This window comes from Triticum aestivum, chromosome 5A, assembly GCF_018294505.1.
Source record: "Triticum aestivum cultivar Chinese Spring chromosome 5A, IWGSC CS RefSeq v2.1, whole genome shotgun sequence".
Taxonomy (NCBI): domain Eukaryota; kingdom Viridiplantae; phylum Streptophyta; class Magnoliopsida; order Poales; family Poaceae; genus Triticum; species Triticum aestivum.
Genome location: NC_057806.1, coordinates 370,167,379 through 370,239,467, shown reverse-complemented (window position 1 = coordinate 370,239,467; position 72,089 = coordinate 370,167,379).

Genomic DNA, 72,089 nt, shown 5'->3' with positions numbered 1-72,089 from the left:
CTATGAGAAGTTTGATACTTGATAATTGTTTTGAGATATGGAGATGGTAATATTAGAGTCATGCTATTTGAGTAGTTGTGAATTTGAGAAATACTTGTGTTAAAGTTTGTGATTCCCGTAGCATGCACGTATGGTGAACCGTTACGTGATGAACTCGGAGCATGATTTATTTATTGATTGTCTTCCTTATGAGTGGCGGTCGGGGACGAGCGATGGTATTTTCCTACCAATCTATCCCCCTAGGAGAATGTGCGTAATACTTTGCTTTGATAACTTGTAGATTTTTGCAATAAGTATATGAGTTCTTTATACCACGCACCTTTTTGCAACAAGTATATGAGTACTTGAGTCCATGGATCAGACGCACTTTTCTTCCTTCCACCATTGCTAGCCTCTCTAATACCATGCACCTTTCGCCGGTATCATACACCCACCATATACCTTCCTCAAAACAGCCACCATACCTACCTATCATGGCATTTCCATAGCCATTCCGAGATATATTGCCATGCAACTTTCCACCGTTCCGTTTACTATGACACGCTCTATCATTGTCATATTGCTTTGCATGATCATGTAGTTGACATTGTATTTGTGGCAAAGCCACTGTTCATAATTCTTTCATACATGTCACTCTTGATTCATTGCATATCCCGGTACACCGCCAGAGGCATTCACATAGAGTCATATTTTGTTCTAAGTATTGAGTTGTAATTGTTGAGTTGTAAGTAAATAAAAGTGTGATGATCATCATTTTTAGAGCATTGTCCCATGTAAGGAAAGGATGATGGAGACTATGATTCCCCCACAAGTCGGGATGAGACTCCGGACGAAAAAAGGCCATAAAAAGGCCCAATTAAAAAAATATGAGAGAAAAAGAGAGAAGGAACAATGCTACTATCCTTTTACCACACTTGTGCTTCAAAGTAGCACCATGATCTTCATAATAGAGAGTCTCCTATGTTATCACTTTCATATACTAGTGGGAAGTTTTCATTATAGAACTTGGCTTGTATATTCCAATGATGGGCTTCCTCAAAATTACCTAGGTCTTCGTGAGCAAGCGAGTTGGATGCACACCCACTTAGTTCCTTTTGTTGAGCTTTCATATACTTATAGCTCTAGTGCATCCGTTGCATGGCAATCCCTACTCACTCACATTGATATCTATTGATGGGCATCTCCATAGCCCGTTGATACGCCTAGTTGATGTGAGACTATCTTTCCCTTTTTTGTCTCCTCCAAAACCACCATTCTATTCCACCTAAAGTGTTATGTCCATGGCTCACGCTCATATATTGCGTGAAGATTGAAAAAGTTTGAGAACACCAAAAGTATGAAACAATTGCTTGGCTTGTCATCGGGGTTGTGCAAGATTTAAATACTTTGTGTGGTGAAGATAGCGCATAGCCAGACTATATGATTTTGTAGGGATAACTTTCTTTGGCCATGCTATTTTGAAGGGACATAATTGCTTAGTTAGTATGCTTGAAGTATTATTATTTTTATGTCAATATTGAACTTTTATCTTGAATCTTTCGGATCTGAATATTCATACCACAATTAAGAAGAATTACATTGAAATTATGCCAAGTAGCATTCCACATCAAAAATTCTATTTTTATCATTTACCTACTCGAGGACGAGCATGAATTAAGCTTGGGGATGCTTGATACGTCTACAACGTATCTATAATTTTTGATGGTTCCATGCTATATTATATTCTTTTTCGGACATTATTGGGCTTTATTATACACTTTTATATTATTTTTGGGACTAACCTATTAACCGGAGGCCCAACCTAGAATTGTTGTTTTTTGCCCATTTTAGGGTTTCACAGAAAAAGAATATCAAACGGAGTCCAAACGGAATGAAACCTTTGGGAATGTGATTTTTGGAACGAACATGATCCAGAGGACTTGGACCCTATGTCAAGCAATCAACGAGGAAGGCACGAGGTAGGGGGCGTGCCTACCCCCCCCCCCCCCCCCCGGCGCACCCTCCACCCTCGTGGGCCTCCTGTTGCTCCACCAACATACTCCTTCCTCCTATATATACCTACGTACCCCCAAACTACCAGATACGGAGCCAAAACCCTAATTCCACCGCTGTAACTTTCTGTATCCACGAGATCCCATCTTGGGGCCTTTTCCAGAGCTCCACCGGAGGGGGCATCGATCACGGAGGGCTTCTACATCAACACCATAGCCTCTCTGATGAAGTGTGAGTAGTTTACTTCAGACCTACGGGTCCATAGTTATTAGCTAGATGGCTTCTTCTCTCTTTTTGGATCTCAATACAAAGTTCTCCCCCTCTCTTGTGGAGATCTATTCGATGTAATCTTCTCTTGCGGTGTGTTTGTTGAGACCGATGAATTGTGGGTTTATGATCAAGTTTATCTATGAACAATATTTGAATCTTCTCTGAATTCTTTTATGTATGATTGGTTATCTTTGCAAGTCTCTTCAAATTACCAGTTTGGTTTGGCCTACTAGATTGATCTTTCGTGCAATGGGAGAAGTGCTTAGCTCTGGGTTCAATCTTGCGGTGTCCTTTCCCAGTGACAGTAGGGGCAGCAAGGCACGTATTGTATTGTTGACATCAAGGATAACAAGATGGGGTTTATATCACATTGCATGAGTTTATCCCTCTACATCATGTCATCTTGCTTAAAGCATTACTCTGTGCTTATGAACTTAATACTCTAGATGCATGCTGGATAGCGGTCGATGTGTGGAGTAATAGTAGTAGATGCAGGCAGGAGTCGGTCTACTTGTCTCGGACGTGATGCCTATATACATGATCATATCTAGATATTCTCATAACTATGCTCAATTCTATCAATTGCTCAACAGTAATTTGTTTACCCACCGTGAATACTTATGCTCTTGAGAGAAGCCACTAGTGAAACCTATGGCCCCTGGGTCTATTTTCCATTATATTAATCTTCCAACACTTAGTTGTTTTTATTGCCTTTTATTTTACTTTGCATCTTTATCATAAAAATACCAAAAAAAATTATATTATCATATCTATCAGATCTCACTCTCATAAGTGACCGTGTAGGGATTGACAAGCCCTTATCGTGTTGGTTGCGAGGATTTATTTGTTTGTGTAGGTGCGAGGGACTTGTGCATGGCCTCCTACTGGATTGATACCTTGGTTCTCAAAAACTAAGGTAAATACTTACGCTACTTTGCTGCATCAGCCTTTCCTCTTCAAGGGAAAACCAACGCAAGTGCTCAAGAGAAAGCAGCAAGCTACCATGGCTTAGTGGAAGCACTAGGAGACATTTCCTGGTAAGAGAGGCTACCAAGGATAAACAACTAGGTTGTCGGATCCCACACATACCAAGCATTTCAAATCATAAACACAATATGCTCGATATGTGGAAATACAACATGGCATCACAACAAAACTCTACAACTCAAAGTATTTATTCATTAGGCTTCGAAGAGCCTGATATTACAAACATGGGTCTGATGACCCAGCATTCAAGTCATACAAGCAAAAAGCACATGCAGAAGCTTAACTTGTCTGAGTATAGACAACTACAAATGGAAAAGGCTGAGAAGCCTGACTATCTACAAGACCCTGCCCAGGGCACAAGATCGTAGCTGAGGTAACAAGCTAAACGTCAAAGTCCACGCGGAACTACTAGTGAGACTGAAGTCTCTCTGCAAAACATAAATTAAGCAAACGTGAGTACAAATGTACCCAGCAAGACTTACATCAGAACTAGCTACATATGCATCGGTATCAACAAAGGGGGTGGTGGAGTTTGACTGCAGCAAGCCAGCTTTGACTCGGCGGCTATCCTGAACTACGACTGCATGTAACTCTTTTGAGGTGGCACACATGAGTCCACATATTCACCATATCAATACACCACTATGGATCCGCTCCCGTCTCCCTACGAGAACGCCATCCATAGCACTCACGCTTATCTCGCGCATTTTAGAGTATCCACTTTCACTTGCATTGTCTATGAACTGCACAGGCAACCCAGAAGTCCTTTACCGCGGACGCGGCTATTCGAATAGACGATGTTAACCCTGCAGGGGTGTACTTCTTCACACACACTCTCGCCACTTACCTTCATGTACATGTTATGTATCTCGGCAACCTTCAAGCGGAAGCCTGGCGAGGGTGTCGGCCACGACCTGACTAACCACACAAGTCCATAGTCCAAGTTTATGGCCTATTCAGGTTCCATCTGCAGGGAGTCCGGCTGAGGTTTCCACATACGGCCCCGAACGATGTGTGCAAGGTTCCCGAGGCAACAAACGGGCGTCCCGTTACACCGGGCCACGTGCCTACCGCATCACAGCCCACCCCTCGGGTCAATGTTGCACACGGCCTCCAACATACTACAAACACCAGAAACTACTTGCAACTCCCGGACAGAGGAGAATGGCGGTTAATAAGTCGAGATGGTCCATTGGTTTCGGGCCCAATGCGTGGTAGTAGTTGTTCATGTATCACAAACACAAAACTCAGTTCCTGAGGACGGTTTCAATGAGACAAACCACCATGTACTCCTACATGGCCTCTCACCGCTACCTTTACCAAATCGTGTTCACACACTCAGCTCACACAAAGTAGGACATGTTCATCACCATTCCAATTCATCCCCGATGAATCAGACCTGACTCAACTCTAAGCAGTAGCAGGCATGACAAACAAGCATGAATGAGTAGGCACACCAGGGCTCAAACAACTCCTACTCATGCTAGTGGGTTTCATCTATTTACTGTGGCAATGACAGTTCATGCATAGGAAAAGGGGTTCAACTATCACAGCATGTAACAGATGAATCGTTGGTGTCCTAATGCAATAAAAGAGAGCAGGAGCGAGAGAGTGGGATTGTATCGAAATGAACATGGGGGTTTTGCTTGCTTGGTGAGGGAGTCCTGGACTAAGGGGTCCTCGGGCGTCCGACCTATTAGACATGGGCCGGACTGATGGGCTGTGAAGATACGAAGACCGAAGACTCTACCCATGTCCGGATGGTACTCTCCTTGACGTGGAAGGCAAGCTTAGCGTCCGAATATGAAGATTCCTTTCTCTGTAACTGACCTTATGTAACCCTAGATCCCTCTGGTGTCTATATAAACGGGAGGGCTAGGTTCGTAGATATATCCTCATAATCATAGTCAAACATGCTAGACTTTTAGGGTTTAGCCATTATGATCTCGTGGTAGATCAACTCTTGTAATACTCATATTCATGAAGATCAATCAAGCAGGAAGTAGGGTATTACCTCCATAGAGAGGGCCCGAACCTGGGTAAACATTATGTCCCCAGTCTCCTATTACCATCGACCTTAGATGCATAGTTCGGGACCCCATACCTGTCGGAGTAATGGGCCACGGGTAGGCCAACCCGAGCCCCACGACCTTTCAAGACATCGGGGCAGGCTGCGCCCCTCAAGACCACAGGGCGAAGAGCCGCCTCCTAGGGAGTCTACGGAAAGGTGGCCGACTACCCGCTCACGGCCGAGTCCCAGGGACGACTTCCAGAGAAGCCGGCTTTGGGGAGTCGGCCAGCGTCTCCAACAAACCTTGACCTCATCGAGGGGGACGGGGCAGGGGCGTGGCTACAATGAAGCCCACTCCCCGCCCCTTACCAAGGGCAGGCATGGCTACAGCGCGCCGTACTTGGGAAGATCTCCCCGCGGCGTGGCACTGTTGCCCAGTCGGCCCTGACATCAGCACCACTGTACCTGGTCCTGCGCCCACGACGGCTTGTCTGTACGGCCTGGAGGCAGCAGGGCCCACCAGCCAGCGAGACCTTGGGAGACGGCGGGACAACCGCCAGTCGGACCCAACGGGAGTCGGCCCGGGGGATTCGGCCGAGCCCTCCCCCGGGCCCACGCGCCATTAATCAAGAAGAGATGGGGAGTGGCCATAGTGATCGCCCGCCAGGCGGCGGGGCTGTTGCCACGACCCCATGACCAAGGTTGCATCATCAGGAGCACGGCTACAGTAATCAGCAGCCGGCAAGACCCGCCCGTGGCGGACGCGGCCTGTCGGCTCCGTACGAGACCAGTCGGCGGGCCCCAGCAGTCAGAGGTCGGAGACACTGACGGCTGGGCCCGCGCCCAGTCACATTACCATTGTACCCCTGGGGGTAGGCCTATATAAACCCCCAGGGCACCCATGCAAAGGGTCGGATCCCAGTAGTTCTATACCTCACCAGATAGAGGGAGAGAGCTAGCCTTGCCCTCTCCTACCACCATACACAGCTCAAGGAGCAACCGTGTAAACACTTGACCATAGTGATCATGCGGAGACCCCGCAGAGCAGCAGTAGGAGTATTATCTCCCCGGAGAGCCCGGAAGCTGGGTAAGATTCGCCGGCGTATATTTCTTCGCCTCATCCCGTTTCCAGGCACCGGCGATGTTCTACTCGCCCCCACCATGATAAGCCATCCGTTGGCATATGTCACACCAAACTCCTGACATTTGGCACCCACCGTGGGGCATGGTGCACCGCCGTCCGGAGATCTGTTCTAGACGAGAACCCTTTTCCTTCCTGGCGAGCGCAGCCAGCCAGGCATGCCAGACGAAGTTTGCGTCGACGTGCTGCGCGGCGTGGAGATCGCCTGCGTAGCCAGCTCCTTGGCCGAACTTGTCGGCGAGGTCCGCCTCTCCGACGAACCTGCGTCCGACGCAGGCGTAGGCGGCCCCGAAAACCTCCTCGCGGGCCTCCTCGATCAACTCCACGTTTCCGGTGAGCCTGCCATAGACTTGGAGTCCATAGGCTCCACCGACCCGATGTTGGTCAACTCCGACACTGCGTCGGTCGACGCTTTCCCCTCCAATGTGGTGGTCTATGACGAACCTCTCCCCCACGCGGAGAGCGACGAGAGCACCGTCACTGAGGTGTTGGTCATCAGTCATGACGAGTTCCCTGGTGGAAGGGCGCCCGACTCACTCGGCGCGGCGCTGCAAGACCTAGCTGTGCCCATTCCAGAAGATGCTGACGCAGAGACGATAGAAGCGCGCCGCCTTCAGCTTGTTGAAGGTGCGAAGAAGCTAGCCAGCATGAGACGCTTGTCAGAAGCTTACCAGCGGGAGATGGATCGCGATATTGGCGGCTCGCCGGCTCCGGCAGGGCCCAGCCGCCTTGGCGCGGTTCAGCAGCGCGGCATAGCCATCGCCAGGCTGTTTGGGGCTAGCCGCCCCGTGTATGCCACGCCAGCGGAGAACATCCGAGCCTCCCAGGCAGCGGCGGATGAGCTGGACAATTTCGAGGGCGAAGAGCGCCGCCTCATGATGGAGCGAGTCCAACGGCTCCTCGACGCGGCCGCCGAGCAGAACGAGGCCGGCTGCCGCACAGAGGCACCGCAGCGGCCAAACGACGACCCGCACCGAGATCAAGGCACGACGTCTTGGATGCCTATTGGCGGTACCTGAGGAAGGAAGGACAAGGAGCCGGCTGTCAGCCACAGTCGGACTCGGATTACCATAGAGTGCGACCGAGACGGCCGCCCGAGAGCAGTGGAACGACGAGACGACTGTCCGCCTCCCCCTCCCCGCAAGGAGAGGTGAGTCTCCCTGCCGCCTGTTGACCATCCGACTCTTGGTGACCACCTTGGACACCAAGAGGGAGTTGGGGAGAATGACGCCCGCCACCGGATCGACCGACTTCACCACTCCCTGGCGCTGGAAGAAGAAGACGAGCTGGGTCCGCCTTGTTTCGGGCCCCGCATTCGGGACGAGCCCTTTCCCAGAGGGTTCACGCTCCCAAGAGACACGCCCAAGTATACCGGCTCCGTGAAGCCGGAAGACTGGCTAGTCGACTACTCCGCGGCTGTCAGCATAGCAAACGGCAACAAGCGTGTCGCCGTAAAGTACGTTCCGCTCATGCTCCAGGGCACGGCCCGGACATGGCTGAACAACCTAAAGCCCCGCAGCATCAACAGCTAAGTCGACTTCACCGAAGCATTCGTTCGCAACTTCACCAGCACGTACAAGCATCCTCCCAAGCCTCGCCAGCTCTCCCTATGCGTGCAAGGTCCTGATGAGTCGACTCGCGACTACCTCACGTGTTGGGATGAGCTCCGGAACTCCTGCGAGGGCGTGCACGAGGTGCAGGCCATCAAGTACTTCACAGCCGGGTGCCGAGAAGGCACCCTCCTCAAGCACAAGCTCCTCTGCGATGAGCCAGAAACTCTCGACGAGCTGCTGATCATAGCGGGCAAGTACACTATGGCCGACTCCTCCATGAAGACGGAAATTCAAATCAGCACGACTGGCAAAGTAGCTCCTCAGGTTCCAAGAACTCCGGCAGCAGACGCCGGCCGGCGACAACAGCAGGGCGACCACAAGCGCAAGGCCCCGCAGCCGGCTTCCAGCAGCCAGCAGGTCGCGACCGTCGAAGCCCAGCAGCCAGAAGAGCAGCCTCCGCCCAAGCGACAGAAAGGCGGCAAGCCGAACTGGTTGCCGGCCTTCTCCTACGAGCAGACCTCATCAGTCGGCTGGGCGAGAAAGCTCTCCCCTTATACCAACTCATGAAGAAGACCACTTTTTTCGAGTGGAACCATTAGGCGGACGAAGCATTCCACTAGTTGAAGAAGATGCTGACTACTCCACCCGTCCTGGTGGCTCCGACTCCCAAGGAACCTATGCTCCTGTACATCGCCGCCACCAGCCGAGTAGTCAGCACAGTCATTGTAGTAGAGCACAAGGAGGAAGGCAAGGCGCTACCTGTCCAGAGACCAGTATATTACCTGAGCGAGGTACTGTCGACCTCCAAGCAGAACTACCCCCACTACCAGAAGATGTGCTATGGCATGCACTTTGCTGCCAAGAAATTGAAGCCTTACTTTCAAGAACATCCCATCATGGTGGTCTGCACGGCTCCACTTGCTGAGATCATCGGTAGCCGTGATGCCTCTGGTCAAGTGGCCAAGTGGGCCATAGAGCTGGCTCCTTACACGATCTACTACCAGCCCCGCACTGCTATCAAATCACAAGCACTGGCCGACTTCCTCGTCGACTGGGCCGAGACCCAATACCTGCCTCCAGCACCTGACTCCACCCATTGGCGGATGCACTTCGATGGCTCCAAGATGCGCACCGGCTTGGGAGCCGGCGTCGTCCTCACCTCTCCCAAAGGCGACAAGCTCAAATATGCACTGCAAATCCATTTTGCCGCCTCCAACAACATGGCCGAGTATGAGGCGCTCATTCACGGGCTCCGGCTTGCCAAAGAACTTGGCATCCGCCGGATCTTGTGTTATGGCGACTCAGACTTAGTGGTCCAGCAGTCGTCTGGCGACTGGGACGCCAAAGACGCAAACATGGAAAGCTACCGTTTCGTCGTGCAGCAACTCAACGGGTATTTTGAAGGGTGCGAGTTCCTCCATGTGCCAAGAAACGACAACGACCAAGCAGACGCCTTGGCACGAATCGGCTCTACCCGCCAAGCAATACCGTCTGGCGTCGCCCTTCAACGCCTCCTCAAGCTGTCTATCAAGCCTTCACCAGAATCAGACTCCATCTTTGTGCCGGCTCCTCCCGAAGACGGCGGACCCGACTCCAGAGTTCCGGCAGTCGGAACGGGAACTTTGGCGGGTGACTCCAAAGCTGCCACAGTCGAGCCCGGCCCGGGGACTGCGGTGACGGACTTGAAGATTCCAGAACTCGGCCCAAGGAACGAGCCAGTCGTCCTGGGGACTTCATCAGCCCAACAAGCGGTTGTTGACTCCAGCTCGCCGCCTCCCAGCCCAGCCGCCCTCGTCCAAGTCACAGTTCTGATAGTTGATGAAATAGCAGCACCCTCATGGGCCCAGCCCATCCTCAAATTTCTGGTGAACAAAGAGCTACCAACTGATGAGACCTCAGCTCGGCAAGTACAACGCCAGGCAGCAGCCTATACCATAATCAACAGAGAGCTGGTCAGGCGCAGCATCACTGGTGTCTACCAGCGCTGCGTAGAGCCAGAGCAAGGCTAGGCGATCCTCAAAGACATCCATCAAGGCGAATGTGGCCACCATGCGGCTTCAAGAGCACTCGTCGCCAAAGCTTTTCGGCACGGTTTCTTTTGGCCGACTGCCTTGGAAGAGGCCAAGGAGTTGGTCCAAAAATGCAAAGGGTGCCAGAAGTTCAGCTCCAAGCCGCACCAGCCGGCTTCCGCACTCAAGACCATCCCCATTGCTTGGCCTTTCATTGTTTGGGGCCTAGACATGGTGGGACCATTCAAAACAGCACGAGGTGGTCCGACTCACCTACTTGTTGCAATGGACAAGTTCACCAAGTGGGTGGAAGTAAAGCCAATTAAGAAACTGAATGGTCCGACTGCCGTGACCTTCATCACCGATATCACAATTCGGTACGGCATACCACACAGCATCATCACCGACAACGGCACAAATTTTGCCAAAGGCGGCTTGGCCCGTTTCTGCGCAACATAGGGCATCCGACTGAACCTAGCGTCCGTCGCCCACCTGCAGTCAAACGACCAAGTGGAGCGAGCAAACGGCCTCATCCTGTCCGGCATCAAGCCTCGGTTGATCGAGCCTCTGGAGCGCTCGGCTGGCTACTGGCACGATGAGCTGCCAACCGTCCTCTGGAGTCTGCACACGACTCCAAACAAGTCAACCGGCTTCACGCCCTTCTTCCTCGTCTATGGTGCCGAAGCCGTCATCCCAACGGAAATAGAGTTCGACTCCCCACGAGTCACCATGTACACCGAGGAGGAAGCGGAAGAAGCACGACAAGACGGTGTCGATCTGCTAGAAGAGGGCCGGCTATTGGCACTCAGCCGGTCCAGCATCTACCAGCAGAGCCTACGTCGATACCACAACAGGAAGGTCAGGCCAAGATCTTTCCAAGAAGGCGACCTTGTACTCCGGCTGACCCAGCGAACAGCCGGCCAGCACAAGCTGTCTCCGCCTTGGGAAGGCCCTTTCATCATCAGCAAAGTACTAGGCAATGACTCCTACTACCTGATCGACACTCAGAAGCCCCGAGCACGCAAGAGGGACGACTCCGGCAAGGAGACAGAGCGGCCATGGAATGCAAATCTTCTCAAGAGATTTTACAATTGATGAAGTATGTACCATGCTACCCTTTGTATTAAAGTACCAAGACTTCGGGCCCCCCGAGACGAGCTCGGGGACTGCCCTCTTTTGTCTATATGATAAAAATATGCCTACAAGTATGTTACTCTTTGTCATGCCGCTTGGCACCGGGCTCGACAAGTCGGCCCGGGGACTTGCCGCCTTGCACTATGAAATGCTTCCTGCAGCCGGACAAGTAGTGTGTAACATCTAAGCTGTCTTCTTTCAGAAGCCGCAGCTCGCAGAGAGACTGTACGGTGGGCAGAGGTAAGGTAGAATGGGTGATCGCACGAAAAATGGCTAGGGACTCAAAGCGTAAAACATAGCTCAAGACGGCTTCCAAGCCCTTCTCGCAAACTAACTCTCGGACAGTCGGATTGTCGTTTTCTATCCAACTTGCTCAAACAATCTTAAAATCGGCTAAGTACTTGCTTTCCCAAAGTAGCCTAGCACTTGATCCAGCAACAGTCTGCAGAGCGGCTGTCCGATTGGCAAGGCAGGCAAGTAGGAGAAAGTGGCAAAGGAAAACAGCCAAAAGAACAATGAGAAAGAAAAGATAGACATATATATATATAACACAAGCCCTTGGCCGAATTGTCAAGCAGAGGTTCAGAATACACCCCGCGGGTGGAATTGTGCGAATTAACAAGTTCTTCAAAAGACTGCTGAAGCAGATAAAACAAAAGACACAGCGGCAGCTTAGGAGGCGGCAGACGGAGTCGGGGGGTCGGAGGAGGCGCCAGTGTCAGTCGTTGGGGCGGTCGGCCGTCTAGTCTAGGCTTGATCGCCTCCGGCAGCAGTCGGATCGGTCGCACGCGGCTCGTTGCTGGAGGCGTGGTCGGGCTGAGGCTGGCCGTCTGCTCCGTCTTCTGGTGCCTCCGCCTCGCCCTCATCCTCCGCCTCGTCCTCCTCCTCGACGCTGGAGCCGATCACCTCCGCTAAGTCTTCGCCGTAGTCTGGGTTCATTCCAAACCACTCCGGCGGGACCCCTCGCCGTCTTCAGACCGCTCGGGGACGAAGATGCTCGTGTCGGTGTACTCGGCGATCGCCGCAGCACGCTTGACGAGGGTGTCTTCCGCAGCCGCCAGCTCCGGCTGGGCCTCCGACCAAAGCGTGGCCAACCGGTCTAGATCCAGCCCCAGGTACCACGCCTTGACGAACTCCAAGGCCCGGCGCGCTCCAGCCCAGGCCGAAGAGCCCTTCCAGGCCTCGAGGCGACTAGCCGCGACCTCCAACCAGTTGGCCATCAGGCTGGGGGTGCGCGGAGCCTGCATATCCGGCCAAAGGGCGGAGATCACCTGGGCGCCGACACACTGAAGCCGGCGCAACATCCGGTGAGCTGGCCGGAGGCGAGCCTCGATACTCAAGATGTTCTCATCAAGAGTTCGGGGGGCATCGGCGGCGATCTCTGCGCCCTCCGCCCTCTGACTTGCATGATCGGCCTCGATGGCTTGGATAGCGGCCTAAGACTGCCCAGGGAAGAAGTCTGCAAAAGACACGAAGAAACAAAAAAGCGAGTCAAAAACCAGGAGTCGGCACGACCTAGGTCGGCGGCTCAAAGAAAGAAAACAAAGAGACTCACCATCAACGATGTCTTCGATCTCGTGGAAGCCGGAGGACAGCATCGCCTCCTTGTCAGACCAGGAAGAGCGCTCACTCGCGAACTCGGCCAGGAGGGCGGCCTCCGTCTCCTCCGCCTCCCTCTGCGACTTCGCGAGCAGCCCCTTCTGCTCTGCCAACTGAGTGGTCAGCAGATCGCGCTCCGCGGCGAGCTTGCCGCACTCCTCCCCTTTGGCGAGAAGGACGGAGTTGGCTTTGCTCAGCTGCTATTGAAGAGCAGCGTTGGCCCCTGAAGGAAGGAAAGAAAGACAACAGTCATCAATAAAGTAGGTCGCCGGGGAGATCCAGCCCGACTGCTCAGCAGTCGGCCCGAATCTCAGGGACTACAGCCCGCGGGTGCGCTAGCGCGCCCCCACAAAGAAGAGAAAAAGGAGAAGGACTTACTTCGGCTCTTCGCCAAGTCGGCGGTCCGCTTGCCCAACTCTTCCACATTATGGTTGAAGGCGGTGACGCGGAGGTTGTGGTAGTCCTGCAACAAGCATTTCAGACAAAGTTAGTAACCAGAAGTTCATCAAATTGGAGTTCCGGACCGCCTGCTCAGAAGCCAACCCGAAACTCGGGGACTACACCCAGTGGGTGCGCTGGCGTGCCCCCACGGAGAGGAACAAGAAAAATAAAGGCCCAAAGAAAAGACATACCCGAACGGCCGCCCGCGACGCCAGGAACGCCTTGGTGCAGCTCTGGAGGGCGTCGCCCTCAGCGTGGAGCTTCGCCTGGACGTCCAGGAGCGCCCGATTCAGTGGCCCTATGCCGCCTCCCCGCACCCACCCAACAGGTGCGGCGCTCGTCGCCTCGGCGTCTGGAGCCGCGGAGCTGGCGGTGCCGGCCTCCAGGGGGCGGGGTGCCGAAGTCGCCTTCTCCAGACGATGGCGCGCTGGCGAGCCGACCTGGAGGAGTAGCCTCGCCACGGCCTCTTCTTCGGTCGGCGGCACCGGAGGGTCCGCTGGCTGCTCGCCTCGCATGCCTTCAGACGGCGACGGAGGCGGCGGTGGAACGTTTGCACCCGTAGTAGAGGGCTCGCCGCCTTCCCTCTCCTCGACGAGGTTCTCCCCGCCGGCTCCTCCAGTCTGCCCCGTGAACTCCGGCGGCGGCGGCGCAGAGTTCAGCAGGGTAACAAGCAAGGCCGCCTGGCGGCGTGCGGCTTCCTCAGCCTGCTGCTTCACCGCGGCGGCGGCTTCGGCCTCCGCTAGTTTTTTCTTGGCGGAGGCCTCCGCCCTGTCGGCCTCCGCCTTCTCCAGGCGGAGGGCTTCTTCTTCATTGCACTTCTCCTACGCATTCCGCTCCGTCGCCTCCCGGAGGTCGGCTGCAGGGTCTATCCGCCGAGTGGTGGCGGGCGTCCCCGCTGACCCCATGACGGAGGCGGCGGCGACCCGCTCAAGAAAGAGGTGAGCCCTGAAGAAAGAAGGGCGAGCAGAGACTCAGACAAAACACGAAGAAAGAATAAACTTTGAAGTCAGAATACTCACGCAGAGACCAACGGCGGCTTCTTCACTTCCTTACGGAAGCGGATGGCCTTCGCGGCTGCCTTGTCCCACCGGGTCGCCGCAGCTGAGCCCTTGGGCTTCTTCGGCCGGCTGCTAAACAAAGTCGTCGCAGCCTGGCGCTTCTTCCCGCCGCCTAGAGCGCCCGACACGGTAGAAGAGCCCGCGCCCGGCTGGCTGGCTCCTGGCCGATAGTGAGGGGCGACTCCTCCCTCGGCGTCATCTTCAGGCCAGTCGGCGAAGGTAGCCTAGGGCCTGAAGTCGCCTGTCGTCCCTCCACCTCCCCCAAATCGGGGTCGTCGACGTCGCTCTCCGCCCGATCGGCGGCGAACTCACGGGCCGGCCCTGAGGTGCCGGCTGGTGGGTGAAGAAGGGGATTCTAACCAAAAAGCAGACTGATTAGAACAAGACTCGGCAAGAAGAAGACAATCTAAAGAAAAGAAAGGCGACTCACCACGGGCGGGGGGTTGGCGCGGGAGTATGGCTCCTTGCCGAATCGCCAGTCCTCCGGGAGCCTGTTGTCCGAGAGGTAGTTCACCATCAGGGCCACCTCTTCGTGAGGCATGTCCTTGGTGCACATCCGACTCGGGTCGCGGCCCCCGCTCATCTGGCATATCAGGTGAGGGCGGCCTTGGAGTGGGAGAACTCGGTGCGAGACGAAGGCGGCCAGCAGGTCTGGGCCAGTCAGACCCTCCGACTGCGTCAGCACTCGGAATCGCGTGATGGCGCCGGCTCCCGCAGGCGTCAGCGACCTGGCCCAGTACGACCAGTTGGGCAGTCTGCCAGCCGGCGGGCCAGCTTCGAAAGCCGGCAGATTAACCCAGTCGCCCCTCGTGGCGACGTTCCTGACATAGAAGTAGGACCGCTGCCACATCTTCACCGACTTCAGCAGCGATATGGAGGGGAAGTGGTTGTTGGCTCATGTCCTTCGCACGGCGATGAAGGCGTCGCACTGAGCCAGCACGCCCGCGGCCTGGGTGCCGAGCTTGGAGAAGAAGAACTCCCCCCAGAGCTCGAGGATGGGGAGGACTCCAAGGAAGCCCTCGCACAGAGCCACGAAGGCGGACAGCAGCACCACTATGTTGGGGGTGAGGTGGTGCGGCTGGAGTCCGTAAAACTCCATGAACGACCGGAAGAAGCTGCTCGCCGGCAGCCCTAGCCTGCGCAGGCAGTGCGAGCAGAAGATGACCCGCTCGCCCTCCCGCGGGGCGGGGGAAATCTCCCCCTCCGGCGCGAGATGCACCTACACGCGATCCTCGCCGGGAAGCTGACGGGTCCGGCGGAGGAACTCGATATGGTCTTCGTGGACCTCGGAGCCGTCCCAAGTGCCGGAGCGCACTGGGGGAGGCGCGGCTGCGGAGGAAGAGCTCATCGTGAAGCTGTCGCCGCGGCGTTCGCCGGAGCTTGGGCGTGCGGCAAGGCGAAGAAGAGAAGAGGAAGCAGGAGAGCGAGGAGCTGCGAGGAGGAAGAAGCGAGGGTAGTGGGAAGGAGGGGCGTGCGTGCCCCCCTCTTCCCCCTACTTTTAGTCCTATGGGCTGCGAAGCCGAGGGGGCGGATGTGGGGATTTACTGCGCCTGCAGCCCCACGACCCCCATGATCCACGTAAAGTTACTGCGCGCAGTAACTTCACGGGAAACCCAACCGCTCGCCAGGGCCGCAGCGGATCCGCTCGGGCGCCGAGGCGCGGTAGTGGCGGGCCCCGCCTATGGGCCTGTCCCGTCGCGCGCGTGGGATGGCAGAACAGCCTGGCCACGTGTCCTCGTGTGACAGGCCAGGAACGGGCGACGGCCTGGAAGCTTAGCTAGCACGCCACTTGAAATCCCGCCGCGACGTTCGAACTACTGAGCAAGTCAGAATTGAGTGAGTCCGAGTTGGGCGAGTCCGGCTCCTTCTAGTCAGCCCGGCGGAAGTCAATCAAGATCATGTGTTGCGCCCGGAAAGAGAAACTGCTGAGGCTTCTCGGCCGATCGTCCGTGGCGCCTCACCAGCTTCGGGGACTATAGTCGGAGTAATGGGCCATGGGTAGGCCAACCCGAGCCCCACGACCTTTCAAGACATCGGGGCAGGCTGCGCCCCTCAAGACGACAGAGCGAAGAGCCGCCTCCTGGGGAGTCTACGGCAAGGCGGTCGACTGCCCGCTCACGGCCGAGTCCTAGGGACGACTTCCAGAGAAGCCGGCTTTGGGGAGTCGGCCGGCGACTCCAACAAACCGTGACCTCATCGAGGAGGACGGGGCAGGGGCGTGGCTACAATGAAGCCCACTCCCCGCCCCTTACCAAGGGCAGGCATGGCTACAACACGCCGTACTTGGGGAAGATCTCCCCGCGGTGTGGCACTGTTGCCCAGTCGGCCCTGACATCAGCACCACTGTACTTGGTCCTGCGCCCACGACGGCTTGTCTGTACGGCCTGGAGGCAGTAGGGCCCACAGCCAGCGAGACATCGGGAGACGGCGGGAGCACCGCCAGTCGGACCCAACGGGAGTCGGCCCGGGGGATTCGGCCGAGCCCTCCCCCGGGCCCACGCGCCATTAATCAAGAAGAGATGGGGTGTGGCCACAGTGATCGCCCACCAGGCTGCGGGGCTGTTGCCACGACCCCATGACCAAGCTTGCATCATCAGGAACACAGCTACAGTAATCAGTAGCCGGCAAGACCCGCCCGCGGCGGACGCGGCCTTTCGGCTCCGTACCAGACCAGTCGGCGGGGCCCACTAGTCGGCGGGCCCCAGCAGTCGGTGGAGAAGTCGGAGGTTGGAGACACTGACGGCTGGGCCCGCACCCAGTCACATTACCATTGTACCCCTGGGGGGGTAGGCCTATATAAACCCCCCAGGGCACCCATGCAAAGGGTCGGATCCAAGTAGTTCTATACCTCACCAGATAGAGGGATAGAGCTAGCCTTGCCCTCTCCTACTACCATACACAGCTCAAGGAGCAACCGTGTAAACACTTGACCATAGTGATCATGCGGAGACCCCGTAGAGCAGCAGTAGGGGTATTATCTCCCCAGAGAGCCCCGAAGCTGGGTAAAATTCGCCGGCGTGCATGTCTTTGCCTCATCCCGTTTCCAGGCACCGGCGACGTTCTACTCGCCCCCACCATGATAAGCCACCCGTTGGGATATGTCGCACCAAACCCCCGACACTACCCGAGATCCGCTGGTTTTGACACCGACAAGTGACGTGCCCCGACACATGAAGATGACTATTGATATGTCTCCATCATATCTACTTTTCCAAACACTTTTGCCCTTGTTTTCGACTCTAACTTGCATGATTTGAATGGAGATAAAAGTTCTCGGAATGACCTGAAAATCAACAAAGAATTATTTTGGAATGTATAAAAAATACTGGAATGAAGATCCACGTTAGGGGGGCCACCACCAGTCCACGAGGGTGGGGGCGCGCCCTACCCCCCTAAGCGCGTGCCCCTGCCTCGTGCCCTCCCTGACGCTCCACCGACCTCAACCCTGACTCCATATATTCACTTTCGGGGAGAAAAAACCAGGGAGAAGGATTCATCGCGTTTTATGATACGGAGCCGCCGCCAAGCCCTAAACTCTCTCGGGAGGGCTGATCTGGATCATGTTCGGGGCTCCGAAGAGGGGAATCCGTCACCATCGTCATCATCAACCATCCTCCATCACCAATTTCATGATGCTCACCGCCATACATGAGTAATTCCATCGTAGGTGTCGGTGTCAAAACCGGCGGATCTCAGGTAGGGGGTCCCGAACTGTGCGTCTAAGGCGGATGGTAACAAGAGGCAGGGGACACGATGTTTTACCCAGGTTCGGGCCCTCTTGATGGAGGTAAAACCCTACGTCCTGCTTGATTATTCTTGCTAATATGAGTAGTACAAGACTTGATCTACCATGAGATCGGAGAGGCTAAACCCTAGAAGCTAGCCTATGGTATGATTGTATGTTGTCCTACGGACTAAAACCCTCCGGTTTATATAGACACCGGAGGAGGCTAGGGTTACACAAGGTTGGTTACAAAGGAGGAGGTATGCATATCCGTATTGCCTAGCTTGCCTCCCACGCCAAGCAGAGTCCCATCCGGACACGAGACGAAGTCTTCAATCTCGTATCTTCATAGTCCAACAGTCCGGCCAAAGGATATAGTCCGGCCGTCCGGAGACCCCCTAATCCAGGACTCCCTCAGTAGCCCCTGAACTAGGCTTCAATGACGATGAGTCCAGCGTGCAGTGTTGTCTTCGGCATTGCAAGGCGGGTTCCTCCTCCGAATACACCACAAAAGAGTTCGAATACAAGGATAGTGTCTGACCCTGCAAAATAAGTTCCACATACCACCGTAGAGAGAATAATATTTCCACAAATCTAATTTGCCGGCACGTTTTGGCAGCATGACATCACGCCATGGCCCAGTAATTATTCGAACTATTTTTCTTTAACCAGCCCCGCACATAACGCGAGGAGGTTTCTTGACACGTCTTGTCAAAGAAGAGATCATGTTCCCCTTATTACGGGATTCTCATCAATACGGGCGTGGGTAACCCAACCGCGCCACCAATTACTGCGCTTGGGGGATAAGCGAGTTTTACCAGGCTAGTGGGGGGCGCATAGCTTTGTCCGCCCTTATAAAGGGATAAGGCCTCACCTTTTTCGACCCACGCCTTCTTCCTCCTTGCTCATCCATTCTCGCGCACTCGAGCTCCAACGCCCAAGTCCACATCCTTCTCCTCAACTCTCTCCAAACATGTCCGGAGCGGGAGGCAAGTGGATGGCCTCCTCCATCATGGAGGGACACATCAAAAAGCTACGTGGAGCCGGATACTTAGCCGCGGATATCGCGCACCGGCTGCCAGCCGCGGGGCAGGTCGTCCCTACCCCGAAACCTCACGAAAGGGTGGTTTTCCTCCTCCACTTCGTCCGCGGACTGGGGTTTCCGCTCCATCCATTCGTCCGCGTTCTCATGTTCTATTATGGGCTGGACTTTCATGATCTGGCCCCGAATTTCATCCTCAACATCTCGGCGTTCATCGTTGTGTGCGAGGCTTTCCTCCACATCTGGCACCACTTCGGCCTGTGGCTGAAGACCTTCAATATCAAGCCGAAGGTGGTGGGTGGCCAACAAGCAGAATGCGGCGGAGCCATGGTGGGCAAAATGCCCAACGTTATATGGCTCGAGGGCTCCTTCGTGGAGACCATAAAGTGGTGGCAATCGGGGTGGTTCTACATCACCGAGCCGCGTGACACTAACTAGGTGGCGGCCCTCGAGTTTCGATCCGGAATCCCAACGCGGCTCAATTCCTGGAAGGAGAAGGGCCTGTCCTGGGGTTCATCGGTGGAGCTGGACGGACTCCAGAAGTGTATCCGGAACATGATAAGCAAGAAACTTAAGCTTGTCAACATAGTCCAGGTCATGCTCTTCCACCGGATCCTCCGTGTCAACAACGGGATTTTAACTTATGGGAGTTCGACCCAGCCCAGCACCAGAATCTACACGAGCTCTTCGACACGATGCATAAGGACGTCTGGAGGGTGCTGTTCAAGGGCGCCGAGGTCCCTCCTTCTCTTACCAAGGACTGCGGGCTAAGCGCGAAGCACCCTACGAATTCGGTAAGTTCGGTACATCTGGTAGGATATTTATTTCCCATAGCTTAACCATGTGCGGGGTCTGAGCTCCCATGCCTTTGACAGGACTGGGTGGAGATATCAGAGCAGATTAATTGTTCGGCCCCTCTGCTCGAAGACCCTGCGAATGCTCTCCAGATGGAGATGCAGACTTCGGCTCCTTATGAGGTGCCAGAGAAGACCAAGAAGAAGGCCAAGGGAACCCGAAAGAGTTCCCGGCGCCAGGTGGTATCGTACTCATTGTCCGATAACACCGAGAAGCACTCCTCCCGTGAAAACGAGGAGAAGGAAGATGAAGATTCTCCCCTCCCGCCGGGGGAGACAATAAAAGGAAGGCCGCCCCAACCGGGGAGGCCGAAGGGTCCGAGAAGGGAAGGACTCTTCTTCCGGACTGCTCCACCACTGCCGCCAGCGGCAAATACGAGTGGCTGCTCAGGGCCAAGCCCCTGGCGAAGTTGTAAGTATTTAGATACCAGAGTAACTCATAGCATACCTCTGTCGCACTGCTTCTCCTAACGTCGAATATGGTTATGCAGTCCGCCCCAAGCCCGTATCGATGTATCATCGTCACACGGTTCCTTGGACTCGTCGGACATGAATAGTGATACACTTCCAACCACTTCCTCTCCTTTCCCTATGGATAATGCCGAGGTATTGTCTCAAGGGGCACCGAGCCGGGGGGAGACAGTCCCGGAGGCGCCTCAAGGCGACCTTCCGGACTCCAGGAGCAAAGGGAGCAAGGCTCCCGGGGGCTCCAAGTTCGGCTCTTAGCCGAACACCGCGCCGGAACCCCCAGTGGTTCCGGACTCGGGTAGGCGGCCCCCTTCCAAAAGGGGCAAGCCGCCCGTGCTGGTGACCTCTGTCCATCCAGAGGCACCGGACAACCTGCTGGGAGCACTTCGTGGCGCTTCCATCGATGAAGAGCACCGCACTATTATGAGTGCGGTGATCAAGAAGGTTCAGTCCGCCAAGAGCGGACTGACTGAAGCATGTGCCAGCCTTCTAACAGGCTTTGAGGTAAGTATTTAAAATATAGGAAAAATATTACCGCATAGACAGTAGCCCCTGATGCTCTGTTTGGTGTTCACAAAGAAAAGCCGAATAGAGGATCAAATAATATCTGCAGGAGTCTAATATAAGTATGTCTGTATGCATATGCAGGCTTCGCTGCTGACCTCTGCCACACTGACTGCGGAGGTCGCTACACTGAAGCAGGACCTCGAGGGGGCCAAGAAAGAGCTCGGCCTTGCCAAGAGGCAGCTCGAGGAACACAAAGGTAAGTAATACCTTGTCTATATATAAAAGAAAATGTGGTTGCGAATGACAGGATCATCATGAATGTACCAGGGGCCATGACCGAAGTGGCGACCTTGAAGAAAGCGCTGTCCGAGGCCGAAAACAAAGCGGCCAAGGAGCGCACCAAGCGGGAAAAGCAAGATGCACGGGTGGGCGAGGTGCAGCAAGAGCTCCAGGCTCTCGTGAAGAAGCACGAGGCTTTAGAGCTTGACTCGAAGACGCGAGAGTCCGAGCTTGCCGCGGCCCTCGAGAGCACAAAGAATGCCAAGGCTGAAGCCCAAAAGGCTCTCCAGGAGATTGAGGCGATGAGGAAGATAGCGGCGAGTAAGGCATTCAATATGCAAAGCAAGCATGTGAAAGTAAATTACTTGTTACTTACCCGAGTCCGGAGCTCTCTAGGAGCATTCGCAAATTTGCCCTACAACGTGTCGGATGCCACGAAATATTACTAGGCCGAGGAGGGAAGCTCGACGGAGAAGTTGTTCTGGTCTCAGTATACTGGGACCGAACACCCGATGCCTATGAGCGACCAGCTGAAGCAACTGGTCGAGCTGCACAAGGCGGCCGAACAGGCCATGAAGGGCTTTACAGTCCGGATGTGGCCTGGCGACTCCCTTCCCAGCAGCTACTTCATCCTGGTGAGGCGGCTTGTGGATGCCTGCCCACGGTTGGAAGTCATCAAGCGGTCCGTCTGTATCGAAGGTGCCCGCCGGGGCTTTTGCCCGTGCAAAGGTGCACTGTGCCAAGATGGACGCTGAGAAGCTAGTGAAGGAGGGGCCGCCGCAGGGCAAGGAGCATCGCCACCCCGAGATGTATTATGAGGGTGTCCTAAAGGGTGCTCGTCTTGTGGCGGACGAGTGTGCGAAGGATGTAATGTTTGAATGAACTTGCTCGTGTGATCCTGTATTACGAAAACTTGTTCATATGCACTATGCAACGCTTGTATGAATTTAAAATATTACCTTATGTGCGGCTGTTTATCAATTCTGAGAGATGGCCAGTCGTCGGCTTCTGCCCCCATGCCACGAGTGCTGGGGTGTTCGGGATAAATCTGAGCACTCTTTTTCCCATTGTTGGGTCCTTCGAGGGAGGTGCTCAGCACAACGAACAAGGCAATTGGGCTATAATGCTTTATCAATCTCACTTAGCCATAGAATTCTACAATTTTAAATTTTGGCGAAGCCCCTAGTATTCGGAAGGCCAAATTCGGGGCGCTATACACGCCTGTCACACCCTAGCTAGTCATGCATTAGAGTGTTGCATCATGTTTACTCTTTCATCAGAAACTTGAAATGGGGATCTGTGAAACCCTCAGAATCATTTTGAAAATGACCCAAATAAAAATTTCTCCAAAAGGGTCCAAGAAAATGCTCATGTTGCTCTCTGAAAATATTGGACAGAGATAAAAATCAAACCAATATTTTTAGTGGCTCATGGACATTTATTTTGGGCATTTGGAATTAATGCATAAATATTTGCATTGGAAATATATTTCTATATATATTAATATATGTCCAAATATTATGCCAATTATAAAGGAGCTCTGGAATAATATATCTAGCCCCTGCAAAAATTGGCATAAGTTAAATAAATGATTTAATATATTATTTAAATCAAAACAAATGTCAGAAATTAGAAAACAGAAAAAAAATAAAAGGGAGAAGCTTACCCGGGCTCCTCCCTGTGCAGCCCATCCAGCTGGCCGGCCCAGCCAGCAGGCGGCCCAGCCCGTCTCCCTCCTCTGTCGTCTTCGACCCGACAGAGGGAGGGGAGTGTGGCCGGCGCGCGCGCGCGCCACCGCGCCACGCCACCTCTCTCCCTGCCTGCCTGCCCTCCCCTCCTCGCCTCGATGCCCCTGGACGACGCCACGCCTCCCCCTGCTCTCTCTCACTCTCCCTCGGCTCCTCCCTCCTCTCCCTCGCTCTCTCTCTCACACGGTCGAACACCACCGTCGCCGCCGTTCGCCATAGCAGCCGTCTCCGGCCACCCCTCGCTCCCCCGACTAGCTTAGCGGCTCCGCCTCGACCTCCTCTTCCTCCCCACCGCTCCACGGGTCTCCGGAAGCCCTGCATCGCCGCCACGTCGCCGTTCCCCTCCTCGGGCTCCGACCACCGTCGCCGTCGATTCGCCGTCTCCAGCGCGTCTCCGAGCCCGCTTCGACGCCCACTGCAACTGCGGTGAGCCCCCGAGTCGTTTCCCCCTTCTCTCCTGGTCTCTTTCGACCTCTAGGCCTTAGCCCCACCTTGGCCGAGAGCTCCACGCCGCCGGCGATGTCGCCGTCGTGGCCACGGTCACCGTAGCGCCCAACCGAGCACACTATCGTGCTCCACGCCTCACTAGGAGCACGCAGCACGCACCAACGCCTCCCCAAACACCCTGCAACGCCGACTCCGACCGCACCCAAACTCCGGCGGCCGCAGCCGAGCTCGCCGCCGTCGACTCCGGCCACCCCAGGCCCAGCCACGGCCACCGTTCGAGGCGCGGGAGCAAGAGCTCTCCAACGAGCCCAAGAACGGCCTCGCCCGTGCCCTGTAGCGCGATCCCGCATCGCGCCGCCGTCTCGGGCCTCGCCGGCGTCGTGTCGCCGGTGGGTTTGACCCACTTTGACCACGGCAGGACCCCCCTGAGTCCCTGACAGGTGGGCCCAGCCCTGTAGCTAATTAGGATTAGCGCTAACCACTGTTAGTTAACCCCCTGACACTGACCAGTGGGCCCCAGCGCCACTAATCCCTAATTAGGATTAATTTAAACCCTGTTAAACCCCCCCTGTCACTGACGTGTGGCCCCCACGTCAGGTTTGACCCCAGCCAGCCGCAGTTGACCACTGACGTCATGCTGGGCGCAATAATTATATTTCTGGATTTAATTTAAATCAGGAAATTCCAGAATATTATTTAAACTTCAAAAATTCATAACTTTTATTCTGTAACTCCAAATTGGACAAATTATATATGAAAAATGATCAGAAAAATCCAATCTATCCATCTGTACTATTTTCATGCATGATCAAACAAGTTAAATTGATGTTTCAAGCAGAACAAGGAAAAGCACTTTAAAAGGCCATATTTGAATTTGAAATTTGAATCCTTGATTCAAATTTGTTCAAACCCTTCTGGTTTTAGTTGCATTAGCCCAACACACTCATATTGCCATGTTTCATGCATGCATCATATTGTTGCACATTGTTTGGTGATGGTTGTGTATCGGTGTCCTTTGCGACAGGTTCTGCCTCCGAGGAGTACCGTGATTACCCTAACGAAGAACCGTATCAGTGCATCGAACCATCAGGCAAGCAACCAACCATTTGATCATATCGATACAATCCCATGTTCTCGCTCCTGCTCTCTTTTACTGCATTAAGACAACGCGATTCAAACTGCTGTGTGCTACGGTAGTTGAACCCATTTCCTCTGCATGACCTGTCATTGCCACAGTAACTAGATGAAACCCACTAGCATGTGTAGGAGTTGATTGAGCCCTATGTATGTGTTGTTCCTACCTTGCTATGCCTGCTATGCTTAGAGTCGTGTCAGGTCTGGTTCATCTGGGTGATGGGCTAGAGTGAAATGATTATGTCGGTAATGAGAGTGGTGTGGTGAACACGATTTGGTAAAGGTATCGATGAGAGGCCATGTAGGAGTACATGGTGGGTTGTTTCATTGAAGCCGACCTTAAGCACTGAGATCTGTATGTGTGATTTAAGAATCAGCTACTACCATGCATTGGGCCCGAAACCAATGGACCCTCTCGGCTTCTTATTCACCCTAGTTCTCCGTCCAGGAGTTGCAAGTAGTTTCTGGTGTTTGTAGCCTACTGGAGGCCGTGGACAGCGCTGACCGTAGGGGTGGGCTGTGATGCGGTAGGTACGTGGCACGGTGTACCGAATACCCGTTAGGTATCTCGGGAACCCTGTTCACATCGTTCGGGGCCGTATGGGAAACCTCGGCCGGACTCCCTGCGGATGGAACCTGGATAGGCGATAAACCTGGACTGGAGGCTTAGGTGATTAGGTAGGTCGTGGCCGACACCCACGTTGGGCTTCCGCTTGAAGGTTGCCGAGTACATGTCGTGTAAACGACGGTAAGTGGTGAGAGCGTGTATGAAGGAGTACACCCCTGCAGGGTTAACATGATCTATTCGAATAGCCGCGTCCGCGGTAAAGGACTACTTGGTTGCCTATACAGTTCATAGACAAGTAAATGGAAACTGCTAAAAGCCTCAAGATAAGTGTGAGTGCCGAGGATGGCTCTTCCGTAGGAAGACGGAGGTGGATCCTCGGTAGTGTATTGAAGTGGTGAGTAGTGGACTCGTGTGCGCAAAACCATTTCAAGTTGGAGTATCGTAGGATAGTCTAGCCAAGAGTCAAAGCTGGCTTGCTGCAATAACTCCACCAACCCTTCTTGATAATATGCATGTATGTAGGATCTGATGTAAGTCTTGCTGAGTACCTTTGTACTCATGTTGCTATAATCTACATTTTTACAGAAGACGCTGCAACCCCTTCTGATGGGTTCTATGTAGACGTTGACATCAACGAGTAGGCTAAAGACCCAGGTGGTGACCCTGAGCTTGTGAAGGACCTTGTAGTATAGCTAGGCTTTCCAAGCCTCTTTTATTTTACTAGTTGTCTGTACTCAGACAAGTTACTTCCGCTGCTGGTTTGTATGACTGTATGACTTGTATGTTGGGTCGTGAGACCCGTACCTTTGTGTATGTTATGTATGGCTCCCTGAGCCTTAAATAAAGTACTTGTGTCGTAGAGTCATGTTGTGATGCTTCGTTGTATTTGCACATATCGAGCATATTGTGTGTATGATTGAAATGCTTGGTATGTGTGGGATCTGACTATCTAGTTGTTTATCTTTAGTAGCCTCTCTTACCGGGAAATGTCTCCTAGTGTTACCGCTGAGCCATGGTAGCTTGCTACTGCTCTGGAACACTTAGGCTGGCCGGCATGTGTCCTTCTTCGTTCCTGTGTCTGTCCCTTCGGGGAAATGTCACGCTTTGAGTACCGGAGTCCTGTTAGCCCGCTACAGCCCGGTTTACCGGAGTCCTGCTAGCCCAGTGCTACAGCCCGGACCCACTTGCTGATGACCGACACGTTCGAAGCTGGGTCATGGATGCCTGTCCCTGTAAGTCTGTGCCACTTTGGGTTTACGACTAGTCATGTCAGCCCGGGCTCTTTATCATATGGATGCTAGCGACACTATCATATACGTGAGCCGAAAGGCGCAAACGGTCCCGGGCAAAGGTAAGGCGACACTCGTGGGGATACCGTGCGTGAGGCCACGAAGTGATATGAGGTGTTACCGGCTAGATCGATGTGACATCGAGTCGGGGTCCTGACAGCGTTGGCATCAGAGCCGGACTGCCTGTAGGTTCTCCAAGCCAAACTGGTCGATGTTGAGTCTAGAAATTCTTTAGTTATATGTAGGGGAATTGTTTGTGGGTTGGAACGTAAGGCTCTTTTTACTCCTTATCTTATGACATTCTGATCTGAGTCAGTCCATTCTTCCACCGGGGGTTAAGGAATTAGGACCTATTCTCTCTATCAGGATCACGTGTTACTAATCATTAGTACCTTATAAGTTTGATGGATACAAGCCTAGTTCAGTTCTACTACCACATTATGTTGTTAGAATGGATTCAAAACTTTGATATGATGATGTTGAGTGTGTGCGAAATCCTTTGTCAAATGTCTCAAAATCCTTCTTGAGCATTTACAGCTGTTATGCTGCCGAAATTTTGCTAGAAATTCTAATGCCCTTGCATTATGATTGTGCTTTCAGATGGCCACTCGCGACCTCAATCAAGTGGTTCGCCTGACTCGATGCCTAGATGTACCCGGCCATACTGCCAAGTTGGTCAGGGTAATGACTGAGGCTGGATACCGTTGGTATCCTGAGTACACGGTCGAAGAGCAATTCCGAGACTTTAATCAAAGCCAGTATCTCTGCATTGTCAGGATATTTCCATCTTATCCTGGATCCACCGAGCCTCTTCACTGCTCCTATGGACTCGGGGTTACTATTGAGATGGCTGTGCAGGACGCCGCCTACTCTATGATGACCATTATGCGAGTCAGATCTGGTTTATTTCGGGACTCTGATTTCCGGTATATGCCAGGATCACTTCCGGGAGCACAAGGGTATCTCCAGGCTATCTATGCTGACCCCACTCAGGAGGATTCACGGACTCGCACCACTGCTGAGATGCTCGAGGATAAGGACCGTGAAAATCGGGCCTTAAGGTTAGAGCTCTTCAATACCCGTGCTGACCACTGGGCCACTTTGACTCGGTTCGCACCGGCGGTGCAAGCTGGATATTCGGATATGCGCGATCTCTATCCTGTGAGATCTACTCTGCCGGACGTGATGGTTTGGCGTGATGTAGGAGGCATCACCCCACCTCGCGGTCCCCGCAGGCCACCGTCTGTTGGTCCAAGGCCTCATCCTAGCCCCTATGGTCCACAAGCTCCGCGAGATCGTCTGTTTCCGGATGATCATGTTGAGCTTCCAGGCTATGGAGGTGACTTCTACGAGGACTACTACGGATCGGTCTGAGTTAGTGGTAGTATCACTAGTTCGCACTAGCTGTGTCGTCTATCGTCCCGCGTGACTCGTGGGATATGACCTAGTTTGTACTCTTTCCGGAGGTGTAGAAAAATAATGTATAGGAGCTTGGAATGCCTCCGATGAGATGTAATCCTCTTTTCACCGTAATAGTACTTTGTTTGGTCTTGTACTAAACCCTGTATGGTGTGTATGACGATGGAATAAAGAAGCAGTTTCTGTATCTACCATGTCATACGGATGATCATCTTGCATTTCGAGTTATTCCTTACATTCTGTATCCTATGTCGGAATTTTATCATTCTGACTAAATCATTGTCTTGTTTACCTAGGATGGTCAACACGCGCGCTAACCCTACTTCTCAAGAGCAGGCCGAAGGCAGTGAAGGCAGGAATGAAAATCTGCCTCATCCTCCTTCACTAGCCGAGGTTATGATGGAAGCTGAGAGAAACAAGCGGGAGACCAACCGTTTGTTGGAGCGTATTGAACAGAACACGACACACCATCAGAGGACTAACGTGGTGTCACTCAGTGATTTTATCAAATTACATCCACCCACGTTCCACCACTCCGTCGAGCCTCTCGACGCTGATGACTGGCTTCACAGTATCTCTCATAAACTGTGTTCCGCGCTGGTAGCGGAGGCTGACAAGGTCACCTTTGCTGCATATCATCTTGAAGGCCCCGCCAGTCTATGGTGGGAGAATTATGGAGCTATGCGCCCAGCGGGCCATGTCACTACTTGGGCTGAGTTCAGCGAGGCTTTCCGTGAACATCACATTCCGGAGGGTCTCATGGACCGTAAACGTGAAGAATTTTGCAGTTTCACCCAAGGCCGACTTTCTGTGGATGTTTACAGCAGGGAGTTTGGTAATCTCGCACGATATGCAACTGAGGAAGTGTCTACTGATGCCAAGAAGCAAGCAAGGTTCCGTAAGGGCCTTAGTCCTGAGCTTCGCCGCGACCTCCGTCTGCATGAGTGCACATCCTTCCAGAAACTTGTCAACAAAGCCATCAGTGCTGAAACTGGTCAGACTGACTATGACGCAACACGCAAGCATGGCCGTGATATGGGTTCCTCATCCGGTGCTGGTCCTCAGAAGCGCCGCGTGTGGGTACCCAACACCGCCCTGCCACCCAGGTTCACACCGAGGCCATCCTTCCAGGCGCCTCGCCCCGTTCAACAGTCTGCACCGGCCAAGCCCTATGGGGGTCCAACTAACAATGCTCCTCCACGTACCAGTTCCGTGACTTGTTTCAAGTGTGGGGAATCTGGTCACTATATGCGTGAGTGTCCCCAGACCAACCCCAACCAGTCTGCTAAAGCTGTTGGCCGTGGCAAGCCGACAGGAAAAGTATTCCACGCCAAGCCGGTCACCGCTTCACGTGGCCATGTCAACTGTATCTCTGCCGAAGAAGCTCAAGAGGATCCCAACGTCGTTCTCGGTACGCTTCTTGTTAATTGCCACCCGGCATCTGTTCTTTTCGATACAGGAGCCTCTCATTCTTTTATATCTGAAAACTATGCTCGCTTGCATAACGTCGCATTCGGTGATATGCCAACCTCTATGGTAATTCAAACTCCGGGATCCAAATGGCAAACTTCTAGAGTAAGCCATGGAAATGAAATCCAAGTCGACAGACTTGTTTTCCTTGCCTCTTTGATAGCCCTTAAATTTTCAGATATTAATATCATTTTGGGTATGGACTGGATGTCAGCTCATCAAGCCAAATTGATTGCTTCTCTAGGACTGTTCAACTCACCCATCCTTCGGGGAAGATAGTCAATGTCTTGACCCGAATAGCCAAGCGACAATTATATTCTCTTAACGCCAGCCCTTTGCCAGACCTTGAGGACGTTCCGGTAGTCCGTGACTTCCCGGATGTCTTTCCAGAGGAATTGCCAGGTGTTCCACCTGACAGGGATGTTGAGTTCGTAATAGACCTCATTCCAGGAACCGTTCCGATTGCTAGAAGACCTTATAAGATGGCACCCCTAGAACTAGCCGAGCTTAAGAAACAACTCGATGAGTCCTTGAAAAAGGGTTTCATCCGACCTAGCTCATCTCCGTGGGCTTGCCCCGTCCTATTCGTCAAGAAGAAGGATGGTACGGACCGGATGGTTGTAGATTACCGACCTGTCAATTTGGTCACAATCAAGAACAAATATCCGCTTCCCAGGATCAACGACCTGTACGATCAGCTCGCTGGATCCTCAGTCTTCTCCAAGATGGATTTGAGGTTGGGCTACCATCAAATCAAAATCAGAAACGGGGACATTCCTAAAACGGCCTTTGTTACTCGTTATGGCCAATACGAGTACACCGTCATGTCCTTCGGTTTAACCAACGCTCCAGCCACCTTTTCTCGGTTAATGAACTCAATCTTCATGGAGTATTTGGATAAATTCGTCGTAGTTTATCTCGATGATATACTCATCTACTCCAAGAACGAGGAAGAACATGCCGAACATCTAAGGCTAGTGTTGAAGAAACTTCGAGAGCATCGCCTTTATGCCAAATTTTCTAAATGTGAATTCTGGTTGCCAGAAGTGACCTATCTGGGTCATGTAATATCTGGTAAAGGTATTGCTGTTAACCCTGAGCGAGTTCAAGCCGTCCTTAATTGGACTCCACCTGAATCGGTCAAGCAAGTTCGGAGTTTTCTAGGCTTAGCGAGCTATTGTCGTCGCTTTGTCGAGAACTTCTCCAAGGTTGCCAAACCTCTAAACGAACTCCTCAAGAAAGATAAGAAGTTCGAGTGGACTCCACAATGTGAGCACAGCTTTCAGGAACTGAAAAGACGCCTGACCTCTGCTCCCGTACTGGTACCGCCAGACTTCTCCAAGGATTTTGTTATCTACTGCGACGCCTCGCGACAAGGACTAGGTTGCATTCTCATGCAAGATCGACACGTAATTTCCTACGCTTCACGGCAATTGCACCCACATGAGGAGAATTATCCTACTCATGATCTAGAGCTTGCAGCTGTAGTCTATGCACTTAAGACCTGGCGACATTACCTCCTCGGTAATCGTTGCGAAATATTCACTGATCACCAAAGTTTGAAGTACATCTTCACCCAACCGGATCTGAACCTCAGGCAAAGACGTTGGGTTGAGTTGATCACAGACTTCGATTTAGGGATAACCTACACCCCAGGGAAAGCCAATGTCATGGCTGATGCGCTAAGTCGTAAATCTTATTGTAACAACCTGATGTTACAACAAAGTCAACCGCTTCTCCATGAGGAATTTCGGAAGCTTAACCTTCACATTGTTCCTCAAGGTTTTCTTTCCACCTTGGTGGCAAAACCTACCCTTCCGGATCAGATTATCAAGGCACAGAAGGTAGATCCGGGAATCTCCCGCATCAAGAGAAACATTCAGAAAGGAATTGCGAATTGCTTCTCCATTAATGATCAAGGGGTCGTATACTTCGGGAATCGACTAGTGGTTCCCAAAGTGCGAAACCTGAGGCGTTTGATCCTTAAGGAAGCTCATGAATCTCCTCTCACCATTCATCCCGGTAGTACTAAGATGTATCAGGACCTACGCCAGAGGTTCTGGTGGACTAGGATGAAGAGAGAAATTGCTCAGTATATTGCTAATTGCGACGTTTGTCGTCGTGTAAAAGCAGAGCATCAACGGCCTGCTGGCACCCTTCAACCCTTAGCTATTCCTGAATGGAAATGGGATAAAATTGGTATGGATTTCATTACCGGTTTTCCCAGGACCAAGAGAGGGAATAATGCTATTTTCGTCGTGGTCGATCGTCTTTCCAAAGTAGCCCATTTCCTACCTGTTCGTGAGAGTATAACCGCTAGTCAGCTGGCAGACTTATACATCTCCCGAATAGTGTCTCTCCATGGTGTTCCTTTGGAAATTAACTCGGATCGAGGAAGTCTTTTCACCTCTCGATTTTGGGAAAGTTTCCAAAATGCTATGGGAACCCGTCTCTCCTTTAGCACCGCCTTCCACCCTCAGTCGAGTGGTCAAGTGGAACGCGTCAACCAGATTCTAGAAGACATGCTTCGAGCCTCTGTTATCTCATTCGGAATGGACTGGGAGAAGTGCCTTCCATTTGCCGAATTCGCTTACAACAACAGCTATCAATCTAGCTTGGGTAAAGCCCCTTTTGAAGTTCTCTATGGACGACGGTGTCGAACACCCCTTAACTGGTCAGAGACCGGGGAAAGACAATTCTTTGGCCCGGATATGATTCAGGAAGCAGAAGAACAAGTTCGCATCGTTCGTGAAAAGTTGAAAACAGCCCAATCTCGTCAAAAGAGTCAATATGACCGAAAACATAAGGCTATGACTTTCGAGGTTGACGAGAAGGCTTATCTTCGGGTCACCCCTCTGAAGGGAACCCATCGTTTCGGTATCAAAGGCAAATTGGCTCCTCGTTACATTGGACCTTTTCGCATTCTCGCCAAACGAGGAGAAGTTGCCTACCAGCTGGAACTACCTCCGCATCTCTCCAGAGTCCACGATGTCTTCCACGTTTCTCAACTCAGGCGTTGCTTCTCGGATCCTATCCGTGAAGTGGACCACGAAACGCTTGATCTCCAAGATAATCTTACATATCGAGAGTACCCCGTTCGTATCCTCGATCAGGCCGAACGTATCACCCGACGTCAGAACATCAAGTTCCTCAAAGTACAATGGTCGCACCATTCTGAGGATGAAGCAACTTGGGAAAGGGAGGATCGTCTTCGACTCGAGTACCCCGCCTTCTTCCCGGAAGAACCCAAATCTCGGGGCGAGATTCTTTTGAGTGGGGGTGAGTTGTCACACCCTAGCTAGTCATGCATTAGAGTGTTGCATCATGTTTACTCTTTCATCAGAAACTTGAAATGGGGATCTGTGAAACCCTCAGAATCATTTTGAAAATGACCCAAATAAAAATTTCTCCAAAAGGGTCCAAGAAAATGCTCATGTTGCTCTCTGAAAATATTGGACAGAGATAAAAATCAAACCAATATTTTTAGTGGCTCATGGACATTTATTTTGGGCATTTGGAATTAATGCATAAATATTTGCATTGGAAATATATTTCTATATATATTAATATATGTCCAAATATTATGCCAATTATAAAGGAGCTCTGGAATAATATATCTAGCCCCTGCAAAAATTGGCATAAGTTAAATAAATGATTTAATATATTATTTAAACCAAAACAAATGTCAGAAATTAGAAAATAGAAAAAAAATAAAAGGGAGAAGCTTACCTGGGCTCCTCCCTGTGCAGCCCATCCAGCTGGCCGGCCCAGCCAGCAGGCGGCCTAGCCCGTCTCCCTCCTCTGTCGTCTTCGACCCGACAGATGGAGGGGAGTGTGGCCGGCGCGCGCGCGCCACCGCGCCACGCCACCTCTCTCCCTGCCTGCCTGCCCTCCCCTCCTCGCCTCGATGCCCCTGGACGACGCCACGCCTCCCCCCTGCTCTCTCTCACTCTCCCTCGGCTCCTCCCTCCTCTCCCTCGCTCTCTCTCTCACACGGCCGAACACCACCGTCGCCGCCGTTCTCCATAGCAGCCGTCTCCGGCCACCCCTCGCTCCCCCGACTAGCTTAGCGGCTCCGCCTCGACCTCCTCTTCCTCCCCACCGCTCCACGGGTCTCCGGAAGCCCTGCATCGCCGCCACGTCGCCGTTCCCCTCCTCGGGCTCCGACCACCGTCGCCGTCGATTCGCCGTCTCCAGCGCGTCTCCGAGCCCGCTTCGACGCCCACTGCAACCGCGGTGAGCCCCCGAGTCGTTTCCCCCTTCTCTCCTGGTCTCTTTCGACCTCTAGGCCTTAGCCCCACCTTGGCCGAGAGCTCCACGCCGCCGGCGATGTCGTCGTCGTGGCCACGGTCACCGTAGCGCCCAACCGAGCACACTATCGTGCTCCACGCCTCACTAGGAGCACGCAGCACGCACCAACGCCTCCCCAAACACCCTGCAACGCCGACTCCGACCGCACCCGAACTCCGGCGGCCGCAGCCGAGCTCGCCGCCGTCGACTCCGGCCACCCCAGGCCCAGCCACGGCCACCGTTCGACGCGCGGGAGCAAGAGCTCTCCAACGAGCCCAAGAACAGCCTCGCCCGTGCCCTGTAGCGCGATCCCGCATCGCGCCGCCGTCTCGGGCCTCGCCGGCGTCGTGTCGCCGGTGGGTTTGACCCACTTTGACCACGGCAGGACCCCCCTGAGTCCCTGACAGGTGGGCCCAGCCCTGTAGCTAATTAGGATTAGCGCTAACCACTGTTAGTTAACCCCCTGACACTGACCAGTGGGCCCCAGCGCCACTAATCCCTAATTAAGATTAATTTAAACCTGTTAAACCCCCCCTGTCACTGACGTGTGGCCCCCACATGTCAGGTTTGACCCCAGACAGCCGCAGTTGACCACTGACGTCATGCTGACATCATGCTGGCGCAATAATTATATTTCTGGATTTAAATTAAATCAGGAAATTCCAGAATATTATTTAAACTTCAAAAATTCATAACTTTTATTCTGTAACTCCAAATTGGACAAATTATATATGAAAAATGATCAGAAAAATCCAATCTATCCATCTGTACTATTTTCATGCATGATCAAACAAGTTAAATTGATGTTTCAAGCAGAACAAGGAAAAGCACTTTAAAAGGCCATATTTGAATTTGAAATTTGAATCCTTGATTCAAATTTGTTCAAACCCTGCTGGTTTTAGTTGCATTAGCCCAACACACTCATATTGCCATGTTTCATGCATGCATCATATTGTTGCACATTGTTTGGTGATGGTTGTGTGTCGGTGTCCTTTGCGACAGGTTCTGCCTCTGAGGAGTACCGTGATTACCCTAACGAAGAACCGTATCAGTGCATCGAACCATCAGGCAAGCAACCAACCATTTGATCATATCGATACAATCCCATGTTCTCGCTCCTGCTCTCTTTTACTGCATTAAGACAACGCGATTCAAACTGCTGTGTGCTATGGTAGTTGAACCCATTTCCTCTGCATGACCTGTCATTGCCACAGTAACTAGATGAAACCCACTAGCATGTGTAGGAGTTGATTGAGCCCTATGTATGTGTTGTTCCTACCTTGCTATGCCTGCTATGCTTAGAGTCGTGTCAGGTCTGGTTCATTGGGGTGATGGGCTAGAGTGAAATGATTACGTCGGTAATGAGAGTGGTGTGGTGAACACGATTTGGTAAAGGTATCGATGAGAGGCCATGTAGGAGTACATGGTGGGTTGTTTCATTGAAGCCGACCTTAAGCACTGAGATCTGTATGTGTGATTTAAGAATCAGCTACTACCATGCATTGGGCCCGAAACCAATGGACCCTCTCGGCTTCTTATTCACCCTAGTTCTCCGTCCAGGAGTTGCAAGTAGTTTCTGGTGTTTGTAGCCTACTGGAGGCCGTGGACAGTGCTGACCGTAGGGGTGGGCTGTGATGCGGTAGGTACGTGGCACGGTGTACCGAATACCCGTTAGGTATCTCGGGAACCCTGTTCACATCGTTCGGGGCCGTATGGGAAACCTCGGCCGGACTCCCTGCGGATGGAACCTGGATAGGCGATAAACCTGGACTGGAGGCTTAGGTGATTAGGTAGGTCGTGGCCGACACCCACGTTGGGCTTCCGCTTGAAGGTTGCCGAGTACATGTCGTGTAAACGACGGTAAGTGGTGGGAGCGTGTATGAAGGAGTACACCCCTGCAGGGTTAACATGATCTATTCGAATAGCCGCGTCCGCGGTAAAGGACTACTTGGTTACCTATACAGTTCATAGACAAGTAAATGGAAACTGTTTAAAAGCCTCAAGATAAGTGTGAGTGCCGAGGATGGCTCTTCCGTAGGAAGACGGAGGTGGATCCTCGGTAGTGTATTGAAGTGATGAGTAGTGGACTCGTGTGCGCAAAACCATTTCAAGTTGGAGTATCGTAGGATAGTCTAGCCAAGAGTCAAAGCTGGCTTGCTGCAATAACTCCACCAACCCTTCTTGATAATATGCATGTATGTAGGATCTGATGTAAGTCTTGCTGAGTACCTTTGTACTCATGTTGCTATAATCTACATTTTTACAGAAGACGCTGCAACCCCTTCTGATGGGTTCTATGTAGACGTTGACATCAACGAGTAGGCTAAAGACCCAGGTGGTGACCCTGAGCTTGTGAAGGACCTTGTAGTATAGCTAGGCTTTCCAAGCCTCTTTTATTTTACTAGTTGTCTGTACTCAGACAAGTTACTTCCGCTGCTGGTTTGTATGACTGTATGACTTGTATGTTGGGTCGTGAGACCCGTACCTTTGTGTATGTTATGTATGGCTCCCGAGCCTTAAATAAAGTACTTGTGTCGTAGAGTCATGTTGTGATGCTTCGTTGTATTTGCACATATCGAGCATATTGTGTGTATGATTGAAATGCTTGGTATGTGTGGGATCTGACTACCTAGTTGTTTATCTTTAGTAGCCTCTCTTACCGGGAAATGTCTCCTAGTGTTACCGCTGAGCCATGGTAGCTTGCTACTGCTCTGGAACACTTAGGCTGGCCGGCATGTGTCCTTCTTCGTTCCTGTGTCTGTCCCTTCGGGGAAATGTCACGCTTTGAGTACCGGAGTCCTGTTAGCCCGCTACAGCCCGGTTTACCGGAGTCCTGCTAGCCCAGTGCTACAGCCCGGACCCACTTGCTGATGACCGACACGTTCGGAGCTGGGTCATGGATGCCTGTCCCTGTAAGTCTGTGCCACTTTGGGTTTACGACTAGTCATGTCAGCCCGGGCTCTTTATCATATGGATGCTAGCGACACTATCATATACGTGAGCCGAAAGGCGCAAACGGTCCCGGGCAAAGGTAAGGCGACACCCGTGGGGATACCGTGCGTGAGGCCGCAAAGTGATATGAGGTGTTACCGGCTAGATCGATGTGACATCGAGTCGGGGTCCTGACAACGCCTTAAGCCGGACAGAGCCGACTCCTCGCTCTAAGCGGCATAAGTCTTTAGGGACTCGAGACCTCTCGAACAGCGACCAGCTCTTGCCTTATCATGACAGTCAGTTTTAGCTTTCTCTACTTAGGTGCTCAGCCCAGCTGAACCGGGGCACAATCGCAGTAGTTCTCCCAGTGCTACCTTAACTGATATAGCGGAACGTAAGGTACAAAAACATGGGAGCCGGGCAAACCCAACTATTGACCTAAGACATGATTCGGAGCTGATGCATATAATGCTATAAGTTCGGGGTGCCGCACTGTCGAAAGTGTTCGGACTTCTCATGCCGTATTATGGGGTATGCTTAAGCCCCTGGCGTATTGGCCGTACCAGAGTGTACGGGTGCTGATTGTCATGGGTTAACATATATATATATATATAAAGAAGAATAGAGAATGCAATAATAGTCTGGTGATATGCATTGTTTATTCAATAAGGTGCGTCGAAGCAGAAAGATACAAGTAGTGCGATAAGCAAGAAGTAGGACTATTTGACATGTCCCCTCCAAGGGCAACCTGAGTAAGGGTATTTAAAGCAAGTATTTCACTCGTTATCAGAGTCCACCTGGGAGTTCAGTGGTGCGACGTAGCTTTCTGCCTCCTTGGTTGTTGCATCATGTGTCCGGCAATCATACTGCTGGATAGGGTTTCCAGAGATTAAAGTCCTGAAAGAGAGAAAAATAACAAAGCGGGAAGCCCCTAGTGCGGTTGAGCCGCATCTTGGTTTGTGCCGTAGTCGTGCCCCCTCCCCACCTATGCCCATGGTATTTTCAATGCGTAATTATGTACGCGTGGCACGGATTTTGCCGTTTGGCTGGGACTGGGGTGGGGGCCGCATTGCTATGCGAGCTCGAAACGTGCCAGGCGGTCTTGTTGCCGATTACTCCATGCGCGCTTGAAAGTGTCCGGGTCCTTAATCGCCAAACTGGTGCATTGCCTAAAGAGGCTGCTTTGCGCTTCTGCTGCGAGGGCCGCAATGTGCTCCTCCGTGCGGAGAGAGCGCTCTGTGTTTCCATTGACTATGATGACCCCCCGAGGTCCTGGCATCTTGAGCTTGAGGTACGCATAATGCGGTACCGCATTGAATCTCGCAAATGCGGTTCGCCCGAGTAGTGCATGATAGCCACTGCGGAACGGGACTATATCAAAGATTAACTCCTCGCTTCGGAAGTTATCCAGGGATCAGAAGACCACTTCCAGTGTGACTGAGCCTGTGCAATGGGCCTCTACACCTGGTATGACGCCTTTGAAGGTCGTTTTTGTGGGCTTGATCCTTGAGGGGTCTATACCCATTTTGCGCACTGTGTCCTGATAAAGCAGGTTTAGGCTGCTGCCGCCATCCATAAGGACTTGAGTGAGGTGAAATCTGTCGATGATTGGGTCTAGGACCAGTGCGGTGAATCCGCCATGACAGATACGAGTGGGGTGGTCCCTGCGATCGAAGGTGATCGGACATGAGGACCATGGGTTGAACTTTGGGGCGACTGGCTCCAACACATATACGTCCCTTAGCGCATGCTTCCGCTCCCTCTTGGGGATGTGGGTTGCGTATATCATGTTCACCATCCACACTTGTGGGGGGAACCTCTTCTGTCCTCCGGTGTTCGGTGGACGGGGCTCATCCTCGTCATCGCTATGTAACCCCTTATCTTTGTTTTCGGCATTTAACTTGTCGTCCTGCTTGAACACCCAACAATCCCTGTTGGTGCGGTTGGCTGGCTTGTCGGGGGTGCCGTGTATTTGACATGAGCGATCGAGTATACAGTCCAAACTGGACGGGCCCGGAGTGCTTCTTTTGAATGGCTTTTTCCGCTGACCGGGTTTAGAGCCTTTGAATCCGGCATTGCCTGCCGTATCCTCGGTATTGTCGTTGTTGATGCGGCGCTTGTGTTTGTTGCGATGTGACCTGCCATTGCCATCCTTGGTATCCGAAGTACCATGGTTCTTTGATATGTTATTGCTACGAGCCAGCCAGCTGTCCTCTCCCGCACAAAAGTGGGTCATGACTGTCCTGAGGGCTGCCATAGATTTCGGCTTTTCATGGCCAAGGTGCCGGGCGAGTCACTCATCGCGGATGTTATGCTTAAAAGCTGCTGGGGCTTCTGCATCCGGACAGTCGACGATTTGATTTTTCTTTGTTAGGAACCGTCTCCATAATTTCCTGGCCGATTCCTCTGGTTGCTGAATTATGTGGCTCAAGTCATCGGCATCTGGTGGTCGCACATAAGTGCCCTGGAAGTTGTCGAGGAATGCGGCTTCCAGATCTTCCCAACAACCAATGGACTCTGCTGGCAGGCTGTTGAGCCAATGCCGAGCTGGTCCTTTGAGTTTGAGTGGGAGGTATTTGATGGCGTGTAGATCGTCACCGCGGGCCATGTGGATGTGCAGGAGGAAGTCCTCGATTCATACCGCAGGATCTCTTGTGCCGTCCTATGATTTGATATTTACGGGTTTGAAACCCTCTGGGATTTGGTGATCCATTACTTCGTCTGTGAAGCATAGGGGGTGTACGGCGCCTATGTACTGGGCTATATCGCGACACAGCTCAAATGAGTCTTGTCCACTGTGTTCGGCCGGCTGGATTTACTTTTACTGTATCTGCCGTGCGGGTACCATCTCGCATCGTGGCGCGCCCTCATGATCCGTAGATCGATCTTGCATGTTTTGCTTTGTCCTCCAATACGTCTCGCAGGTCTGGCGTATTTCCCCATGCCTTGACATTTTTATTTGAGTGGCGTCGGAGTGTGGGCTGAGCTTTTGGCTGAAATGCCTCTTTGTCGCGGCCACGAGGTGGCCGATCAGCCGCGTCATACGCTGGAGATGTAGGTTTTGGTGCTTCCTCCTCCAGTTGGGGTAGCAACCTGCGCTCTGGGTAACTCTTGGAGGGGCGTTCGAGTTTATATTCCTCGGCCGCAAGGACTTCAGTCCATCTGTCGGCTAGCAAATCTTGATCAGCTTGAAGCTGCTGTTGCTTTTTCTTAAGGCTATTTGTCGTGGCTATAAGCCGGCGCTTGAAGCGCTCTTGTTTGACGGGATCCTCAGGCATGGCGAGTTCATCGTCGTCTAGGCTTGCCTTGTCTTTGGAGGGAGGCATGTAATTATCATCCTCCGCCTCTCCATCTGCCGCTTTCTCAGGAGGGCTGGCTTCTCCATCCTCCTGCCCTAAATCTTGCTGGAGGGGATTGTTGTCGTCTTTGGCACTGTCCGGAGTGCTATTATCTCCTGTGCCGGTGTCACCGCTTTTGCTTTGGCGAGACTTAGAGCGGCGCCGCTGACGTCGGTGCTTGGGTTGCTTCTTGGAGGGGTCATCCTCCGTTGTCCCGTCGCCATTGCCTTCTTTGGGTGTGTCCACCATATATATGTCATATGATGAGGTGGATGTCCAGTGCCCTGTGGGCAGTGGTTCTTGTTCGCCTCCTGCATCATCGTCCATGTCGTCGATGTCTTTGGAGTCGAAGTCGAGCATGTCGGTCAAATCATCGATAGTGGCTACTAAGTGGGTGGTGGGTGGGCGGCGAATTTCCTCATCATCCGCATCCCAATCTTCATGGACATAGTTTGGCCAGGACTCTCCTGACAAGGAGAGAGACCTTAATGAGTTCAGTATGTCGCCGAAGGGCGAGTGCTGAAAGATATCCGCGGAGGTAAACTCCATGATCGGCGCCCAGTCGGATTCGATAGGCATGTGCGCAGGCGGTTCGGAGTCTGTGGCCGGGGAAGGATCCGGCAGCTTGGCATCATGGCTCTCGTGAAGGGTAAGGTCGATACTCAGCTCGATCGCTGCTGAGGATACGGCCTCCATGGCGGGGTCTATCCACCCGTCCATGGATGGCGCAACTGGTTCCGAATTGAGGGCCGGAGCGGCTGCCGGTGCGATCTCCTCAACACTGTCCGATGGTAGAGCTAAATCATGCTCATCGTGACCGTGTGGCGCACTAGGCAGGGGCTCGAATCCGTCAAAGATCAAGTATCCGCGGATAACGGCCGTGTAGTTTAAGCTTCCAAACCTGACCTGGTGGCCAGGGGCGTAACTCTCGATCTACTCCAGATGGCCAAGCGAGTTGGCCCGTAGTGCGAAGCCGCCGAACACAAAGATCTGTCCGGGGAGAAAAGTCTCACCCTGAACTGCATCGCTATCGATGTTTGAAGGAGCCATCAAGCCTAATGATGACGACACAGAGGAACTCTCAATGAAAGCACCAATGTCGGTGTCAAAACTGGCGGATCTCGGGTAGGGGGTCCCGAACTGTGCGTCTAAGGCGGATGGTAACAGGAGGGAGGGAACACGATGTTTTACCCAGGTTCGGGCCCTCTTGATGGAGGTAAAACCCTACGTCCTGCTTGATTATTCTTGATAATATGAGTAGTACAAGAGTTGATCTACCACGAGATCGGAGAGGCTAAACCCTAGAAGCTAGCCTATGGTATGATTGTATGTTATCCTACGGAATAAAACCCTCTGGTTTATATAGACACCGGAGGATGCTAGGGTTACACAAGGTCGGTTACAAAGGAGGAGGTATGCATATCTGTATTGCCTAGCTTGCCTCCCACGCCAAGTAGAGTTCCATCCGGACACGGGACGAAGTCTTTAATCTCGTAGCTTCATAGTGCAACAGTCCAGCCAAAGGATATAGTCCGGCCGTCCGGAGACCCCCTAATCCAGGACTCCCTCATGAGTGTCCGGGTTGCACTTGGCTCTTCACCTCTTCAGGAAGTCGAACAATGATGGTACTACTACAGTGGAGTACTACTAGTATGCTTCTGGCCATCTGACACTGAATGAACTACTACATGTCCACTGCATGCGGGAGGGAGAGTGTGTAGCAAAAGCTTCTCCTAGTGATGTGAGCCACCACACTCATGGGCGAGGGAGAGCACATTGTAATCAAACTTCTCCTTGTTGTACGAGTTGATGCAGCACATCAAAGTAGTGCACTCGATATATTTCAATAATTTTCGGTTATCGATGCATTAATTACAACACATGCATGCATGCCGTGACTTTCCTCTTGATACTTGCATGTGTTGATTTAATGCACCTTGAAGTACTATGAATATGTGATGGTAAAACTTTCTAATTCCACGGCCCTAAAGCAAGAGATGGTGATTCATGAGGAGGGCGAGATCGTGTCGACGGAACAGGACCCTACGATGGAGCTCTCTATGGTCTCTATGGACCTCACCTTGCTCCACTGCCCCATGTGCCTCCGCCCCTTGAAGCCTCTAGTGTATGAGGTTCGAATACACCTCGTCTGTTCGGCTGGTCGAGCAAGGTGCAGGTTTCTTGATTGATGTCTTGTTCGATTGATTTGTGCAATGCAAGGGAGGGCACCTGGCCTGCGCGGACTGCCGCAATGAGTGCCCCGGGAACCAGCGGTAGTGCCATAAGTGCGAGTACCGTGGTGGCTACAAAATGCAGAACACGGCGATGGATGACGTCTTCTCGCATTGGTGAGGGTGGAGTGCCCGCACGAAGGTTGTGGGCTCTATGTCACTTACCATAAGCTCGCCGATCACCAGAGCAGTGTCCACTCGCGCCCTGCAAATGCCCCATGCCCGTCTGCGGCTACGAAGGCCCGCCACCGGTGCTCCCCCACCACATCAACACCATGCATCCTGATACATCTCCAACGTATCTATAATTTTTTATTGTTCCATGCAGTTATATTATCATTCTTGGATGTTTTATAATCATTTTATCATCATTTTATATCATTTTTTAGTACTAACCTATTGACATAGTGCCAAGTGCCAGTTGCTGTTTTCTGCATGTTTTTTACATAGCAGGAAATCAATACCAAACGGAGTCCAAACACAGCGAAACTTTTTGTGGATCTTTTGGACTAGAAAACATAGAATGGGCCGGAGAAGCGCCTGGGGGTGCTCCGAGGGGAACACAACCTAGCAGGGTGCTCCTGGAGGCCGAGGCGCGCCCTGGTGGGTTGTGACCACCTCGGGTGCCTCCCGAAATGACTCTTTGCTCTATAAATACCCCAATATTCCAGAAACCCTAGGTGGGTCGACGAAAATCAATTCCAGCCGCCATAGAGTCCAGAACCACCAAACCCAATCTAGACACCATCATAGAGGGGTTCATCATGCCCATTGGTGCCTCACCGATGATGTGTGAGTAGTTCTTTATAGACCTTCGGGTCCGTAGTTAGTAGCTAGATGGCTTCATCTCTATCGTTTGATTCTCAATAGAATGGTCTCTTGGAGATCCATATGATGTAATTATTTTGCAGTGTGTTTGTTGGGATCCGATGAACTTTGAGTTTATGATCAGATATATCTCTTTTTATCCATGGAAGTTATTTGAGTCTTCTTTGATCTCTTATATGCATGATTGATTATAGCCTCGTATTTCTTCTCCGATATTTGGGTTTTATTTGTCCAACTTGATCTATTTATCTTGCAATGGAAGAGGTGCTTTGTGATGGGTTTGATCTTACGGTGCTTGATCCTAGTGACAGAAGGGGAACCGACACTTATGTATCATTGCCATTAAGGATAATAAGATGGGGTCTATTTCTACATAAATAGATCTTGTCTACATCATGTCATCGTTTTTATTGCATTACTCTGTTTCTCCATGAACTTAATACACTAGCTGCATGCTGGATAGCGGTCGATGTGTGGAGTAATAGTAGTAGATGCAGGCAGGAGTCGGTCTACTTATCTTGGACATGATGTAGTGACCCGATCCCAATGGACGATAGTCTCTGTGCTTAAATGTCATCCCTAGATCGGTATTGCTAACACACACAGTACTCGAGGATTTATTGCAAAGTTCAATCACACACTTATTACACAAGTGCCTCAAAAAGAGTACTGATTACAATAATTTGGCTGAAAGCCATCGGAATAAGATAACTGCGGAAGCTTCAAAGATAAATGAGTCCAGCCAACTCCATGGCAAAACCGAGTGCATGACAGCAACCTATCGCACCTTACTGTTCTTTTGAAAATTCTGCAACATGATACATTACAGCCATGTAGATCAGCACATGGAATGTGCTGGCAAGATAACACCATAGAGCGATGAACAAATAATAGCTATCACTACATGCATAATTTGGCTGGTGGAGGCTCTACAGTTATCATTGGCATAAAGCTAATTTTTCCCTACAACAAAGGAATATATTTTATTTAACTACAAAGTTTGTTGAAATATTGAGAAGGTACCCCCAACTCAATCCCAAATTAACATTATCAACCCAACAAATTCATTAAGTAGAGTGATGAGATCAACATAATAATTCAAGTACCAGATACTCAAGATGTCCGTAACCAGGGACACGGCTAACCATGATTAGTTTGTACACTCTGCAGAGGTTTGCACACTTTTCCCCACAAGACTCGATCTCCTCCGTTGTATTTCTTGCACTGCATAATGTTTGAGAAACGGATGACCGAGAGACAGTATTTCCGAAGAGTTCCTGTGGGAGTCCTGGATTAGGGGGTCTCCGGACATCCGGACTATCTCCATTGGCCGGACTATTAAACTATGAAGATACAAGATTGAAGACTTCGTCTCGTGTCCGGATGGGACTCTACTTGGCGTGGAAGGCAAGCTAGGCGATGCGTATATGGATATCTCCTCCTTTGTAATCGACCTTGTGCAACCCTAACCCTCTCCGGTGTCTATATAAACTGAAGGGTTTTAGTCCGTAGGACAACAATCACAACATACAATCATACCGTAGGCTAGCTTCTAGGGTTTAGCCTCTATGATCTCGTGGTAGATCTACTCTTGTAACACCCATATCTTCAATATTAATCAAGCAGGACGTAGGGTTTTACCTCCATCAAGAGGGCCCGAACCTGGGTAAAACTTCGTGTCCCTTGCCTCCTATTACCATCCGGCCTAGATGCATAGTTCGGGACCCCCTACCCGAGATCCGCCGATTTTGACACCGACAGGTCCCCTTAACCGATAGATAGGCTGGTACACCTAAAATTCCCCTACTTCTGCTAGCCCATCATGGAAAGGATTCACACAACTTACTCAACTATGCTAGAGCCCATAATGGCTTGTGGCTGCACGTAGAAGTTTCTAGCATGAATAATCTTATGATCCCTTTGAGCTTGGGTGGCATTCCATAGGATGATCACACGGGAACCCCGGGATCTCCTAGGACAACACTGGATTCCCCAGGTGCCCACAACCAATCCACCTAGATGTGTATTAAGGTAGACACCTTAAAAATTCCCTTAGATATCAATAACTCTCACATCTTTCATGAATCTCACATACCAATCCACGTCTACGAGCATAGCAAAGTAATGCAACCATAACGTAGCAATACCCAAGGTTTGAATGTAAGACAATATGTTCCTACCTCGTCAACTACTTCCCAATACCCACATGTTATCAAGTCCTACTCATGCAATGTTTGAGGGTTGAAACTAATGCATAAAAACTGGGTAATAAAGGGATATGATCAAAGTGTTACTTTCCTTGCTGACAATCGGAAAACCCTAGAGATTCGTAGTAGCAAGCCTCGCAGTCCGGAAACTCTATCATGAACAAACAATAGCATACATAAGCACTCAGACATAATATGTAAAGGCAAAACCAAAAGAAAAGATCTAAACTGAAAGTTCAAGTAAAGAGCTTCAATTTGCAAAAAGAATCAATGGAATCGGAGTTACAAAACTCAAACTACGATCAAAAAAAGTTTGAATTCAAATCTTCTTGGAACCCAATTTTAAATTTTCAAAATCATGTTCAAGTTGTTTATCTGGACAGAGGGGAACAAGACGAAGATTTTGGCGTTGGTTTTACTAGATTTGGATAAACGAGCAAAAAGTAGTGAATGTTTGAAGATCAGGGATTAAATTGCGATAAAAGTAGTTATGGATAGGTCCCTAGCTGAATAATAAACAGAAAAAGAAAAATCTATCAGACGAACGTCCGCTAACGGAGACTAACGAACGAATTCGTTTGTTAAAAGAACTAATCGGGTGAACGTTCGTTAATTAACGAAACCTAAAACAAAAACCAATCTAAAAAATAAAACCGACTTTAATAAAAAACGGACGGGTTTTTCTTCGGTTTTACCGGTTCGGGTGGGATGAACTGGCGGCGGTGACGATGGGAAATAAAGGGATATGATCAAAGTGTTATTTGCCTTGCTGACGATCGAAAAACCCTAGAGATGCATAGTAGCAAGCCTCGCACTCCGGAAACTCTATCGTGAACAAACAATAGCATACATAAGCACTAAAGCATAAGATTCAAAGGTAAAACAAAAATAAAAGATCTAAACTGAAAGTTCAAGTAAAGAGCTTCGATTTGCAAAAAGAATCAATTGATTCAGAGTTACAAAACTCAAACTACGATCAAAAGAAGTTCGAATTCAAATCTGCTTGGAACAAAATTTTACATTTTCAAAATCATGTTCAAGTTGTTTATCTGGACAGAGGGGAACAAGACAAAGATTTTGGCATTGGTTTCACTGGATTTCGATAAACGAGCAAAAAGTAGTGAAGGTTTGAAGATCAGGGACTAAACTGTGATAAAAGTAGTTATGGATAGGTCCCTGGCCAAAAAATAAATAGAAAAAGAAAAATCTATCGGACGTACGTCCACTAACAGAGACTAAGGAACGAATTCGTTCGTTAAAAGAACTAATCGGGTGAATGTTCGTTAATTAACGAAACCTAAAACAAAAACCAATCTAAAAATAAAACCGACTTTAATAAAAAAATCGGATGGGTTTTTCTTCGGTTTTACCGGTTCGGGTGGGATGAACCGGCGGCGGCGGCATTCTCCGTCGGCGGGCAACATCGGTGGCGGGGAGCGACGGGAGGCGGCAGCGTGCGGCGGCTTGGGCAGGCGGCGGCGACGCGGCTCGGGTTCCGGGGCGGCGGGGCGGATTGGGGAGAGAGGGGGCAGGGGGAGGGTATTTAAGGAGTGGGTGAGGCGTCTTGGGGAGGGGGCAAGGACGAGGCGGCGGCGGAGAGGTGGAGTCCAGGTGGGACTCTGGCGGCGGCGCGGGTTCCAGGCGGGAGCCGGACTTGGGGAGGCTGCGGGCCGACTGGGCTTCGGCCCAGCCGGTCAAAGTTTTTTTTTAATTAATTTCATCAAAGTGGGAAAATCCTACAATAAAAATAAATATAAATCCTAAAATCACAAAAACATTTTTCACGGTCATCTACTAATATTTAGGACAATATGAACATTTTTCTAGGCTAAAATGCAATTTTTTCGAATTTAACCAAATAAAATTCAAATGTATAAATATTTTTACTTAAAATTAAATTTTCCATTATTCCCACTATTTTGAAGACGTCATATTATCTTCTCTCATTATTTTATTTGTTTTGGAATAATTGGAAAAATAATTTCAAATAATAATCACTTTTCCCAATTTTCCCAATTTCGAAAATTCAAAAAAGGATTTTTTTTTAAAACCTCCAACTCTCTCATATGGTCCTTGAGTTGATTAAGGTCTCTAGGATCAAAATGGCCAAATAAAAGCAATTCAAAAATGCAAAAATCATGGGTGCATATGATGACCTAATGATTAACATCCAAATTGAAAATTGGGATGTTACAAACCTACCCCCCTTAAGATGCATCTTGCCCTCGAGATTCGGGTTGGCTAGCAAATAGGTGTGGGTGGTCTTTCCGTAGGTCTTCTTCTCGCTCCCAGGTGGCTTCTTCCTCGGTATGGTGGCTCCACTGAACTTTGCAAAACTTGATGACCTTGCTGCGTGTAACTCGGCTGGCAAACTCGAGAATCTTGACGGGTTTCTCCTCGTAGGTTAGCTCACTCTCCAATTGAATGGCTTCCAGGGGCACTGTATCTCTCAAAGGAATATCGGCCATCTCTGCATGGCACTTCTTCAACTGGGAAACGTGAAACACATCATGAACTCCTGACAATCCTTCGGGTAACTCCAACTTGTAGGCCACTTCTCCCATATGTTCCAAAACTCGGTATGGTCCTACAAATCGTGGTGCTAACTTTCCTTTGACTCTAATTCGTTTAACACCTCGAAGTGGTGACACACGGAGATATGCTCTGTCTCCGATTTCATAGGCTACCTCCTTGGGTTTAGTGTCAGCGTAACTCTTCTGCCTGGACTAAGCTACCTTCAGCCTATCACAAATCAACTTAACCTTCTCTTCAGACTCCTTGATTAAATCTGGTCCAAACAATTGATGGTCTCCAACTTCATCCCACATCAATGGTGTCCTGCACCTCCTTCCATACAAAGCTTCAAAAGGGGCCATCTTCAAACTAGCCTGGTAACTGTTGTTATATGAGAACTCTGCATAAGGCAAATTATCGTCCCAACAAGATCCATAATCTAGCGCACAAGCTCTCAACATATCTTGTAGAATCGGATTGACTCTCTCAGTCTGTCCATCTGTTTGCGGATGAAAGGCTATACTGAACTCTAGCCTGGTACCCAAAGTCTGGTGTAACTGATTCCAAAATTTCGAGGTAAACTGTGTTCCTCTATCTGATACGATGGTCCTCGGAACTCCATGCAGACATACGATCCTGGTCATATATATCTTGGCCAACTTTGCGCTCGTATAAGTAGTTTTCACGGGGATAAAGTGAGCCACTTTGGTCAAGCAATCAACTACTACCCAGATGGAATCATAGCCTAATCGTGTCCTGGGTAATCCGGTGATGAAATCCATGCCAAGTTTATCCCACTTCCATTCGGGTATCGGCATAGGCTGAAGTAGTCCTGCAGGCTTCTGGTGTTCCGCCTTAACTCTCTGACATATATCACATACTGCTACATACTCGGCAATATCCTTCTTCATACCTATCCACCAGAAACGTTCCTTCAAATCCAAATACATCTTGGTGTTTCCGGGGTGAATGAGTATGGCGAGTCATGAGCTTCCTGAAGTATTAACTTCCTAATTTCTAGGTCATTGGGCACATAAATGCGATCCTCAAACCATAAAGTTTCGTGTTCATCCTCACGAAAACCTTTGCCTTTCCTTTACTCATCTTTTCCTTTATCTCCGCAATCTCCTTATCAGTCTTCTGGGCTTCTCGAATCTTTCCCAACAATGTGGACTGAACTTCTAATGCTGCAACAAAACCGCTCGGGACTATCTCCATTTGAAGTTCCCTGAGATCGTCGGCTAAATCCTATGGAAATCCTCTGGTTACGAGAGTATTAGCATAACTCTTGCGGCTCAAAGCGTCTGCTACAACATTGGCCTTTCCTGGATGATAATGCAGCTTCATATCATAATCCTTTATGAGCTCCAACCATCTCCTCTGCCTGAGATTCAGCTCCTTCTGCGTGAAAATGTACTTCAAACTCTTATGATTCGTGTATACATCACAACGGTTTCCAATAAGAAAATGTCTCCAGGTCTTGAGGGCATGCACTACGGCTGCTAACTCCAAATCATGTGTGGCATAATTCAACTCATGAGGCCGAATCTGACGTGAGGCATATGAAACAACTCTCTCATCTTGCATAGGTACACCTCAAAGTCCCTGGCGAGAAGTGTCGCAATATACTTGTAAGTCCCTGCGTATATCCAGAAGAATTAGCACTGGGACTGTAACTAAACGTTTCTTGAACTCCTGAAAACTGGCCTCACATTCTTCGGTCCATTTGAACTTGGTTTCCTTCTTTAATAACTCCGTCATGGGCTTTGCAATCTTGGAAAAATTCTCAGTGAACCTCCGATAATATCCTCCGAGTCCAAGAAAACTGCGTATCTCTCCAACTGAGGTGGGTGCCAACCACTCAGTGACAGACTGAACCTTGGAAGGGTCTACTACTATACCTTCTCCTGATATAACATGTCTGAGAAATCCAACTTCCTTCAACCAAAACTCGCATTTGCTAAACTTGGCATATAGCTGATGTTCCATGAGCTTCTCGAGAACCAAGCGCAAATGTTCCTTGTGTTCTTCTTCATTCTTCGAGTATACCAATATATCATCAATGAACAGCACAACAAAATTTTCCAAGAACTCCATGAACAACTTATTCATCATACTCATAAAGTAGGCAGGGGCATTAGTCAAACCAAAAGACTTGATAGTGTACTCATATAGCCCGTTCCTTGTGGTAAAAGCTGTCTTAGGTATATCCTGTTCTCGGATCTTCAGCTGGTGGTATCCTGATCGAAGATCGATCTTGGAGAATACTTTAGCTCCCTGCAGCTGGTCAAACAAATCATTGATCATCGGTAGTGGGTATTTGTTCTTGATCGTCACCTCATTCAGTGCACGATAATCCAGAACCATCGTCAAAGATCCATCCTTCTTCTCAACTAAGAGCACTGGGGCTCCCCGTGGCGATGAACTTGGTCGAATGTAACCTTTTTCCAATAACTCCTTAATCTATTTCTTAATTTCCTCTAGATCATTTGCGGGCATCCAGTACAGTCTCTTCGATATTGGTCTGGTGCCTGGTAACAGCTTTATCAAAATTCTATATCTCGATCTGGTGGCATGCCTGGTAGTTCCTTCGGGAATACGTTGGGATAATCCTTCACAACTGGCACTTCCTCCTGAACAACTCCCAAAAGTAAATTTACTTGAGTCCTTCTTGGCGCATGCCTAGACAAATACTTGATCCTTTTCCCTCTGGGGTGGTGAGAAGTATTGACTTACTAGCACAATCAATGTTTCCACCATACATCGATAGCCAGTCCATGCCTAGTATCACATCCAATCCTTGTGACTCCAAAATTATTAGGCCTGAAGGGAAAAACATGCCTACCTATGGTCAATGGCAACTGAAAACATCCTCTGCTAGCCATATACTCCACTCCAGGTGAGCTTACTAACATAGGTATCTTAAGGGCTATGGTGGGCAACTTAAACTTATCCGCAAATCCCCTTGATATGTATGAATGCAATGCACTAGTGTCAAAAAGAACAAGGGCGGTAAATGACTTAATCATAAACTTACCAATAACTGCATCGGGCTGCTCTTCAACTTCCTCCATGTGGACGTGGTTCACCTGCCCTCTGGTAAAGGGATTTGGTTTCTTTCCATAGCTTCCATTGCCATTTCCATTCTTTAACTCAGAACTATCATTGGCATAGTGTCCAGTCTTCCCGCACTTGAAATAGGTAACATGGTTCAAATCCTTCTTGGCGGGTGTTGCCGGGTTGGAACGGCTCTGACTGTTGTTTCCTCCATTCCCATTCCCATTCTTAGGGCCACTGTGATTTTGTGAACTTCCTCCATTGTGAGTATGACCTCCCTGGTTATCATGGGTATGTCCTCCCGAATTTGGGGTAAAACGAGGCTTCTGCTGAGCTCCAGAGTTGTACTTCCCTTGTCCATACTTCCATTTGCGGTTCTCTATCTGCTGCTGCTTGCCTTCAATCATAAGAGCCCTGTCTACCAACTCCTGATAGTTGGCGAATGTTGCCACCATCAACTGCATACTCAGCTCATCATTCAGCCCCTCCATAAACTTCTCCTGCTTTGCGGCATCTATGGCCACATCATCTGGGGCATAGCATGCTAACTTGCTGAACTCATCCACATACTGCCCCATAGTACGATTTCCCTAGTGTAAGTTGCGAAACTCATGCTTCTTCATGCTCATAGCTCCAACAGACATGTGCAGCGCGGAATGCTTGTTGAAACTGATCCCAAGTGACATTGGCCATGGGGAAAGTGATCGTGTAATTCTCCCACCATGAGGCTGCTGGTCCATCTAGTTGATGTGCAGCAAAGCGCGCCTTCTCAGCATCTGTGCAACTTGCGGGGGTCAGCTCCCTTCCAATTCTACGGAGCCAGTCATCAGCAACAATCGGCTCGGTGCTATTAAAGAACACCGGCGGATTTAACCTTAGGAAATGGGCTAAGTTGTCCACTAGGGGTGGTGGTGGTGGGTTGTTATTGTTGTTGTTGCCTTCATTCTAGACTAGAAACTGCATCAAGGCATTCTGCTGTTGGGTCAACTGAGTGAGCTCCGGTGGGAACATGAATCCGGGGTCACGTCTCGGAGGCATATGATAGGTTTAGAGGGGTGAGAACAGAATAGAGTGAGGTCTAAAGAGAAAATCACTACCCATATGTACATGAGACAAACACATTCATTTCACACCACTCAATTCAAATAAGAAGCATACAATCGATCTAAGCTATCGATACAAAAAGCTCGTGGACTATTGTCATATACATAGGAGAATACTAATGATAATGTGGTGGTCGGCTAGAAATTTTGATCGGTGGAAGACTCCATGATATCTGCTCCAGCTTTATCTTCATAATCATCATCATTGTCGGGGTCGGTGTCTGTGTTGTCGAGTATGATGTAATACTCTGAATGAATGTCCACTCTTGGTTCAGGATCCCCCATGAATATCCCTAGCTTCTTCTTCATGTCTTCATTCTTCTCAAGTAGTACTGCAATTTCTTCTTCATAACCATCGCGCGTAGACTTGAGTTCCTGTTCTAGCTCCATGTTCCGGGTCATCACCTTCTTTGTATCTATCATGTTGGCGCACATCTGGTTCTCGTAGCGTCGAATGTGCTGGTTCAACTCATGTATGTAGGCTGCAATGGATCTGTCCTTCCTGGTGTGAATCATCTCCCATTGCTCATCTCAGCGTCCACATATCTGGTAGATGGTGTCCTTAAGATCCGTGTTGTACACCTCGCCTATGCGTACAATGGCGATGTGGGCGGCCATGCTCTTTCCAAGACTCCAGGTTGGTCCATCCAAGGAAAACTTGATGGGCTCGGTGACTGGCGTGAACTCCTTCTTGGTACACGAACTTGAATCGTCTAGTGCTCCTCTTCTGGCAAAGTGGCGGTGTAGGTCCCGTTGAAGCTTGGTATGCCGATGTTCAGGTACCTAGTGACTTCCTTCAAGTGTCGTCTAAAAGGGGTGTCGTCATCCGGTTGAGTGAACTTGTTCCTTGGGTCCACCATCTATAGAGTAGAAATGGAGAAGAGTTAGAAATGAGTAGAGAAGAGTATCATGTGGCTTTTCCTAGTTGTTGCGTCCTATAGTCAGCATGTGCTCTGATACCATCTTGTAGCGACCCGATCCCAATGGACCCTAGTCTCTGTGCTTAGTGTCATCCCTGGATCAGTATTGATGACACACAGTACTCGAGGATTTATTGCAGAGTTCAATCACATACTTATTACACAAGTGCCTCAAAAAGAGTACTTATTACAATAATATGGCTGAAGGCCATCTAAATAACATAAATGTGGAAGCTTCGAAGATAAATGAGTCCATCCAACTCCACGGAAAAACTGAGTGCATGACAACGACCTACCTCACCTTACTCTTCGTCTGAAAATTCTGCAACATGATACATTGCAGCCGTGTAGGTCAGCACATGGAATATGCTGGCAAGATAACACCATAGAGCAATGAAAAAATAACAGCTATCACTACATGCATAATTTGGCTGGTGGAGGCTCTACGGTTATCATTGGCATAAAGCTAATTTTTCCCTACAACAAAGGAATATATTTTATTTAACTACAAAGTTTGTTGAAATATTGAGAATGTACCCCCAACTCAATCCCAAATTAACATTATCAACCCAGCAAATTCATTAAGTAGAGTGATGAGATCAACATAATAATTCAAGTACCAGATACTCAAGATGTCCATAATCGGGGACACGTCTAACCATGATTAGTTTGTACACTCTGCAGAGGTTTGTGCTCTTTTCCCCACAAGACTTGATTTCCTCTGTTGTATTTCTCGCACTACATAATGTTTGAGAAATGGATGACCGAGACACAGTCTTTCCGAAGAGGTCCCCTTAACCGATAGATAGGCCGGTACACCTACAATTCCCCTACATCTGCTAGCCCGTCATGGAAAGGATTCCCACAACTTACTCAACTATGCCAGAGCCTATAATGGCTTCTGGCCGCACACGGAAGTTTCTAGCATGAATAATATTATGATCCCTTTGAGCCTGGGTGGCATTCCATAGGATGATTACACGGGTACCCCAAGATCTCCTAGGACAACACTGGATTCCCCAGGTGCCCACAACCAATCGACCCAGATGTGTATTAAAGTAGACACCTTAAAAATTCCCTTAGATATCAATAACTCTCACATCTTTCATGAATCTCACATACCAATCCACGTCTACGAGCATAGCAAAGTAATGCAACCATAAAGTAGCAATACCCAAGGTTTGAATGTAAGGCAATAGGTTCCTACCTCATCAACTACTTCCCAATACCCACATGTTATCAAGTCCTAGTCATGCAATGTTTGAGGGTTGAAACTAATGCATAAAAACTGGGTAATAAAGGGATATGATCAAAGTGTTACTTTCCTTGCTGACAATCGGAAAACCCAAGAGATTCGTAGTAGCAAGCCTCGCAGTCCGGAAACTCTATCGTGAACAAACAATAGCATACATAAGCACTCAAACATAATATGCAAAGGCAAAACCAAAAGAAAATATCTAAACTGAAAGTTCAAGTAAAGAGCTTTGATTTGCAAAAAGAATCAATCGAATCAAAGTTACAAAACTCAAACTACGATCAAAAAAAGTTTGAATTCAAATCTTCTTGGAACCCAATTTTAAATTTTCAAAATCATGTTCAAGTTGTTTATCTGGACAGAGGGGAACAAGATGAAGATTTTGGTGTTGATTTTACTGGATTTGGATAAACGAGCAAAAAGTAGTGAATGTTTGAAGATCAGGGACTAAATTGCGATAAAAGTAGTTATGGATAGGTCCCTAGCTGAATAATAAACAGAAAAAGAAAAATCTATCAGACGAACGTCCGCTAACGGAGACTAACGAACGAATTCGTTTGTTAAAAGAACTAATCGGGTGAACGTTCGTTAATTAACGAAACCTAAAACAAAAACCAATCTAAAAAATAAAACCAACTTTAATAAAAAAACGGACGAGTTTTTCTTCGGTTTTACCGGTTCGGGTGGGATGAACCGGCGGCGGCGACGATGTTCTCCAGCGAGCAAGGCGAGGTGGCGGCGGGCGACGTCGGTGACGGAAAGTGGCAGCGCGGCGCGAGGGCGACGAGGCGGCGGCATGCGGCGGCTTGGGCAGGCAGCGGCGGCGTGCGGCTGCGGCTGCGGCGCGGCTCGGGTGACGGGGCGGCGGGGCGGTTTTGGGAGAGAGGGGGCGGCGGCGGCGTACTTAAGGAGGGGTCGGGCGGCTTGGGGAGGGGGCAAGGGCGAGGCGGCGGCGGAGAGGAGGAGTTCGGGTGGGACTCCGGCGGCGGCGCGGGTTCCGAGCGGGAGCCGGACTCGGGGAGGCTACGGACCAGCTGGGCTTCGGCCCAGTCGGTCGAAGTTTTTTTAAAATTAATTTTGCCGAAACAGAAAAATGCAAAAATAAAAACAAATAAAAATCCTAAAATCCCCAAAATGATATTCACGGTCCTCTACTAATATTTAGGACAACATGAACATTTTTCTGGGGTAAAATGCAATTTTTCTGAATTTAACCGAATGAAATCTCAAATAAAATTAAAATAAATAAATATTTTTATTTAAAATTAAATTTTACATTATTCCCACTATTTTGAAGAAGTCATATTGTCTTCTCTCATTATTTTATTTATTTTGGAATAATTGGAAAAATATTTTCAAATAAAAATCACTTAACCCAATTTTCCAATTTTGAAAATTCAAAAATGGATTTTTTTTAAAACCTCCAACTCTGTCAGATGGTCCTTGAGTTGCTTAAGGTCTCTAGGATCAAAATGGCCAAATAAAACCAATTGAAAAATGCAAGAATCATGGTTGCATATGATGACCTAATGATTAACATCCAAATTGAAAATTGGGATGTTACACGTGATGCCTATATAATGATCATTGCCTGTATATCATCATGATTATTTGAAGTTCTATCAATTGCCCAACAGTAATTCATTTACCCACCATTTGTTAGTTTTCTCGAGAGAAGCCACTAGTGAAATCTACGGCCCCCGGGTCTCTTCCTTAATATGTTTGCCTTTGTGATCTATTTTCCTTTGGTTTTATTTTCAGATCTATTAAACCAAAAATAACTTGCTGCAATTATTTTATGCAAGATCTATTTATCTCATCTATCATATTTTTATCACGTCCGTTTGCCAATTTTGGTGTCGTTACCCGAAAGGGATTGACAACCCCTTTTACACGTCGAGTTGCAAGTATTTGTTATTTGTGTGAAGGTGTTGTTTACATGGTGTTGCTTGGTTCTCCTACTGGTTTGATAACCTTGGTCTCATCACTAAGGGAAATACCTAGAGTTGTTGTGCTGCATCATCCCTTCCCCTTCGGGGAAATACCGACGTAGTTCTAGCATACATCAAAAGGAATTTCTGGCGCCATTTACGGGGAGACATCATGAACATCTACCAGGTTCCCAATCAAAAATCTCATCTCCTTGCAATTTACATTATTTGCCATTTTCCTCTCGTTTTCCTCTCCCCCACTTCACAAAAATTTACCGTTTTATTCGCCCTCTTTTTCATTCGCCGTTTTCTTGTCGGGTTTGTTTTTGAGTGAAATCTTGTTGCGTAGTCACCATGACTCAAGAGAACACCAAGTTGTGTGATTTCTCAAATACCAACAACAATGGTTTTATTGGCACTCCGATTGCTCCTCCCGCCACTAGTGCAGAATCTTGTGATATTAATACTGCTTTGCTCAATCTTGTTATGAAAGATCAATTTTCTAGCACTCCTAATGAGGATGTTGCGTCCCATCTTAACACATTCGTGGAATTAGGCGATATGCAAAAGAAAAAATATGTGGACAATGATGTTGTGAAGATAAAATTATTTCCATTTTCTTTGCGTGATTCTGCAAAACATTGGTTTTCTTCATTGCCTCGCCATAGTATCGATTCTTGGAACAAGTGCAAAGATGCTTTCATTACTAAGCATTTTCCGCTTGCAAAAATTATTTCCCTTAGAACCCATATCATGAATTTCAAGCAACTTGAACATGAGCATGTCGCAAAATCTTGGGAAAGGATGAAAATGATGCTAAGGAATTGCCCAACTCATGGGTTAAATCTTTGGATGATCATACAAATTTTTTATGCGGGGTTGAATTTTGTTTCTCGTAATTTTTTAGATTCCATCGTGGGCGGTACTTTTATGGAAATTACTTTGGGTGAAGCCACCAAATTGCTTGATAATATTATGGAAAATTATTCACAATGGCATACCGAAAGAGCTCCTACTAGTAAAAAAGTTAATTCGGTTGAAGAAATGTCTTCTTTGGGTGAAAAGTTGATGCTCTTATGAAATTGGTTGCTAGTGAAAGTGCTCCTTTTGATTTTAATGATGTACCTTTGTCTACCTTGATTGAGCAAAATATTGATGCCGTAGATGTGAATTTTATCTCTCGAAACAATTTCAATAACAATGCTTATAGAGGTAATTTTAATCCTATGCCTTTTCCTAGTAATTCCTCTAATAATTATGGTAATTCCTATGGAAATACTTCTTTCAATAATAATAGGAACACCTCTGATCTTGAGAAATTTTTTAAAGAATTTATCAACACTGAAAAAAAATTCAATGCTATAATGGAAGAAAAGTAGAATAAGATTGATGATTTGTCTAGAAGTGTTGATAGGATTTCTCATGATGTAGAAAATCTCAATATGAAATTTTTTGTGCCTAAGGTTGAGGAATCAATTAAAGCTCTTTATGTTTCTATGGATGAAAGTAAGAAAAGAAACGCTATGCTTAGAGCTAGAACATGATTTTTAGAAAAATGTTTTCTAGTGATTGCTTTCATAAAAGTGATGAAGATCTTAAAATGATTGGTGTTTCTTCTATTGATTCCTTGTTTAGTAAAATTAAGATTTATGAAAAAGGGACTGAAGAAGAGTCAACTTTAGCTAGAAGAGGGTGAAAATCTTGTTAAGAAAATTGATAAAAGTGGGTTTGAAGAGGTCAAAACTTTAACTAGTGATGTGCCCACTATTTTGGATTACAAAGACTTTAATTATGATAGTTGCTCTGTGATTTATTGTATTCCTTTGTTGCAATCCATGGTGAATTCACCTCATGCTTATGAATAAAATAAAGCTTTTACTAAACATATTGTTGATGCTTTAATGAAAGCTTTGGAAGAAAAGTTGGAATTAGAAGTTTCAATTCCTAGAAAATTACGTGATGAATTGGAACCTACTATCAAAGTCAAGATTAAAAATTATAAGTGTTTTCTTTATCTGACTTGGGTGCTAGTGTTTCTACAATTATGAAATCTTTACGTGATGTGCTTGGTCTTACCGATATTGAAAAGTGTTCTTTAAATTTGTACTTGGCGGATTCTACTATTAAAAATCCTATGGGAAGAATTAATGATGTTCATATTCTTGCAAATAGGAATTATGTTCCCATAGATTTTATTGTTCTTGATACTGACTGCAATTCGCCTTGTCCAATTATTCTTGGTAGGCCGTTTTTACGCACTATCGGTGCCGTGATTGATATGAAAGAAGGCAATATTAAATTCGAATTTCCATTAAGGAAAGGAATGGAACACTTCCCTAGAACAAGAATTAGGCCACCATATGAATCAATAATGAGAGCATCTTATGGATCTCGAAACAAAGATGACAAAACTTAGATCATTTGCTTTATGCCTAGCTAGGGGCATAAAACGATAGTGCTTGTTGGGAGGCAACCCAATGAATAAAATTTATTTTTGCTTTTTGCTTTCTGTTCTTGAGTGTTTACACAATTATGCTAATATTATGATTGTATTTTTGGTATTTTAATTAGTGTTTGTGCCAAGTAAAGCCTTTAGGATCTTCTTGGGTAATAGTTGTTTGATCTTGCTGAAAAATAGAAACTTTCGTGCTCACTAATATAATTTTCATGTTTAACCAGAGCATGATAAAATACCAATTCTTTTTCTAGAAGATTAATATACAAATTTGTCAGGCCTCCCTGATTTTTCAGAATTTTTAGACTTAGAGAAGTATTGGAAACACCCAGATTTCTACACACTGTTCTGTTTTTGACAGGTTCTGTTTTCTTTGCATTGTGTGTTTGTTTTGATGATTCTATGGTTTTCTTTGAAGAGTTTTTGCCATAGAAAAGTTGTAATACAGTAGATATAATAAAAGAATAAAATATGAATTGGGTTGCAACAACACTTATAGTAGTGATTTGCTTTCTTATACTAACGGATCTCACGAAGGTTTTGTTGAGTTTTGTGTGATTGAAGTTTTCAAGTTTTGGGTGATGTTACGATGGATGAAGGAATAAGGAGTAATAAGAGCCTAAGATTGGGACGCCCATGGCATCCCAAGCTATTATTCAAAGAGAAGCAATCAACTAAGCTTGGGGATGCCCCGAGTGGCATCCCCTCTTTCTTCTAACGACCATAGGTATTTTACTCGAAGCTATATTTTTCATTCGTCACATACTATGAGTTTTGCTTGGAGCGTCTTGTACGATATGAGCGTTTGATTGTTTTGCTTTTTGTTTTAAGTCTTGATTCCTTGCTGGACACACCTATTTGAGAGAGCCAAAATTATGACATGACTTGTTAGAATTGCTCTCTATGCTTTACTTAAATCTTTATGAACTATGGAATTGCTCTAGTGCTTCACTTATATCTTTTTGAGAATGGTGTGCTTTAGTATTTTTTTTTGAAGAAATGCTCTCTTGCTTCACTTAGATTTATTTGAGAGTTAGTAAAATTTTCAAGAAATTCTCTCTTGCTTCACTTAAATTAATTTGAGAGAAAGAAAAACTATGCTCATGATCTTCACTTATATTTGTTTGAGCTTATCAAAAGAAACACATGAAAATTAGTTCCAAAGTGATAGATATCCAAGAAGGATATAATAAAAACTTTCATGAAGATAATTGGACAAAATAAACTTGATTCTTTGTAATAGTTTTGAGATATGATGATGTGATATGTGAGTCATGTTGATGAGTAATTATGTTTTAGTAAGAATATTGGTGTTAAGGTTTGTGATTCCCTATGCAAGCACGAAAGTCAATAGTCATGCAATGAAATGACATCCTACTTGTGGTGCATTATTCGGTGTTAATTATGCTCAATGCTCGCTTATGAGATTATTTGATTCTTGGTTGGCCGATTCTCAATCTTTTGCTAGCCTTCATTTTACACTAAGTATGATCACTACTCATGCATCCAAAATCCTTAAAACCAGTTTTGCCACATGAGTCCACTATACCTACCTATATGCGGTATTATTTTGCCGTTCTAAGAAAATTTGTATGTGCTATCTCTAATTTTTAAAATAAAATTCTCTTTTGTGTGCTCATACCGCTCGCGAGGCGGTGAGGGGTGGCCAATATTTTCCATGCTAGATGTGTTATTCTCACAATGAGTGTTTATTCACTTGTCATTGCACGAGAGTAAGGCAAACGTATGAAGGATGCCTAGTTCCAAAATGAAAAATGAATTTACTTTATGTTGTCAAATAATAAATTCCTTAGAAAGTGTTGGTATGGAAGGCACCCGTGGATACGGTTAGCCATGAAAAGTGAAAGTATGGTGGAAAAAGGAATAAACTTTATTTTTTGTTTGGGAACCGCCTATGATATATCTTGCATGGAAAGTTTTGGGAGCTCTAAGTCGTTTTCGTTGGTGGGAAAAGTATGCCTCTCAAAATGTTTTTATCTCTCAATTTTCGCTTTGAGCTCTGGCACCTCTACAAATCCCTACTTCCCTCTGTGAAGGGCCTTTCTTTTACTTTATGCAATTTTTTTTACTTGAGTCTCCATCTTTTCTTATAAAGCACCAAGTAGGGGGCACTATGATCGTACTTGAGCATTGGGTGTAGCTAATATGCGAGTGTGTTTTATGAATGGATCAATGATTGAGCATGATGGGCTAGGGATAACTTATTTTAGTATTGATATTTTGAAAGAGATGGTTGCTTGTTGATATGCTTGAGTATTTAAGTCGCATGTCAAAACTATACTATTGCTTTGAACCGTATAAAGTCCAAATGTCCATGCTATAAAGAAAAGAATATGAGATGACATGTTAGGCAGCATTCTACATCAAAAATTCTGTTTTCATCATTTACCTACTTGAGGACAAGCAGGAATTAAGCTTGGGGATGCTGATACGTCTCCAACGTATCTATAATTTTTGATTGTTCCATGCTGTTATATTATCATTCTGGGATGTTTCATAATCATTTTATAGTGGGTACTAACCTATTGACATAGTGCCAAGTGCCAGTTGTTATTTTCTGCATGTTTTTTACACCGCAGGAAATCAATACCAAACGGACTCCAAACACAACAAACTTTTGTGGATTTTTTTGGAACATAAGACATCCAATGGGCCGGAGAAGTGCCTGGGGGTGCTCCGAGCGGAGTAGAACCCACCAGGGCGCGCCTGGAGGCCCAGGTGCGCCCTGGTGCGTTGTGCCCACCTCGGGTGCCTACTGAACCGACTCTTTGCTCTATAAATACCCCAATATTCTAGAAACCCTAGGGGAGTCGAAGAAAATCAATTCCAGTCGCCACAGAGTCCAGAACCACCAGACCTAATCTAGACACCATCACGGAGGGGTTCATCATGCCCATTGGCGCCTCTCCGATGATGTGTCAGTAGTTCTGTGTAGACCTTCAGGTCCGTACTTAGTAGCTAGATGGCTTCCTCTCTCTCATTTGATTCTCAATAGAATGATATCTTGGAGATCCATATGATGTAATTCTTTTGTAGTGTGTTTGTTGGGATCCAATGAACTTTGAGTTTATGATCAGATCTATCTCTTTTTATCCATGAAAGTTATTTGAGTCTTCTTTGATCCCTTATATGCATGATTGATTATAGCTCGTATTTATTCTCCGATATTTGGTTTTTGTTTGGAAAACTTGATCTGTTTATCTTGCAATGGAAGAGGTGCTTTGTGATGGGTTTGATCTTACGGTGCTTGATCCCAGTGACAGAAAGGGAACCGACACGTATGTATTGTTGCCATTAAGGATAACAAGATTGGGTCTATTTCTACGTAAATGGGTGGCATCAACCTAGGGAGCTAGAGATGGTGCGTACGAGAAGTCCCGAGAGACTAGGTGTGTGCATGGAAAAGAGGGAGAGAGATGATATGTGTCGATGTAATGCGTGTGAAAAAAAGATTAGTCTATAGCTCGCCACGAGGCTATTCCTGGCGAATGCCCCAATAACCATAAGATATGTATCTGGCGATGCCAGTTATTGCACGTACACAGCAGTAGAAAAAGAAGTACCATGGCATATTACAAAGATGCTACACCATGGCCGAGAACGTGTGCCCACGTTACGCCATCCAGAAATAGTGCCGCACTTTGAAACTAGAACCGTCAAAAATTGAGCTTGTGTCTCGTCACATTCCAAATTACTACCACACTATATTTAATTGCAAACTTGTTCACACCGATCACAACCTAAATGGTTTCCCACTTAGGTGAGTATTAGTACTCGGTTATAAATACTCTACTCCAAGATAACTGCAGATTCCTCCTCAACTCCTCATCCACAAAAACAAACAAGTCTTTCATCGTCGTTCCCTTGCGTCTTCCATGGCCTGCATGAGTTCTGGGTCGAGAAATTACTACCAAGGGGAGGTGAGCATGGAAGAAGAAGCATGAGAGATGTCCGGCCACGCCGCTGTAGCAGCTGACATGTTCGCCGTGCCGCCATAGCAGCACAGAGGTTCTGCCGCGCCGTCGATGCAGCAGACTGGTCCGGCCGTGCTGTAGAAGCAGCAGAGATGTCCCGCCATGCCATGAATGCAGCAAGGAGGTCCTCCCGCGTCGCGGCGGCCTGGGAAAATGTCGTGGGCAGGCGAGGACTCTCACAAGAGCATGCGCGCTATGCTTGATGGCCTGATGGGTCGGATCTCCGGCTGGATGAAGCTGCAGGACGAGATGAATGCCTCATTTGAAAATGCTACCACCGTCATCTGGGGACTAGGGGCGGACAATGATGGAAATATGCCCTAGAGGCAATAATAAAGTGGTTATTTATATTTCCTTATATCATGATAAATGTCTATTATTCATGCTTCAATTGTATTAACCAGAAACTTGATACATGTGTGAATACATAGACAAAACAAAGTGTCCCTAGTATGCCTCTACTTGACTAGCTCGTTAATAAAAGATGGTTAAGTTTCCTGACCATAGATATGTATTGTCATTTGATGAGCGGGATCACATCATTAGGAGAATGATGTGATGGACAAGACCCACCCGTTAGCTTAGCATAATGATCGTTAAGTTTTATTGCTTTTGCTTTCTTCATGACTTATACATATTCCTTTGACTATGAGATTATGCAGCTCCCGAATACTGGAGGAACACCTTGTGTACTATCAAATGTCACAATGTAACTGGGTGATTATAAATATGCTCTAAAGGTGTCTCCAAAGGTGTTTGTTAGCTTGGCATAGATCGGGAGTAGGATTTGTCACTCTGAGTATCGGAGAGGTATCTCTGGGCCCTCTCGGTAATGCACATCATGATAAGCCTTGCAAGAAATGTGACTAATGAGTTATTTACGAGATGATGCATTACGGAACGAGTAAAGAGACTTGCCGATAACGAGATTGAACTAGGTATGAAGATACCGACGATCGAATCCCAACCAAGTAACTTACCGATGATAAAGGGAATGACGTGTGTTGTCATTGCGGTTTGACCGATAAATATCTTCGTAGAATATGTACGAACCAATATGAGCATCCAAGTTCCACCATTGGTTATTGATCGGAGATGTGTCTCGGTCATGTCTACATAGTTCTCGAACCCGTAGGGTCCGCACGCTTAACGTTCGATGACGATTTGTATTATGGGTTATGTGTTTTGGTGACAGAAGATTGTTCGAAGTTCGGATGAGATAACGGACATGACGAGGAGCTTTTAAATGGCCGAGAGGTAATGAGTGATATATTGGATGATAGTATTCTCACACCAGAATGGTTCAGAAGTGTTTTGGGTTTTTATCGGAGTACCGAGGGGGTTACCCGATCCCCGGGGGGAAAGATATGGGCCATATGGGCCATAGAGGGAAGGCATCCCACAAGGGGTGCCCCCATGGGGAGTCCGAATTGGAAAAGGGGAGGGGCATGGCCCCCCTTTCCTACTCCTCTTCCTACTCCTTCCCCCTTTCCCCTACCGGTAAAAGGAAAGGGGGCCGAATTGGACTAGGGGTCCAAGTTGGACTCCTCCCACTTTGCATGCCCTAGGCCGGCCTCCTCCCCTCTCCCTCCTTTATATACGGGGCAGGGGGAACCTCTAAGCACATCAATTGTTTCTTAGCCGTGTGCGGTGCCCCCCTTCACCATTTACTCCTCCGGTCATATTGTCGTAGTGCTTAGGCGAAGCCCTGCGCAGATCACATCACCATCACCATACCATTGTGCTGCCGAAACTCTCCCGCGACACTTTGCTGGATCAAGAGTTTGAGGGACGTCGTCGAGCTGAACGTGTGTTGAACTCGGAGGTGTCGTACATTCAGTACTTGATCGATTGAATCGAGAAGATATTTGACTACATCAACTGTGTTAAACTAACGCTTCCGCTTTTGTTCTACGAGGGTACGTGGACACACTATCCCCCTCTCATCGCTATGCATCTCCTAGATAGATCTTGCGTGATTGTAGGATTTTTTTTGAAATTGCATGCCACGTTCCCCAACTTTAGTTGAATCAAATTTGACTACAGCCGGTCCTTGTTGAAGGTTAAAACAACAAACTTGACGAAACATCGTTGTGGTTTTTTATGCGTAGGTAAGAACGTTTCTTTCTAGAAGTCTGTAGCAGGCACGTAAAACTTGCAACAACAAGACATCTAACTTGTTTTTGCAGGGCATGTTGTCATGTGATATGGTCAAGATGTGATGAGATATAAATTGTTGTATGAGATGAACATGTTTTGTAACAGTTATCGGCCACTGGAAGGATCCTTATGGTTGTCGCTTTATTGTATGAAATGCAATCACCATTTAATTGCTTTACTTTATCACTAAGCAGTAGCGATAGTCGTAGAAGCAATAGTTGGCGAGACGACAATGACGCTACGATGGAGATCAAGGTGTCAAGCCGGTGACGATGGAGATCATGACGGTGCTTTGGAGATGGAGATCAAAGGCACAAGATGATGATGACCATATCATGTCACATATTTTGATTGCATGTGATGTTTATCCTTTATGCACCTTATTTTGCTTAGTACATCGGTAGCATTATAAGATGATCCCTCACTAAAATTTCAAGGTATAAGTGTTCTCCCTGAGTATGCACCGTTGCGACAGTTCGACGTGCCGAGACACCACGTGATGATCGGGTGTGATAAGCTCTATGTTCACATACAATGGGTGCAGGACAGTTTTGCACATGCAGAATACTCGGGTTAAACTTCACAAGCCTAGCATGTATAGACATGGCCTCAGAACACTGAGACCGAAAGGTCGAACGTGAATCATATAGTAGATATGATCAACATAGATATGTTCACCATTGAAAACTACTCCATCTCATGTGATGATCAGACATGGTTTAGTCGATATGGATCACGTGATCATTTAGATGACTTTAGGGATGTCTATCTAAGTGGGTGTTCTTAAGTAATATGATTAACTGAACTTTATTTTATCATGAACTTAGTCCTGATAGTTTTTGCATACCTATGTTGTAGATCAATGGCCCGTTCTACTGTTCCCTTGAATTTTAATGCGTTCCTAGAGAAAGCTAAGTTGAAAGATGATGGTAGCAACTACATGGACTGGGTCCGTAACTTGAGGATTATCCTCATTGCTGTCGGCATTCTGGGATGGGGGTCCCTAGACTTGCCTGCCTGCGGCCTGCGGCATGGCTCAAAGGGGGGCCCAGCACGGCCCATCTTCACCAACACAGACCCAAGACCCTTGCGAGGGGCCAAGCCTCACGGGCGGACGATGCGGAGCTTCCTCAGGCACGGCCTCATCAGGCTGGCTCGTGAGGAGGCGGAGAGATCAAGGCAGGGTACCTCACGAGGTGCCTGTGATGCAAGCCATGACGACCAAAGGCGCCAGGCGGGTGCCAGCCCGCGCAGTGTCCTCCTTTCCTCTTCGGTGCAAAGGGGGCAATCGCAGCCTCGGAGTACCGAGGCATCAGGCAAAGGTTGCCATTTCGGTGCAACAAGACCAAGACCAGGAGGACTGCAAGACGGAGGTCATTGTGGAGCCCAAGACGACGTCACCACCAGAGCTTTGTGCAGGCGAAGACTACTTTTGTCAGGATAACTGGTACTAGTTGTCCCCTTTCAAATTAACCCGCCATTGTTGGCTCCCTTCCCGCTCGATATTTGGGAAGAGGACCAGGGCCTCTATAAATAGGACTAGCCACCCCCGGGGAGAGGGCAGAAAATAAGAATCAGAGGGAGACGAAGAAGAGACGAGAGAAAATGAGAATCAGAGAGAGAAAGAGAGAAGGGTGACTGAACTCCTCCCAGCAGTTCGTCCCCCCAGCCAAGAACAGAGCCTCGCGAGGCTGTTCTTCCTTGTATTGTTCATCATCATCAGCCCAAGAGGCAATCCACCACACCACACATTGGAGTAGGGTATTACACCACAACGGTGGCCCGAACCAGTATAAACCATGTGTCTCCCGTGTTGTTCTTTCCATAGCTTAGATCTTTGCGTGGAGGAGGGGTGCAGGTAGCTAGGAGGCGAAATCTCCGCGCGCACCCCAGTGTTCGAACCTCAAGGGTCTGCCGGAACCCAAAATTCGACAATTGCTGCACAGAAGAATTACATCCTTGATGCACCGCTATGTGCAAGGCCTGCTGTAGGAGCAACTGTTGACGTTATGAACGTCTGGCAAGCTAAATCTGATGACTACTCGATAGTTCAGTGTGCCATGCTTTACGACTTAGAATCGGGACTTCAAAGACATTTTCAACGTCATGGAGCATATGAGATGTTCCAGGAGTTGAAGTTAATATTTCAAGCAAATGCCCGAGTTGAGAGATATGAAGTCTCCAACAAGTTCCATAGCTGCAAGATGGGGGAGAACAGTTCTGTCAGTGAACACATACTCAGAATGTCTGGGTACCATAACCACTTGACTCAGCTGGGAGTTAATTTCCGGATGATAGTGTCATTGACAGAGTTCTTCAATCACTGCCACCAAGCTATAAAGGCTTTGTGATGAACTATACTATGCAAGGGATGAACAAGATGATTCCCGAGCTCTTCGCAATGCTCAAGGCTGTGGAGGTAGAAATCAAGAAGGAGCATCAAGTGTTGACGGTTAACAAGACCACTAGTTTCAAGAAAAAGGGCAAAGGAAAGAAGGGGAACTTCAAGAAGAATAGCAAGCAAGTTTCTGCTCCCGGGAAGAAGCCCAAGTCTGGACCTAAGCTTGAAACTGAGTGCTTCTACTGCAAAGGGACTGGTCACTAGAAGCATAACTGCCCCAAGTATTTGGCGGATAAGAAAGATGGCAAAGTCAAAGGTATATTTGATATACATGTTATTGATGTGTACCTTACTAATGCTCGTAGTAGCGCTTGGGTATTTGATACTGGTTCTGTTGCTCATATTTGCAACTCGAAATAGGGGCTATGAATTAAATGAAGATTGGCTAAGGACGAGGTGACGATGCGTGTCGGAAATGGTTCCAAGGTTGATGTGATCGCTGTCAGCACGCTACCTCTACATCTACCTTCAGGATTAGTTTTAGACATGAATAATTGTTATTTGGTGCCAGCGTTAAGCATGAACATTATATCTGGATCTTGTTTGATGTGAGACGGTTATTCATTTAAATCAAAGAATAATGATTGTTCTATTTATATGAGTAATATCTTTTATGGTCATGCACCCTTGATGAGTGGTCTATTTTTGTTGAATCTCGATCGTGGTGATACACATATTCATAATATTGATGCCAAAAGATGCAAAGTTAATAATGATAGTACAACATATTTGTGGCACTGCCGTTTAGGTCATATTGGTGTAAAGCGCATGAAGAAACTTCATGCGGATGGGCTTTTGGAACCACTAGATTATGAATCATTTGATGCTTGCGAACCATGCCTCATGGGTAAGATGACTAAGACTCCATTCTCCGGAACAATGGAGTGAGCCACTGACTTATTGGAAATAATACATACTGATGTATGCGACCTATGAGTGTTGAAGCTCGCGACGGGTATCTTTATTTTCTGACCTTCACAAATGATTTGAGCAGATATGGGTATATCTACTTAATGAAACACAAGTCTGAAACATTTGAAAAGTTCAAAGAATTTCAGAGTGAAGTGGAAAATCATCAGAACAAGAAAATAGAGTTTCTATGATCTGATCGCGGAGGCGAATATTTAAGTTATGAGTTTGGTCTTCATTTAAAACAATGTGGAATAGTTTCGCAACTCACGCCACCTGGAACACCACAGCGTAATGCTGTGTTCGAATGTTGTAACCGTACTTTATTAGATATGGTACAATCTATGATGTCTCTTACCGATTTAACACTATCGTTTTCGGGTTATGCATTAGAGACAGTTGCATTCACATTAAATAGGGCACCATCTAAATTCGTTGATATGACACCGTATGAACTATGGTTTGGCAAGAAACCTAAGATGTCATTTCTTAAAGTTTGGGGTTGCGATGCTTATGTGAAAAAGCTTTAGCCTAATAAGCTTGAACCCAAATCTGAGAAGTGCGTCTTCATAGGATACCCAAAAGAAACTGTTGGGTACACCTTCTATCACAGATCCGAAGGCAAGATATTTGTTGCTAAGAATGGATCCTTTCTATAGAAGGAGTTTCTCTCAAAAGAACTGAGTGGGAGGAAAGTAGAACTTGATGAGGTAATTGTACCTTCTCCCGAATTGGAAAGTAGTTCATCACAGAAATCCGTTCTAGTGATTCCTACACCAATTAGTGAGGAAGCTAATGATGATGATCATGAAACTACAAATCAAGTTACCACCAAACCTCGTAGGTCAACCAAAGTACGTTCTGCACCAGAGTGGTACAGTAATCCCATTCTGGAAGTCATGTTACTAGACCATGACGAACCCACGAAATATGAAGAAACGATGATGAGCCCAGATTCCATGTAATGTCTTGAGGCCATGAAATCTGAGATGGGATCCATGTATGAGAACAAAGTCTGGAGTTTGGTTCACTTGCCCGATGATCGGCAAGCCATAGAGAATAAATGGATCTTCAAGAAGAAGACTGACGCTGATGGTAATGTTACTGTCTACAAAGCTCGACTTGTTGCGAAAGGTTATCGACAAGTTCAAGGAGTTGACTACAATGAGACCTTCTCACCCGTAACGATGCTTAAGTCTGTCCGAATCATGTTAGCAATTTCCGCATTTTATGATTATGAAATTTGGCAAATGGACGTCAAAATTGCATTCCTTAATGGATTTCTTAAAGAAGAGTTGTATATGATGCAACCAAAAGGTTTTGTCGATCCTACAGGTGCAAACAAAGTGTGCAAGCTCTAGCGATCCATTTATGGACTCGTGCAAGCATCTCGGAGTTGGAATATATGCTTTGATAGTGTGATCAAAACATATGGTTTTATACAGACTTTCGGAGAAGCCTGTATTTACAAGAAAGTGAGTGGGAGCTCTGTAACATTTCTAATATTATATGTGGATGGCATATTGTTGATTGGAAATGATATAGAATTTCTGGATAGCATAAAAGGATACTTGAATAAGAATTTTTCAATGAAAGACCTCGATGAAGTTGCTTATATATTGGGCATCAAGATCTATAGAGATAAATCAAGACGCTTAATTGGACTTTCACAAAGCACATACCTTGATAAATTTTTGAAGAAGTTCAAAATGGATCAGTCAAAGAAAGGGTTCTTGCCTGTGTTACAAGGTGTGAAGTTGAGTCAGACTCAATGCCCGACCACTTCAGAAGATAGAGAGAAAATGAAAGTCATTCCCTATGCCTCAGCCTTAGGTTCTATCATGTATGCAATGTTGCATACCAAACCTGATGTGTACCTTGCTATAAGTTTAGCAGGGTGGTACCAAAGTAATCCAGGAGTGGATCACTAGGCAGCGGTAAAGAACATCCTAAACTACCTGAAAAGGACTAAGGATATGTTTCTCGTTTATGGGGGTGACAAAGAGCTCATCATAAATGGTTAAGTCGATGCTAGCTTTGACACTGATCTGGATGACTCTAAGTCACAAACCGGATACATATTTATATTGAATGGTGGAGCTGTCAGTTGGTGCAGTTCCAAGCAAAGCATCGTGGCGGGATCTATGTGTGAAGCGGAGTACATAGCTACTTCGGAAGTAGCAAATGAAGGAGTCTGGATGAAGGAGTTCATATCCGATTTAGGTGTAATACCTTGTGCATCGGGTCCAATGAAAATCTTTTGTGACAATACTAGAGCAATTGCCTTAGGAAGGAATCCAGATTTCAGAAGAGAACCAAACACATCAAGAGATGCTTCAACTCCATCCGTGATCAAGTCATGGAGGGAGACATAGGGATTTGCAAAATACATATGGATCTAAATGTTGAAGACCCGTTGACTAAGCCTCTTCCACCAGCAAAACATGATGGGCACCAAGACTCCATGGGTGTTAGAATCATTACAATGTAATCTAGACTATTGACTCTAGTGCAAGTGGGAGACTGAAGGAAATATGACCTAGAGGCAATAATAAAGTTGTTATTTATATTTCCTTATATCATGATAAATGTTTATTATTCATGCTAGAATTTTATTAATCAGAAACTTGATACATGTGTGAATACATAGACAAAACAAAGTGTCCCCAGTATGCCTCTACTTGACTAGCTCGTTAATCAAAGATGGTTAAGTTTCCTGACCATATACATGCATTGTCATTTGATGAACGAGATGACATCATTAGGAGAATGATATGATGGACAAGACCCATCCGTTAGCTTAGCATAATGATCGTTAAGTTTTATTGCTATTGCTTTCTTCATGACTTATACATATTCCTTTGACTATGAGATTATGCAACTTCTGAATACCAGAGAAACACCTTGTGTGCTATCAAATGTCACAACATAACTGGGTGATTATAAAGATGCTCTAAATGTGTCTCCAAAGGTGTTTGTTGGCTTGGCATAGATCGAGATTAGGATTTGTCACTCAGAGTATCGGAGAGGTACCTTTGGGCCCTCTCGGTAATGCACATCATGATAAGCCTTGCAAGGAATGTGACTATTGAGTTAGTTATGATATGATGCATTACGGAACGAGTAAAGAGACTTTCCGGTAACGAGATTGAACTAGGTATGAAGATACCGATGATCAAATCTCGGGCAAGTAACATACCGATGACAAAGGAAATGACGTATGTAGTCATTGCGGTTTGACTGATAAATATCTTCGTAGAATATGTAGCAACCAATATGAGCATCCAGCATCCATTGTTGGTTATGGATCGGGGATGTGTCTTGGTCATGTCTATATAGTTCTTGAACCCGTAGGGTCCGCACGCTTAACGCTCGATGATGATTTGTATTATGAGTATGTGTTTTGCTGACCGAATATTGTTAGGAGTCCTGGATGAGATCACGGACATGATGAGGTTTCTCAAAATGGTCGAGAGGTAAATATTAATATATATTGGACGATAGTATTCGGACACCGGAATGGTTCCGAAGTGTTTCGGGTTTTTATCGGATTACCGAGGGGGTTACCGGAACCCCCGGGGGAAAGATATGGGCCATAGAGGGGAGGGGAGGTAGCCCACAAGGGGTGCCCCCCATGGGGAGTCCGAATTGGACAAGGGGAGGAGCGCGGCCCCCCTTTCCTTCTCCTCCTCCTACTCCTTCCCCATTTCCCCTTCCGGTAAAAGGAAAGGCGGGCCAAATTGGACTAGGGGTCCAAGTGGGACTCCTCCCACTTGGGGCGCCCTAGGCCGGCCTCCTCCCCTCTCCATCCTTTATATATGGGGCAGGGCCACCTCTAAGAACATCAATTGTTTCATAGCCGTGTGCGGTGCCCCCCTCCACCGTTTACTCCTTCGGTCATATTGTCATAGTTCTTAGGCAAAGCCCTGTGTAGATCACATCACCATCACCGTCAGCACGCCGTCGTGCTGACAAAACTCTCCCTTGACACTTTGCTAGATCAAGAGTTCGAGGGACGTCATTGAGCTGAATGTGTGCTGAACTCGGAGGTGTCATACATTCGGTACTTCATCGGTTGAATCGAGAAGACGTTCGACTACATTAACCGCGTTAAACTAATGCTTCCACTTTCAGTCTACGAGGGTACGTGGACACACTTTCCCCCTCTTGTTGCTATGCATCTCCTAGATAGATCTTGCGTGATCGTAGGAATTTTTTTTGAAATTGCATGCTACGTTCCCCAACAGACAAGGTGAAGCTCCACACCGAGCATGACCTACTGAGGGTGAAAATCGCTGGAAGGGTGTAGCAGGCGGAGGAGACCGCTTCCTTGTTGAAGAGGACGGGTGTCATCATCAAGAAACTTATGGATGAGAATGACATGCTCTGCATCAAGTGCGGAAGGCTGGTGTAGGAA